Source organism: Augochlora pura, chromosome 10 (genome assembly GCF_028453695.1).
Source record: "Augochlora pura isolate Apur16 chromosome 10, APUR_v2.2.1, whole genome shotgun sequence".
NCBI classification, from domain to species: Eukaryota; Metazoa; Arthropoda; class Insecta; order Hymenoptera; family Halictidae; genus Augochlora; species Augochlora pura.
The window spans coordinates 26,632,245-26,704,333 of record NC_135781.1 but is presented as its reverse complement, the minus strand read 5'-3'; the positions used below and the strand labels follow the sequence as shown (position 1 = coordinate 26,704,333).

The 72,089-nt window shown below is 45.9% G+C and overlaps 1 protein-coding gene across 1 annotated transcript; it reads left to right on the top strand.

Annotated features, from left to right (window-relative positions):
* The first annotated feature begins 35,507 nt into the window (after positions 1–35,507).
* Positions 35,508–41,433, top strand: LOC144475767 (uncharacterized). Its single transcript, XM_078192014.1, has 2 exons — positions 35,508–36,650; positions 39,792–41,433. The coding sequence occupies exons 1-2, from the start codon at positions 35,957–35,959 to the stop codon at positions 40,145–40,147; spliced, it is 1,050 nt and encodes a 349-aa protein (XP_078048140.1). The 5' UTR covers positions 35,508–35,956; the 3' UTR covers positions 40,148–41,433.
* The last annotated feature ends 30,656 nt before the right edge of the window (positions 41,434–72,089 follow it).

Genomic DNA, 72,089 nt, shown 5'->3' with positions numbered 1-72,089 from the left:
TATGGAGGATTAAAAATTCAATTGAGGACGCAGTACTTCCTCATTGCTTCTTGGTTTTCCTTGAGCTATTTTTACTATTTTCTAACAACGCCGAGCTTCTCTGAGTCTTTTAAACACATATGAATTTCTTCATAAAGGAATTCCATGAGTTTCTGAAAATTCTGCGAGTCCCGGGAAATGTTAGACGTCTAAAATCTAACTTCGCAGTTCTGTCTAGCTCTTTTTCTATTTCTCTTTCTCTACTTTTCTCTAGGAGCGTCGAGGACCCCGCGATCAGCGGCATTTCCCGGCAAGTGTCAGAGTCGACGGCGGCGCAATTAATTCGCGTGGCAGGTCCCCCGTCATAAAGGGGGATGAAAAATCCTCAATTCATTACTCGGCGGAACCCTCGAGTGCTTTTCCACCCCTCGGGAAGAAATCAATTCAGCGAACGGAATAAAAGATAAGGCGCGAGAGAACGGAACACTGGCGGGAGGGTGCCGGGAGAGGGAGGGAGAGGGAGGGAGAGGGGCCATGCACCCGGCTAATGTATCAATCATTCTGTTTGCGTAACCTCTGACACGCGTTTCTCGAACGGCGCATAAACATACGCACACAATCGGAGAGATGGCCGAGCGGACGCGCGAGCGAGACAGCCACGGGCGGAACGAGAAACGGGGAAGAGGACGGAGCGCGAGGGGTGAGAAACGCCGGAGTGGGAGAGGGAGAGAGAGAGAGGGAGAGGGAGAGAGAGAGAGAGAGGCGCACGAACCCTCCCGAATCAATAAGCCTATGCCCTCCCGACCTCCTTGTCCCGCCACCTGGCTCCCTTCTCTCTCTCGGTTTGACCCTCTCTTAGCCCCTCTTTAGTCTTCCTCACCCCGGCGCTCTGCCCCTCGCAGCGCTCCGTCTTCCAGCACCACTCCACGCCTTTTCAAACCGCTCCGGCTGTGTTTCCTCTTTCTCTCGAATGCTTACCTTTCTTCGACGGCGTCGAAGCAGCCGCTCCCGCTTTCCCCCTTTCACGGCAACAAGGTGGAGAAGTTCGACACCTCCATGGCCGACTACGCCGACGTTTTTTCGGGGTAACACGGCAGCCGAACTCTCGCCTCCACCGTGCATCCTTTGGAACTACGGCGGAACGTTCGAATCCTTTTCGAAGTACATGGACGTTCGGATAATGGATCGGTTAATTAGGTGAGGGGCTAGGTCGAATGCCTGCTGGTTTATTTATGGGATAAATTTTGTTGGGTTGGAATCGCCTTCGGAGAGAGAAATTGTTGCTCCGCGTGATTATAACGGGGAGATTGAAAATACAACCTTGAAAATAGAAAAAGAAATTGTGGGAAGTTATGGTGCGTTGCTTTTTAGATTTTTTAGAGTTGTATGAAGAGAGTTAGTTTATTTATTTTCGGCGAGCTGGTTAAGATTCACAAGTTTTCGTTTTATTTTGTCAGATGTCTTGTATAAGGATAAGAAATGTGATTATTTTATCGGCACTGGCGTACTGCTGTTAGAATAACACTTTATTTATTGCTAATTTGCAAATTTTAGTGAATGTAGTAACATGAATTAAAATGTTATAATATTAGACTTGAATAATTGTTGCACAATTTTCTGCACTGTGTATTACGAAAAGGGATCATGAACGATTTTAAAAAGTGTGGCAAGGTTTTCATAGCTATAGCAATTATATTCATTTAATAAACATACAATAATTATTTTGAAAAATATGATTGAGTCTCTTCTTTACGTGGCACAGAGATTAAAAATCCTATCGCAAGTTTCATGTAGACAATGTTAATATCAAATTTCAATCTCTCTATTGAATATAGAAACAAATCTGCCACACAGGTGTATTTTCGTACAATTTATATGTAAAAATTGTATTCAAGGACGATAACTTATTTGTGTGCCCTCATTAGCATGTAATAAATGACGCAGGGCATCTAGGCGTGGGTAATAAAAGATTGGAAATACTTTTATGTAAAGTGACTCCCAAAAGTATCCCAACACTAGTCATTATATTTTATTTCACCCTATAAGACATAAATGATTTACTATAGATTGTAATTGATATATTGACGTTGTGGTCAATAAAATCCTGTTCTTCCTTCATAATGTTTAGTCCACTGTCAGCTCGATAGCATTGCGGCTTAGGAATGGTATTTGGTGAATAACTATAGCGATTCCTAAATGCAAGGGTTTATGTCTAGAAGTTTAAGTTGAGGAGTATAAAGTTGTAAAGTTGATCTTACTATTGTCAAAGAATTACAAGCTAATTGATTTTGGTTATGAAGATCTGTGTAACTTTTTTTTACCGTTCCTTACTAATAACGGCTTCGGTCGTCAATGGTGTGATTTGCGTCTATATTACAGTTATTACCTTCGGTGAGTCTACCGCACGTATTGTCCGTCTTTGGGAGTTTCCCAGTCGTAAAGTAATTAAACAGCGTGTGCTGTCTACTCCGACCTACAAATTGTTCAACCGAGTTGAATACAGTTAGCTATTACAAACGTCTCATAAAGAGAGATTAAACCCGTGTAATTATTATACTCGTACCTAAGAACAATACCAATAATTAAAAAGAACGCATCAATTGCATCTTGAGAAGCAGATGCTCGGCAGCCCGACGCATTCGGAATAACGTGGCTCGTTTACCTCGCCGGACAAAAAGGATTCTTGAGAGCGCCGCGGCGGTGCCGCTCGAAATCGTTCGATTTCCAAGAAATCTCGCAGAGGGGATGGCGGATAATGAGACAGAAAATAGGAGCAACGTGAAAAATCGTTCAATCTGCACGAGGGGATCGGCGCGGGCCGAAATCCGCGAACAAAAATCGGGGAACGACCGCCACGACCCCCGATGGGGTGGCGCGATACGGCCAGAACGAATATGCTTCGGTTCGGACCGAAAGGTGAGGCGCGTTCGCCATTCATTAAAGCCTTCCACGGCCTTATCGGATCTCTCTTACCGCAATGAAGGCTTTTGCTCGGCTACGCCGAGGTGTTACAGTTCACGTTTAATTAGGGCCAACGCGCCGGAATGAATAAGTTAATTAAACGGCCGCCGCGCCGGCGAGCGGTCGCGATTGCGAAACGCGAAAAAATAATGAACGTTCGCGCCTATTCGCACGATGACGGGGCCTGTGTCAACGTTTAACCAGCTGCCGGCTCGACCGTCCAAAATAATTTGTTTAATTATGCCCCACGAAGTACGTACGATTGTGTTTAGAAGGGAATTTGGTAGCGTTATGGAAAGATAGTGTCATCGAATATATTTTAAAGTACATTTTATTTCTAGTTAATTCACAGTTTCATAACTGTGTTACCATTTTCTTTCTATAATTTATTTATTCCTTTAGTTAATAAAATGTCTAAAGCCTTCAGCATTTTGTCAAATTAGATAAAGAAAGGCGTTTATTCAATTTAGATAAATGTGTTGTGTAAAAGTCAATTCAATCTGACACAGATATACTTTTCCACAATCGAGTAATTCTCTTTCCACTCAAACAAATGTGTTTCTTTCCTTGCCCCCATAAAACGCTTAAACTTAACAGCACTTTATCAAATTACACCGAAAAGCCGTTTATTTAATTAAAGCGAACTGGTTCTGTAAAAATCAATTTATCTGATACAGATGCACGTTTCCGGGACTGAGTAATTGTCTTCCAATTTAAACAGGCGTGTTTCCAATGAATCCTAAGATACCGCATCTGCTTCGTTACAGAAAGCGTAGAATGAATTGTTTCTGGATCGTGTCAAAGCTAACAAGTCAGAACGAGGATCGACAGAATAGTCCGGGTTAAAAATTGCTACCACACCGCGGAGTTCCTCCCGGGCGAGCCCAGACATCGTCCTAATCGATTCAAAGCCCAGCGAGACGGAAGACCCAGTTCTATCGAAGGTACATCAAGCGCTCGGGCCGATGCTCGGCCTCTCGCATTTAATTTCGTCGGACCGGAATAGCTCGGATATCCCGAATGCCTGGTGGTTCTTCCTTATATCGGGTTTCCATAAGCGATCCACGGCGTTTCGGGATCCGTCGAAAAATGCCGGGACGCATTGTTCGTTCGGTGGTTCTAATGGCTAGTCCCGGGGGTCTAGCCGGCCATTAATCCGCTACTGTCGGTGGCCGGGAACTCGTGCCGTCCGTGAGGCCCTTTTACGATTTCCTCCCACGGATTCGAGTGCGCGGCCTCTACGTTTTCTGCAACGCTTTTCTGCACGCCTCACGTGTGATCGTTCGCGTGACTCCCCCGGCTATCGCCGTGGCCCGGGCTCCTTCTCGCGCTTAGGCGAAACGACGCTGCCGCCGTCCTCGTCGGTTACCAGGCCGGTGTGTGTTTCCAGCCACTCTCTAACCCCGGGCTCGAAAGCACGTTCCTTATTCGCCCGCGCACGGAGCGAAATAACGAGCAAACGACCAGCTCTCGCGGTCGTAACCTCGTGGTCAAGAGTGCAGTAACGTGTCTGCTCCTTCGCCTTGCCGCCTCTATGGAAATAGCGCCGCGAAAATGCGCGACTTCGCGCGATGTTACTCCGGCCGGGCTGCCGCCGAGCCTGGCCCGAAATCCTCGTCGCGCTCAGGGAATTCTATTTGTGGACTATTGCCGGGTCTTTTCGAACATTTTACAGAATTTTTCAGAACTTTTCAGTATAGCTACCAGACAACTTTCTTCCGTAGAAGGGGCAGAATATATCGAAAATGAACGATGATGTAAGAAGAAGAACATTTGCAAAATGTTTAATGAAGAAGCAGCAGATGGGTCATTAGAAAAAGAAACGAGTTTCTTAATAAATCATATGAACAATGGAAATACGTAAAAATGATTGATCTATAAAACCCCTTGAGCACTAAATATCATTTCGTTATCATAATCTAGAAAGAAAAGTAGACAAAATCAGACGAGAAATAAAAATTGTCTCGTTTTGTCACGAGAATGATTGACAAAATGCTAATCAAAGAAATCGTACAGCAAGGGGTTAATCCTGCCGTAAGGCGAGACGAAAGTCCAAGAAAAAGACGACGCGGATGAAGGCGCGAGGAGTAATTAATTAGCCAAATTGAGTCGATGTACTATAAATAACGATCGAGCATCGGTATCGAATGGTCGAGGCGAGTCGATGGATTTTTCTCGGGTCGCATGGTCCTCCGGCACTCGTAAAATGCGAAACGAAAGAATCTGCTTGGTGAGGCGATGCGGGCCGTGTCGGGCCGGATCGGCCCGCGCGGAATGGGTGTTCCAGGAGTTGCTCTTCTGCCGGTGACGGCCTGACAAATCAAGCTGAAAATTGAATTCTGGGGGCGCTGGTGGCCTTGTGCTCGCCCTTTAGCACGGTGTGGGTGTCGCCGCGTGCACGTGCACGGCACAACCGTAGCCGCCGAGCCGAGGCGTACGAGTGGGCGCCCCTTTTACGATTGTTTCTCACCACCGGCGGTAGTCTTGCTCTCCTTTCGTTTCGCCGCTCCCTCCTTTCGACCATTAAATAATAAAATTCCCGTTGCTCGTCCTTCTTCCGTCCCGCTTCCTCCCTCGTTGCCCGGCTCCTTCGATCCTCGGACTTGTCTCGATCCTGACGGGATCGAACGTATCGAGATCTCTCGAACGACGGGATAGATCTTATTTGCGACGAGCCTGCACCGAGACGTGGGAGTGGCGAATCTTTCTGCTGGTTCGGGCTTCGTGGAAAAACAAACGCGGAGACGGAATTTTTCCAAATTGAAAAAGATTCGTGGTTTATTGAGTGAACAATGAAGTTTTAAAGCTCCTTATTCTACAACTTCGAAGTCAAAATCGTGCTACGCGACGTGGCGTCACTTACCGAGATCAGAGTCGTGCTCATTGTAATAATTAAAACATTTTAATTCATTTAATTAATTCAAACCTTCCAGTTAATTCAATCGCCGATTATTTTAAACGCGAGTGTGATTGAAGTACAATGTAATTTAAATAAAACCCAATCGAACTACTTTGTAATTAAATTACAATATAATTGAACTAGTCTGTAATTACATTAAAACGCGATTTAATTAAATGACGATCTGAATTACGAATTACTTTGTAATTATAATTCCTCGAGTAATTCGATCGCAATTCTGCGCAACCGAGGCTCGAACGGGGGGTTGAAGGAAAAACAGAAAAGACTCTTTATTACACTCGCGACCATGTTCACGCTCGCACGCGCTTCGAACCCCACCAAAAATAAAGCAAAAGCTCTCCATATAAATGAAGTTTATTTTAACGGAATCGAATATAATTTTCTTCGGCGATGAATTCTGCGAACGAAAGAATAAAGCGGCTAGAAAAATTGCGGAGATCGTTCCAGCCTTGTGCAATAAAACAGGTAAATTAGTTCTCAGACCGCAGCTGCAGGTATTCGACCGTTTCGAGGAGTGTTTCATCGAGGGGACGATCAATAAGAATCGTCGCGAGGAGCAGCTTTGATTTTTAAAGGCGACGCGAGTGCAAGTAAAGCGCGCCTCGCAATAAACGTTTTACGAGAGGAACATAATCGGCCGGGACACGTGATCGACATCCGATTCGGGATGCATCGGTCGATCAATGCTGCGAACACCTGTAACCAGCTCGTAAGATGGAGGAAATGATCGCGAGGCGATTAAGCGAACGACGATGGGCGTTAAAGTGATTTTTATCGCCAAGAATGTCGGTTCATCGTGCGGAATTCACCGTCTACGTAATGCCGCGGACGCGTGACGAATTATTGTCGTTGCCGGAATGCAAAATGAATACGATTTTTCTCTTCCTTCACGCTGGAACCACGATATCTAGGCTTTGCGCGACGTATTTCGTAACAAATGTTCACGCTAGATTTATCTTCTTGGCTCAGGAATGTTTAAATTGATACATAATATTATCTAAGTTTTGTTAAATACGTACATTAAATTATTCATCTTTAAAAAATTATTCTCTTTTTAAAAAAGAACAGCATTCTACTCTGCTCGATAGATTTATGTATCTCAACAAGATTTCTATTAAATAAATGTTGAAACTGTATCAGTTTTACTAGTTTCAATTATTACTTTAAATTTGGCATTAGACATTATATCATCTATGAAGTATAACTAATTTTGTGGACCAAAAGGTTTACACTCTTTAATAAAGTCATAATATATTTTATAATACATTTTTCAAAATAATTCTAATAAATGTAGCTGAGTAAAACACCATGTATATTAATTTACAATTAATGCTTGCTTGTTCTATAAAATCCCATTGTTCATAATTCGGTCTCGTAGTTTCCGACAAATTTGCGTTATTATAAAAAGATTGCACGTTCGTCAATCCAACGCAGCGATTCGTTAAATATTCAATTTTCAAAGTTAAACCCGACTCGATTATAATACAGTGGCAGCCCATCGTCGACCAGTTTACAGGGGTCGGGGGTCGTTCGCAGCGAAATATTTTGTAGACCGTGCACTCTCGTGGCCGGAACCAGGGGTGCGATCGCGGCAACGAGAGAAGAGGGTCGTTGTGTGAAAACCATAATCTGGCCCGACGACACGGCTTATCTCGGTAAGCCGTGTCCTCTCTCCCGTCACACAACCCATAACGAATTTTCATCCCCCTCGACTGCCAAAATACGGAGCAACGTACGGGAAAGTAAGACGATTTCATTCCGGCAACCTAATTACACCGACGAAAGAACTTTTCTGAAATTGCCCTGGAAGGGAATGCTCGAACGCAATAATGTTAATCAGAACTTTTGACACTCTTTTAGCGAACGATGATCTGCATAAAAATTTGTAGGTTACCTATTTATTTCTATACATTTTTACAATTATCTTAAAATTGACTAGGTTAGAATTCTAGTGACGTAAGTCACCCTTTCTTCATTGTGACAAACAAGGATCGTTATTGTTCACTACATGAGTATTGTTAACTGACCAAATTGATTGTTAAGATAATTCAGAGTTATTTTACTTTAATACTAAACCTAGCGCGGTCAAAATGGTCGGCTTCTTATTTTACAATTCTGCAAATTTTGGAAACATTTCATAGAAAATGCTCGAATAAATAACGCTATTCATTTTATTATCAAAGCACTTTTATTATTACTATTATTATATAAGTTTATTGACTGTATTATTCATTTATTATTTACTTATTTGTTCCTATTCTTACCTTTATGCAGCAACGCATATGAGTCAATGCATGTACATTACTGCTTCGTAAGTTTATCTTATAACTTTGATAATTAATTTACAATTTCTATTACTTGCTATTTATATTTTACGTGATTCTGATCCACTCGATTATAAACTACAGGGTCGTTTCTGGAGGGAGCAACTTACTTCCAATTCATGAAAAATCCTGCAACCATGTCGTTACAAGACGAGACTGCCAAAGGAGAATCATGTTGCATGCGCACACAATCCTGATTCTATTCAAACGCGTCCCCTGCGAGGAGGAGCCTTGTTGCCTTACGCAACAACGTGCAGGTGTAATCGCCGAGCGAGCGCGTGCAGCTGTGTTAACTATCCGCGTAACTGCGGTTAGAATTTAATCTTTACCGTTGCAGCCCCGATGAAACGGTCCATTAACATGCCTGGCCGTTCCCGCATCGCCATCTTCCCCGGCTAACTACCGAAAGGTACGCCATCGTTACGAGCACAAAGTTGCATCGGACTTCATCGCGATCTAGATCGCCGTACTTTTTCGAGCTTTTCCTAGTGCTCTCCAGGGATGGTCGATTCTTTTCCATGGGAACCAGGAAAGTCTGTTTTTCTGTTCGATCTCCGAGAAGAGAGGAGAGAGGAACAGATAGCGGTAAAGAGGGAGCGAGACAGAAGAAGGAAAGGGAGGGAGAGGGCCAGCGTCCGCAGTTCCATCGATCGCTGTTTCCCTTCGGTGCTCGTTCGCTCCGCAGCATGATTCACGATAATTATGCGGACGAACGAGTTCGCATATCTTGTCCTAAGCGGCCGGCCGGCCGGCCGCTACCGGAGTTTCGAGCCGCGCAAGAAAATGCGAGCCGGCCCCTGCCTATTCTAATGGCGGCTCATTAGGTTCTTTTAATCACTGGCATTACGGCAATCCGGATAATTCCCGGTGCCGCGGGCCCCGAAGCGCCTTGCCGTGCGTTTATTACGAATATAATGAGCCGAGCATCGACTCCGGGGGCTCTCGACTCTTTTCGTAGCCGGCCGGACCGCCTGACGTTTCGAAAAAGCCCCCGTCTGACAGCCGACATTTTTCCCCGCAGCGGGCCCGCTTGCCCGCTCGCCCGCTCGCCGTCGGCCCCGGTCTCGGTATCCTACACGGACCCCGAATTTTTCATTTCCGAGCCGGCCGGACACGGCCCGGGCCCGGTGCGCCGCGATACCCGGCTGACAAGTGATGGAGAGAGCCACGCTGCCGCTCAGAAACTCGACAGGTACCCGTCCGAGACCCCCTGATACCGATCCGAACTCCTCTCGGATCGTTTCAGTGGCGAAACTAGCTTCTTGCCGTTTCCAAAACGGTCCAGTTTATCCTCGGGATTGGGATCTTGACTTGTTATTCGATTTCACCGTGATTCGCTGAGCAGGGTACTATTTTTTTTTAATTTTTCATAGAATTAAGTCACATTTCGTTGGCTTCGATCTAGGACACCCGGTACGTAAAGCTATGCACAGAAATGCATAGAGTACAATTTTTGACCTCTGGATTTTATAGACAAGTATATTAACCCTTTGCAATCTGTACCATTTTAACTCTAAAATACTTTCTCTCATCTACAGTATTTTCCATCTTATATAACCTAGTGCATTTTGCACATATAAAATTGAATTTTGTGATATGTCCAGTAGATATACTTTCATCGTTTTGGTAAGTATATAAACAATGATATTAACAATTATTTCAAAACGTGATAAAATGAGCTTTAAAGTCACCAATCGACTGTAAAAAGTTTGCAGTTACAGATCAGTGGTATTATTGTTCCCAGGAAGAATGAGATAACACAAACTATTATTCTCGAACAGACTCAACTTTAAAATTATTTTGTTCGGACTAAATCGAAGGATTAGCATAGAAGGTGTCGTTGCCGGTGCGTGTTAGAAGATGGCAAACAGACTAAACAAAGTGTACGGATAATGACGCGTAATGATAGACGAACGATGAAATTGCAAGGGTGGAATAATTCGGCAGGTTTTCGGGGGAGCAGAGAATCACCGGCGCGAGTCTGTTACGTAGGACACGTAATTATGATCCTAAAGTGACACGGGCATTCGACTGCAGTCAGACACGAATTCAATTTGGCCCCGGGGTGATCCGACGACAAATATTTTCGTCGGCTACGCCTCGACGAGAGACCCACTTAGGCATTTTACATAAGGGTGCGACGTAGGAAGGGTCCGGTATGCCAGACACGCGCCGTGATTTGTTTTCCCCACCCCATGGACCGGCCCATCCCCCATCCAGCATCCCCGGAAAATATTAACTCGATTCGCAGCTTGTTGAGGAAACTGCCGCGAAGGAGAACATTCTCCGCTCTCGCCCGACGTCCGCCTACACTCATCCCTCGGAGTATTTTCTGTTTTTCCTAATGTTTATTTCAATTTTGCGACCATCCACATATTTTTTAACACGTTAAAAATCACGTCAGATTAATTTTACTAGTGTTTACTGGATTTACAAGGGTGTTAAGTTAGGAAGTTCCGTTCACTATGCTAAATCATGACTTTTTATTTTTATTTTAATTAATTAAATTACTTAGAATTTGTTTAAGTTTTTCGAGAGTTGTTTTTTTGTTCTAGATGTGTTAAAACTCAAATAATGTATCACTCTGATAATGTAAAAGAAAATTGAGTTCGAGTCGCCAATCGATTCGAATTGGAGGATGAATGCTAATAATTAGACCGCGGGTTTTATATGTATTTATTAGAGTGTTGGTTAGTTACAATTAAATAATAAGGAAGGATTGAAGGAATTTTAAAATGTCAATGTCTTATTTTTATTAATATTAAAGTGATCGAAGAAGGAATGAACTGAATGACCATATAAAATCTCTTTCGCTTTATTACTACTACCACGAAAAAATTATTATTATTACTAATTTCTACATAGTCTATATTTCTATATAGTCCGTATTTTTTGCAATTAATGCGGAGATATTTGAATTTGCATAAAAGTCCGCAGTCTGACGGTAAGACTGACATGCGGTCGAATCGAAATATATGCAGAAACTCGCCGGTCAATTGGCAGCGTCATAGAAGAAGAGTACCATCGGTTCCGAAGAAGATAGATCTGTCTGGATCCATGGGACGTCAATCACGCGCGACGGGACGCAAAAATCCGCGACGGTTGCGTGTCTCTTTCGCGTCCTCTGTTCCCGATTTCATCGGGCGGCGAAATTCTTTCCGAAATTGCCACGACTGCGATCGGATTCCAGGAAACCGCGTGAAACGTGCCGGGTATGCCGGCCACTTTCGATGAAATTTGGCCCGTCGCGTTCCGTGACACTTAAAATGTCCTTCTGGCTCGGAAGCCGAAGAAAATCTCGGTACCGCGGGCACAAGTTATTAAGTAAACGTCGGTTCGATGCTTTGGCGAAACTCCTTGACGTTGTTGCATACTAATGACCCGTTTCGTTTCGTGCGAACCCGAAGGGAGCCTCGACACAGTTCGAACAAAACGCAGTAACAACTGTTGATTTCTCCCGAGCACCGAACAAATTAGTACGCGAATGATCGAAGGCCGATTCAAGCTGCTTTCTGGCTCTGCTGGATCAGGATGGGAATTGTTCGACGGTTGGTAATCATAATTTTTATACGGATCTTAACACTTTGCCGACTGATAGACTATAAATCGGCTTTTTTGTATATAGACCTGTTGTGATGGCAATTAATAATTTGCTATCTCTTATTAGATACATTCTGCAATGGAAGATAAATATTGTGTAATGCTAATGTTATGAAAATATAAAAATGTTTAAGGCCGAATGACTGGTCAGCAAAGTGTTAACAGAAACGGCTAAACTTTGGCAAATAGAATCATAGACACTTTGTGACTGTACCTGAACAACTCTATATCTGTCGAAAAATCTGTGGTCCGCCAATTATCTTCGTCAGATTGTTTCTAGCATCGGCTTACTAAAATATAAATAATTCATACATTACATCTTCATTAAGGACGTCTCTGTATCTTCTCGCATCTTTTTCTGTAATTTTCCGCTCCGCGAAAGAAACATCGGGCTCCCGGCTTGATTAATCGCGGTGGCACCGCAACACAGAGCGAACGCATCGCCGGAATCGTTCGAGGAAACAATATCGCCGGCGTGTTTCGCGTTTTATCTAGCCCCGGCCGACAAAACCCGTCATTACGCACGCCGATCTGATTTCATCCGGCAGGCGATCGAGATTCGCGAAATTGCCGTGGCAGATTCTGGACAATCTTCGTGGGGCCGTGGCGAGGCGGAGACCGCTCGTTGAGATCTCAGCTTCGGCTGTCACGACATCGAAATATTGCTCTCCGGCCGCGACCAGCACGGGAATCGTGCCATGCCGCGGCCCCGTCTGCACGCATAAATTGCGATCCGATGAATCGACCGGGGGCCCCCGTGCTATTCGATCTCGCGAATTCCCGATCCGCTTCCACGATCCAACGTTTCATCTATAAATTAGCCCCCTGTCTCGTTCTTATTGCCGTTTTCCTCTCCGGCAATTTACAACAGGATTTCGCGGTTCGCGAGATCCAGCGATACTTACGGAATGGGAGATTTCCTTTCATAAAGATACAGAGGAGCTGCGTTTATATGAACTTCATTTACCTTGACTTCGATTGCATGAACTTTATTTGTCCGAGGTTCGTTTATCAAGAACTTCAATTATCTGAACTTCATTTATACGAAGTTCAATTATCTGAACTCCATTTATGTAATTTTATTTATCTGAACTCGATTAATATGAAGTTTATTTATCTAAACTCGACATATATAAACATTTTCCTGAACTCCATTTATCAGAGCTCTATTTATCCAAACGAAATTTTCATAACTGTTTGGGAATCCTAGCTGAGCTCTTATTATCTCAACAAGTCCCGAGTACAAGTCGCTTTAATTAAACGAAGGACAATTAGTCATATTAGGACGCCACAACTGCTGCTGATTAAATCGCCTTACTATTCTAATATGTCGAACCAAGCGGATGTTCCAAACTTGACACCCAATTTTATCATAATTGGCTCGATAAGTACAGCTAAAATTTTATACACGTTTGTTGTACATATAGTAAAGTATCGCTCTGCCAAATTTCATCGAAATTGCAAGTCTCGACCGATACTTCCCTTGTTAGAGGATTCGAGATGGTTGGCGGCAGGGGCTCGCGGGGGTTCGATGCCGATGTACCGAAGAGCAGGTATCCTCTCGCTGAGAACCACTCGTCGACGTGTGTGGTCCGCTCTGGCGGCGAGGTGCCGACACTCGAAGCTTCCCCCTCTCGCTGCTCGTCGTCTTCTTCTTCTTCTTTCTTCCTCCTCGCGTTTTTTCTTGTTTTCTCTCCTCTGCCCTTCATTGTTAGCCTCACTCCTGCCAGCGTCTCTCCCTGCCAGCTTGTCTCGTTTGCTCGCGGGAGTTGGTCCTCCGGATCGGGAGGAACACGGACAGAAAGAGAGAGAGAGAGAGAGAGAGAGAGAGAGAATGGAGAGGAGAGGAGAGCCTCGTCCAGCTCGGTTTCCCGTCCGTTCTCCGTCTCCATCTCCTCCCCCTCGGACCTCGCTGGTCTTCCTCGTTCCTCCAGCTCGTCTGGCTCGCGAGCGCGTCATTATACGCTCACTCGCCTCGCTCTCGCTGGCCACGAATCTACTTTAGGAGGCCTCCGAGCCGAGTGCGTCCTCCTCCGACCTGTCCCGCAGGACATGCTACCCTCTCTGACCCACTCGTTTCGCTCGGCTTATTACCGGACTCTCCTAATCCCCCGTCCTCGTCGCACTCGTTAGGACCGTGGTCCACCGCTGCGGCGCGCCGCGTCGCCCAGCGCCGGGCTCGTTGGTACGCTCAGGTGCGCGCTCCTTCTCCGTTTCGCGTCCTCCTATCTCGTCGTCTTCGGACGGCCAGCTTCTGGATCGCTAATCCAACGCCGGCAAACCAACGGTTCCGACGAAAATCAGTCGCGACCGTGCTGGAAATAATCGTTGACCGTAATGACGAGCCTCGCCAACGCCGACCAATTCGTAGCGATCCTCCTGCAAGATCGCGATCCTGCGACTCTGCGTGCTTGTCGGACAACGGAGCAAGCTTCCCTCGATCGTCTTGCAGCTGCTTTTAACTATCTAATCGTTCATTTGAGTGAAATCCTTAGTTATTCGTCAAAATTTTAACAGTATTACGATAAATACAATTTAATATAATATAACATAATAATGGAAGAATATATACATTTTAAACCAGTACTATATGCTATACGCAAAGCTATCTTTCTTCTGCTTGTATTCCTTTACTAAGTAATTAGCGGAGTACTCTGACAGCGTCGCTCGTCATATATACTAATAAGTTCATTTCTAGTTTGCATTTTCAAATTTTTAATTCAACTTAATTGATTCATGTATCTTGGCGAACACCCATTTTTACAATGATATCGTATTTAATCTGACAAAGAATCTCCGAAGTTGATAAGAAGATCCTGATAAAGATTTTGACAAAGATTTCAATAAAGATTCTACCCATTTCTGCTTCCTATTATTTATCGAACTGAATTAAAGCAACTATTGGATAGAGGAAAACAACGCAGACGCGATCATGATGCGCGTAATGTTGACTCCTTTTCAGATCAGGTAACTCTGACCGATCACCCGTTTACGGTTTGACTTTCTACGACAGGGTAAAATTATGAAAGGGTGAAAGGTTGCTCGGTTTGAAGCATTCCCCGTGGGAAGGGGCGAGGGCACGGCTAATGAGGTCGACAATACGAATTCCCTGTAGGGGTCTTTCGAGGCGCGCATGCCGGGCTCGCGTACGCGGAGCGAGCGAGCGATTTGAGGCGAGCCCCGTACCGCGAATCTATGCAAATGAGCGGCCAATTATGTTGCGAGCCCGTAAAAACTGCGCCTTGTTAGAGGGACGTCGTGGTGGCGTGACGTAACGACGGCCGGACAAGCTCACAAAGACCCGCGACAAAAGGGGAGAGACCAGCCGAAGAAGATATGGATCCCGGGGACCCGTGTCTCTCGCTTTTTCCGAACCTCCGCGATCCTCCTCGATCCTCTCTCGATCCTCTCTCGAGCTAGCCTTGCGCGAATCTGATTCCTAGATCCTACTACAAGCTCGATCGACACGAGCGAATTGAAAATCGTGATTGTTTTACACTGCGAGATCGATCGAGATACTGATCTCTTTTTCGGTTTCATAAACTTCGTTGAAGGAGCTTATTATATGAGGAAGAATAGTATAGTTTAGTATACTCTATACGATATCGAAGTAATTTAATCATTGACAGATTAGAAAAATTGTAATATTAAGAAATTAATTGAGTACATGGAAACTATCGAGAAATCTTAATAACTACTTCAACTTTATTATCATAATTATGGCAATGGTACTCTAGTTAGGCTAGGTATCTTTATGCAAAATAAAAATGATTTCAGTCAATTATAAGAAACAGAATGCGAGTAAAAATCTACTTTTGATAATTTCAATCAACTTAGAAGAATGTAGAAAAATCCACGAATGTTCCACAAAATGGATTTTTAAATTTTTATTATAAACTCAGATAAAAAGTTGAAACGCATCATTTTTTAATCCTTTTATCACGCAAACCGATTTCCAAACTATTTCTTATCGATTGTCTAGTAAACTAATCCTTTTAGCCTCTTAAAGAAATTTCAATCGTTTAGCCTTACATCATAGTTATTCCGTTTTGAAAGGTGCGCGAATACTTTGCGCGCCGACTGTACGTCTCACCTCGTCTCGTACGAAAGGGCTTTTCCCGCGAATAAATGAACGAATCGAGACGAAATTGAACTTTCCAGCAGATTCGAACGACTCGAGGCGATCGATCGTCGACGGAGCAGCAGAGTTTCCCAGGTAATCTTTCCGCGTTATTTGCGACGGTGGTTGATAGGGTTCGACGGTCGTGCGAGAAGAGAATTTATTAGCCGACACCCGGCTGGAATTATTTGATACACGTCGAGTAACGTGTTCGCCGGCTGTATCTCAAACGGCGAGAGAGCCCTCGAATAGAATTAAAGGTTAGCCGGCCGGACGCGTATAGGCGTGTATCTCGCGTTTCTGCGCGCTGGGCTTGTAGCGCGAATTGCGTGTGCACGAAGCGGACACGGTCCCCGGCTGCGAATCGCGACGGCAATACGTCGGCCTGGTCGGAGCAATTAAACGGCCGGTTTCTTTATTGATAATACGGAATAGCGTCGTGCGCCGGCCGATAGTTTGTCCGCGACGGCGATTCCACGGTTTTCACGCTACCGGCGCGTCGGCGAGTTCTATGGGAAAATCCGATAGCGTTTCTGCCGAGGAATCCGAGATTCCCTCTTGCGTCGGTCAGCCGGTTTTAAACAAATACTCGTTACTGCGGCGGAGGATCGCTTAATCGTTTCTACCTTGTTCGGCGGTGATTGAAAAGTGTTCGAGGCTCGCTCGACGCGCGGCATTTGCTTCACGATGTTGTACGAGCAAACGGTCGGCGTGCACTCGATGCATTTAATTAAGCGGTATTTGAAATACTTTGAGAGATATTGGAGAACTTTCGCTGGCGACGCTCCACGGGACTAATAGCAAAACTTTGATGTTTTTGAAGCTCTACGACAATCGAGTAATTTTATTTCATTTTGTATTTATTACATTTTTTTGTACGCTTAACCGGAGATGTATCGGATAGGTCAAAGATGGTTGATTAAAATGGTTGAATATACAGTAGAGACTTCCTTATACGAACATTTATATTTATATTATTCTTACATTCAAACTTAATATTATTTAGTCAGTATCGTTTAGAGACATTATCACTTAGTAGAGAATTTAAGCGAAATATGTAGGTTAAATTAAAAATATTATTATATATATTAATCACAGACATTATAAAAGTAAAACTTTAATTAAGGGTGTCTGTACTGTACTTATTTATTTATACAGTTTGAATGATTACAAACTCCTTATTTCTAAAAGCCAATCATAATATATAGAATTTGGTAGTTTCAGTGTTAAGACATGTAACATATTTTTATGAGACAAGAAGAACACGAATTTCAGAAAATTCACTTATTCGTAACAATTAACATTCTTTATAATCCGCCTTCTATTAAAATGACACACGCATATCCTAGTCTAACAGGAAATGTTTCAACAAATTACATTTCCTGCAGAATTTTATAAAACGAAACATCGAATGTAACGAATGTTCCGTGTAATATTGTCTGAAGACCACCGTTCCTCCAGGTGCGAAATATTTAATTAAAGCGGGAATTCACCGTTCAGTCAATCGGTTCTACAAGCATTGTCGAAATGCTCGCATGTACAGGGAATTAATTGAATTATGCAACAAGGAGATTCATTTAGCAAACATTGCGAAATTGATGGCAGGACACCGTGGAGCCCCAGTACTTTCCCATAGCCGAAACCTAATGTATTCCGTAGCCGGTGTCGGGTCCGCCGAAGACGGAGCGGCGAGTACGAATCACACGGTGACATTAGCGTGTCGTCACCTGCGCCATAGGCTCCCGGGAGCCATCATTACCCGCGCGATCCCTCTTCGACTCGTTACGTTATTTCCCATGGACCGCGAGACACCGTCCTCCTCGCGGCAGTCGTCCGTTTGTTCTTTCTTGTATCCCGTCGTTAACGAACTTTGAGAGAGAACGATGCGGCCCCCGGTAATTGCAACGATAGGGGAATTAGTTAAACAACGATCCATCGGCCTACGGATTGCGGGCTATCGATTAGAATTTGCGGGACGTCGAGAGCCCTCGGCAGATTGATAGTGCTACTCTACCGCTTCGATTGGAAATTTCATTAGTGCCTCGACGGGCTTATAAAACGTTTTGCTTCGCTTGCTTCCCCCCCGTAGCGTCGCGCTCTATTTAAACCACGCTCGAACGTATTCAAATGCTCGCAACGGGATCAAAAAATGTACCGCTGTATTCGGGAAAGTGTGCTGAATCGTTCTGGCTGTAAAACGTTCGTCTAGCTTTCACGGTTCAGGTAGAAATTAATTGTTAAATGTTTCACATGTTTTAGGTAAACGTTTTGCAAGCCTTAGGAATATCCTTGAATCTCGATCAAACTTTATGCACATTTCTTCGTCGTTGTGCCCGTGAATGTTAGGGATATTTCTGTTGTAGTATAGTTAATTATATTTCAGCATATTTCATTTAACGCGTTTGGTAATTTCTGTAATATTCGTCGACTTGGAGGCACGAGTTAGCGATGAAAATTGAGAAAATTTATATGATCTCAATATTCGAGTAAAATTTGATAGTTTAACACATTGTGCAAAGTATTTTTTATGAAGATCGGGAAACATCGCCGGCGCCATTTTCCGCGTTGAATCGAGCGTGAAGGATTAACAGCGCCGGCGAGCGGCCGGTTTACAGCAGAATCTCCATCTTCGATTCCCGAAACGTAGAATCCGCCGCGATTCCCTCCACCCTTCGCGTCTCGTTTTTATTTTCGAGCCGTGGCCTCGAGACGAGGGTCCGCGATTCCTTCTTGTCTCGCATCTCGCTGCGCAATACGTCTTCCTTCCTCCTCTCTTTTCTTTTTCGTTCGTTCGCTCCGGCGGCCGTTCGGGGGACCTGGCGTGCACCGTTTTACGCCGGCCACGCCGGGATTGCGATTTCTTCGTGGCCGCGCGGCCCCCCGTAAGAGCGCGCTATTTCAATTAGGCCCTCGCGTTTATTCGTAAAGCGGCGTTATGGCAGCGTCGTGATCGACGACGAACGTCCCTCGTCACGCGAGTACGACCGCCGCCTCGATCCACCCCGTCGCCCGTTCCTCCGGGGCTTTTGTTATCCGGCGAGCTTTTTTTCGAGCCACCTCACTGCGACTCCTTTCTTCGCGTCGCGATAATGGAGTCACGTACCACGCCAGCGTGTTTTCCTTGGCAAATGAGCTGTATTTTTTAGCGGCTGTTAGCATTCGCCCGATTCGCAGCTCGCTCCTTGTACACGGTGGTTAGTCGGCTTCGAACATCTTTCTTCTTTTTTTAATAGATTTTCCACGATTTGATCGCAGCAATCTAGATATCAATAGCGAGAAGATAAAATAAAAACTGCGTCGTTTTTGGATAACAGAAATCATCTTCTTGCTTAAATAATTTCAATAGATTTTATGCGAAGTAATATTGGAAATTGCAAAGTTTGACGAAGTGCATGGAATTTGTAAAATTTATTTTGGATACGCCGTATGCAGCTAAATAAAGTTTGATCCTTTCTCTTTAATTTGAAACAAAGAAAACTTGGCTGCAATTTTTATTCGCAAAGTTATAGCAGTTGAAAGTAATCCTTTAATTGTCACACATGGCGAACATGACCTCGCATTTAAGAAATTACGGTGGCGAGGGTGCATTAAACTTAAAATTCAGAAATGTCAGGTTAAAGTAGAGGGTTTCGAGTTTTAATTTAAAGAAGATTGATCGTCACTGGAAGTTGGAAACTTTCTATTTAAAATTTGTCCACGCTACGATTTTGTTGCTCGGTATACCTGGAACCTCCGTGTACAGATTTTAATGAGACGTCCGCGATAATTAGCTCGTAAAGCAAGCTCTCTAAACAGGGGCATTTTCCAAAGAAGGGAAGAATCCCCGATGAAAAGTTCGCGACTTGTCTACACAGGATCGGGGGAAGCTGGAACAGCCAAACGAGGATTGTTGCAGCCGCGAAAGAAACGTGTGATCCTCTTAATCGACGCCCGAGATCAAGGAACACCTACGTCCTATAGGCGTGCGGATGTTTCCCGTCCGTGGAAACAAGACCGGCCGTCGTAAACGGGCTTTGTAAAACATCGTGCACGGGGGCGGACGGAAACCACCGTGAACGATCCTTTTCACGGGTTTAGGGGGACATTTTGCGAGTCCACAGATCTTGTCTGCGGGATTCGTTCCGGGGCCCCGAAAGTTTCCTGGAGGCTAGAGAAGTCAAAAAGTCGGCCCTGACCTACTGCGCCGCGAAAGGATCACCGGAGCGCTGCCGCGCCGTACACCTTGAAAGTTAATCGGCAAATCCTGTTTGCCCGGGGGCCCTCGCTTTCGGCACGCTCGTCCTTTCGCCCCCTTCGGGCGCGCGACCCCTGTTTTCCCTTGACACGCATCGTCACCCTTCGGGATCCTCGTGTCAAAACAGATCAGCCGGATCCGATCACCGAAACAACGCCCGGCACTTTCTCCTGGTGGAGGATGCTTCTACGTTTTGGACCTTGGGAATACTCCAAAAACTACCACCTCCCTTAAAACGTCTTCATTTTTTAGGACCTTTAACCTTGAACACCTTAATAAAAAAATAATTACAAGTGTACAGTTTGTTTATTCCGTTTTAATAAAAACTAGACCAGGTTGATGTTATTTATATTGTAAGAATTGTATCGTAAGAGAAATATATTAAATATTAGTCAAGTTAAAATTTTACGCATATTTTTTGTTCTTCAGCACATTGTACACTCTATGGCTATCACTATACTAACAATTTTATGTGTTTGTAACAAAAGTAAGTATCTAAAATAGACGTTGACACTATTAGAAGAATTCAACAATTTTATTATATTATTATATAATTTATATTATACTATTAATATATTATATCTATGTTATATTATTTATCCATTAAAATGATTCAAGAGAGCGATAAATATGAATACAGATTCTTTGTATTACAAATCCTATTATTAACCTTTTATCCTTTATTTATTTTATTTTATCCCTTATAAACGAATCCTATTATATTTTCATTTTATTTCATTGTATTTACATGAATGTCGTCTCTGCTTCTTACACATTTCTCATTATTATTTTCATTTCTTTTATATTCTTCTAACTCTTTTATAATGATACTCCTACAATTGTTATCACGTCACATGCATTACAACGGTCTTCCCGTAGATGCGTAAAAGTAAATAATAATTATTATTATAAATTGAAAACGTGCAAAATTGAAAGAAAAATGCAAGCGTAGCTACAGATCGCTGTCCAGAAGTCAGAGAAAGGTCCCAGAGCTTTTCATTTCTGTTTTCGTGTTTATGAACGGCTACAATGGATGATCGAGGATTAAAGATCCGCCTGCAGCGGCTGTTATTGTCGCAGGAAAATCGGGTGTTGTTTCTAAAAGCAGACGGTCAACCGGAACACGAACGTCCGAGTCGCTGGTGGCCGGGAAAGTCGTGCAACGTTTCCAAAAGGGAACAGCGTCTTTTCTGGCGAACGTAAACAGAACTTTCTGACTTCTTAAGCCGGATCATCCGTTTCTGGATAAATATTCCAACGGAAACGGGGATTATTGATGATTGCAGGTAACGCCTTCTGCCTCCGCTTCCGACCGACTGCGAAATCTTTTCGAATCGTTCTAAATATTTCTGCTTTTGTTAAAATGGCAGTATCTTGGTTAAAATATTTCATTTGAAAACGGTATTTTAAATGTTAAATAATAAATAAACGTTTTATTTTAAAGCATGCGTATATTTCTCAGAGTAAAATACTTGTTCGAAAGAACGTGTTTTGAAAAATAAATTATATTATAATACAATATTTCAAATAATATTTTATTCGAGAAACTTTATCCGAATCTATCATTTAAAATAGTATTTTAAATATTGTTTCTATAAATATTACCAAGCTCTGTTTTATGTAAAAAAATATTGCTAACACCGTCTTCATAATACCTTTTCTTATATAAACTATATTAAAGTAAATAAAAGACGTTCCAACACCCGAAGCGCAACAAGAAGCAGCGCGTTGCATGACGCAGCAATTGTAGTGGCGTTCTTGAACGTGAAATGTTTTGATCTATCGGTTCGAAAATATTTCTAAGTTCCCCAGCAGCGAGGCGAATCACGTTTCCCCGAAGATTCAGCTATAACTCGCTGTCTCTTGGACCAAGCCATCAAGGACGACACAGTTTTGACATCTCAGTCACGGGAAATCAGATTATCTCGGCAGGATAACGGACCCCCGTGTCCTGTGTCCGAGACGACCGCAGCTCGCCTACCTGTAACGGCTACCTGAAACTATTTTCTGGTCTAAGTGCGCGCGATGCCCTTCGCACGGCCGAGGGACCTCGAATGGCCCTCTCGATTCATCCGTACACCGGGAACGAATCGCTGGCAAAACATGTTTTGCCTTCCCCCCTCGATTCCAGCGACTCGAAAGATTCGAATCGCGAGCGTGGAAAAAGATGGCCAACCCCCTTGGCCAACCTGGAATCCCACTTTTGTGATCAATCTCTTGCGATCATGCTCTAAACTCCTTCTTATAGATGCAGTCTTTAGAAATGTCGAAATGAAAAATCTATTTATTGAAGATGCGCTCTTGGGACTTTTTTCATTCCATTTAGGACATGCTTTGTTGCTTGATCTTGGAATGTTTGAATGATTATAATGGCTGATTAAGGTTTTTAAGGAATTTCGTCCATAAAGGACACATACATAGTTGTCACTGCATTGATATATCTTAATCAATGTCAGATTTTGATACCTGACGATTTTTCTGCTCTATTCGATTGAATTTATGATTAACGATTTATACTATTTGTTCGTTACGGAAATAATTTAAATTTTCCAAGTAAATAGCTTAGAAGAGAACCGAAATTATTTTTGCAACAACCCAGTAGATCTTTTGCGTTTACGGCGCTTTGGGATTTTTACTTGCACAAATACAAGAAAAATGTGCAATTTGTAAATTTTTCTCTCACCCTGTTTCTTATAAAATAATGTACAAAATTATTTCCATCAAAATATAAATACCTAAAAGTCATGCGAAATCATTACCGTGCCTTCTAAAAAGCCAAGATAAAACGTAACCATCTGAAGTTCCAATCAACATCGTGCGTTACTTACAAATCACTCGCGACGGACAATTAATGGAGCAGAATTTTCGTCTAAATAGCGTACGAGGTTCGACCGGTACGAAATGATCGGACGAATTCTCGTGGGCGTCAGGAATTCGTGCCATTTTCATTGCGAACCGAGCGCTCCCCGATTTCGAGAGAAGAATGCGAGAAGGTTTGCGCCGCGGGGAAAACCGTGCCTTGCCGGAAAAATTGCTCGACTCACGGGGGTCACCGTGACGAAATCGATGGGCCTTTCAACCTCCTGGCCGGTCCTTTCCGGTGATAACCATCCGGATGGAACGAATCGTGTTTTCGAAACATTGGTCGCCTTTCCACGATTGTGTTGCGAGTCGCGCCGCGCCGCGCCGCGCCGTCGAGAATGACGACACCTGCGCCTCGTTTTCGAGCGAGACTAATCCGAGGACTTGCGTCCGACGCCTTTAAGCAGAGACTCCCTTGCCCTCGTCTTGGCTACAGTGCTTCCTTTCTGACACGCGTGAAACTATTTTATAGAAAAATTTCTCCTTAACGATCCTTGAATTATGCGGGACGAACATGGAGTTTTCAGGATCTCGTGAACAATTTCAGCGACGGATGAAATTGGCTCGCGATGCGCACGAATTTCCTTCGTTGGAAATTGTATAGTTTGGTGTAAATAGTGTTCACTCGTTCATCAACTTTGTCGATTGACTTCTACTACATTTAAAACAGAATTTAAGATGCGTCATTGAAAATAATTTCAAAACAGTATTATTAGAGAGTGGATTTTTGTGTAAGATAAAAATTGTCGGTAATTACTGCAAGCTGTAAGAGCTGCATACGCATTTATTTTCCTAATAATTTAAACTAGTTAAAATTAGTAGGTTAATATTTTTAAATTCTCTAAATATATTTAAATTTCTCCTTTAGTCTAGACATTTGTTCTATAGATGTATAAAATCTGCTATCGAATTATTATAGCCTTCACATAATAATTTAATATAGTTAGTTTTAACATAGTAATTTAAATTTACTATTTTTTACTTAACTTTATATCTATCCAGTCCGACAACCTTTATTCTCCATATCATAACTAGCGGATAACTTGCTATAAAAATTTAATAAACCATTAAAGAAAGAAAGAAATTGCGCACAGGTGTCGAGAAAGGTGCAACATTCACCCCATGTTCCGCCTTACTTCGACCAACGAAGGTCGAAGAAACGCTTCCAACAATTCCGTGAGATACTTCTCCGAAGGTGTGCAGCTTCTTCCAAATTGCTACAGTCTATCAAGCGCGTGTAAGAACACAGTTCAATGGTTTCTGTCGATTTTTTGATGGTCGTAGCCGGCAAGCAGGGGGTAGCTTTCGTTCCAGTTTGGTGCCCGGCTCCAAGGATGACCGACACGCGTACAAAGGGGATCCGTGTCTCATTGTGCGTTGCGGTGAGAGATCCCTGGGCCCACCAGCCGGAGGAAGGGGCCTGGTAGTCGAAGAAGGGTTTGTTTATACTCGCGCTTTACGGGGGGCCTCATTGTTCGCTGTGACCAATTGCGCGCCAGGGGGTACATCGCTCAGGGAGCGCTCTTCTTTTTCACCCCCCGGGCCCGAAAATGTTTTCAGCTGGGCCCGGAAAGATCGACGGAGCGGTTCTGCCCTTGGAACTCGTTTCCGATCGGGTTCTTTAGCCACAGTTTTTCCCTTCGTCGTGGCAGAATCGAAATCTCCTTGGTTCAATTAGCATTCTTGCGTGGCCGATCCTGTCGATTTGGACAGGAAAAAAAATGGCGCGTGCAAGAAAGCAGAATGAATTTTGTTAGAATAAACTTTAAGGTTTTTGTTCTTTTGTCCTTATTTCGATGGAATCAGGAGGACGGTCTGATACGAAAAAAAGACGAAGTATGAGTCAAGATGAAATAATTTTAAATTGAGAATGTAAGAAAATATGATAAAAAGCAGTTAAGAAAAATTTTAGTATTGCTACATGTTAACTTATCAAGTTAGAAGATTAGGATAATTTTAAGTTTTCATGGGCAATAAAGAAAAGTAGAAAACGATAATGTAAAAATGTCACCCTTAGGTTTAAATCTAGACTTACAATAAGATTTTATCATATTTACAATAAGATTAATTTATATATCATATATTCTTGTATGTAGGTATTATTATAAGAGAAAGAGAAGGTTCTGCTAAAAATAATGTACAAAACATTGCACTAAGGAACAACATATTGTCATCATTTTATCCAGCACCTTTATTTTCCAGCTCAACCCCTGCCCTACAATATCATGTCAGACATTATGGAAGTTCAGAACACGGTCTACTAAATACGAATGTTATTCAACTGTTATAAATCCAAATAAAATTCCAGTCTTCTATTACGAATATTTAAACATTAAAATAAATATTGACAAACATCAAATATAAATTATCTGCCTCGCTTAGTAATATATTGGTCACAAACAAGCGATAACGTAGCTGTGAAAGAAATCGTAGTGCAAGGGGTTAAATATACAATCCGTGTTTACAGCATCATAGTTCGATAGCAACCGACTACGGTTAAATCACAATTGCACATAATGGGTATCAGTTGTATACACACGTACACCTACCGTTATACAATATTGCTTACTTCCAAACGATGGCGTCGCCGCATTTACGCGGCCGTTTTCCAAGAAATTTGAAATCCGGCGACGCGTTGAAACACGGGCGCGTTCGTTCGAAAATTCATGAGACGCGCGCGAATAAATTTATCGTCCCGATTTCTCGGCTCGGCGATAATCCGGGTGAACGTTCTCCGGCACGGTTCACCCGTTCCAAGCGGCCACGGGATCACCGGTGGAGGAGGATGTGTTCGCGGGGGAGAGCAGCAACACGGCAAGTGCAAAGTCTACACGCATTTCGCATCGAAATTCCTAATGCACAGATTAGAGTCCTTTGCCACTCGGCAACCGGTAGAATCCGCGGAATTCCCCGCGCACGAGAAAACCGCGCGCACCTCCGTGGACAACAGCGCTGACATCGAGTGGTGCCGCGTTCACCATTGTGGCAAAAATCCGATTGGAAACGCGGCCGGGTAAAAACGCCTGAAAAATCATTCATCACGCGAAGTGGCTCGCGGAACGAGGTCCGGGGCGATACGAACATCAAATACCACCGGGGGAAACCTGATTAATAACGAACAAGAAGCGGCTCGCTCAATCTCCCTGATTCATCGCGTAATAATCGACTCCGGGATCCTCCATCACGGTGAAGCGGTTAACACGGACACGCAGCGTGGCGGTCGCGGTCGCAGGACTTCTGCCGGGGCTCCTGCTCTATAGCCTCTTTCCGCGGCTTAATGCTCCCACTATTACACGAGAACCTGTTTCACCTGCACCGTCCCGGGTCCAACTGGCTAATTTTCTTCACCGACGCGCCTTTTTTTTACGCGCGATTTCGCGGCCTGCGACGCACGGTCGCGCAGGAGGTGGTTGCGCCAGCCAACGCAGGACCTACTAGAACCTCCTTCTGCGGCCTAATGCTCGCGCTATTACCTGCCAGACCTGCTTCGCTGCGTGCAAGCCACCAACGCGTGTGCCGAACCGACCAGTTTGCTACGAATTTCAGGACTAGGCAATCTGCAAGATGCGAGGTGCAGAAAAATATTATCTATTATATAAAAATAAGTCGGGTTTTCCTTCCTGACGCTATAACTCCAGAACGCACGAACCGATTTCCACGGTTTTGCATTCGTTGGAAAGGTCTCGGGCTCCGTGAGGTTTATAGCAACCAAAATTCTGGAAAAATTTCAACAGAAAAGCAGGAAAACAGGGAAAATCATTTTTTACATACAGTGCCATCTCTGATACATAGCATGTACTACAAACCAATATGGTTTATAAAACAAAAAAAATAACTTTTCTTCATCTTTTAATCCCCAAACGAAATGTTACAAAAAACGAAGCCATCTGGTGGCGAAACGGAGTTCGCCAGGTTTGCTAGTATATTATATATATTATAATATAAATTATATTTCACTTATTGTCAACTTCGTTGGACTTACTTTTAACCTCTAAATAAGGAACTACATTTCTATATCGATGATTTACAGACCCTGTCTGAAATTCTATTTAAATGCATTTTCCAACCGGGTGAACGAAATATGCTGCAAGACATTATGAATCGATCTGAAGAATCTCTATGGACTCTCCTATGATTTCAGAAATCCTTCTCTAGCTTCTTACAGCTAATAATGTAGACAAAGTTTATCAATTTTCAATTCTTCGTCCGTTTTTTAACAAAAATCGTGGAACATCTTTAGAGAGGACATGTCGTCGCGCAGGAGGCGTTCGTAGGATCTCGACCAGCCTGCCACCGCTCGCCAAGGCCCATTGCTCCCACTATCGCCTAGAGAACCTGTTTCGGTCAGGGCGGAGAGGGCCCAGCCGGCTGAATCTCTTTTCCGACGCGTCGTTTTCGGGAAGTTCGCGACGCTCTCGGGCCTCGGGAAAAATCGGCGGTCGGGATGCGGCCACCTGCGACTCCGCGAGGCGCACTCACGATCCTCTGCTCATCTACTTAAGTTGTGGCGAGCGTTCGTTGGTCGTCGGTCAGCTCGTTACCAGCCGGCCGCGTCTCGGCGCGGAGCGGAGCCGAGCGGAGAGAGCCACGACCATTAGAATAGAAGGCAGCACGGTTCGCTTATGCGATCGGGCCATGGCGACCGCCATATTCGGGCCGGCCGAGGTGCTGGATTACGCAGAACACGTACCAATTTTACATCGGCTTCCTCGAGCCGGACACCCCCTCCGCCGCCCCCTTTCTGCCGCCACCGTACTCTTATTCGTGCGTTTTTCGCTCGCCCCGGGTTCTTGCATGTATACACCGGCCGTTCGCTCGCTCGTAAATGGATTAATGTGATTAACGGGCATCGAGAAAAAGTCCAGCCCGGTAATTGGTTCTCCTGTACGGTTTAGAGACCGACGGCGGGACGGCGGGAGGGGGGAGGGGGGGAGAGGGGACGGGGATCCCGAGGCAGCCAGGAGAACACGGTCGCATTGTTCCCTTTTTGCGTGCGCGCGCGCGAGCGCGCGGACAAGACGGCAGAATGCAGTTTAGGGGCGGCTGTAAAAAATCTGAGTGACGAGGCGAATCTCTTACCCGGGTTTCCTCTTTCTTTGGCCGCGCTAGACGGCTGTTTAGATCCGGCGAAAAAATACGCCGGAGTGGAATACGAACGATCTGATTAATCGGGCCGGATCCGCTTGTACGCTTGATAACGAAGCGAATACCGAGATAATGGCTCCCCTGTCGGCCGCCTTCTATAAGGGTGAAGTGTCTTTCCTCGATTCGACGAAACGAAATTGAATATTCCTCGCGGGACGGCCTACGGAGTCGCGACGAGTCTAAAAGGACGGGGGGGAAACGCCGTCGATGGGTTTTCTCGTGTCGCCGATGGTAAGGTAATTGTTTCGTCGAACCCTTAACAGTTCTGTTATTATTTTAGATTGTGGAAGCCCGCTCTGCGTTGTAGAATTGAATTTATTCGTTCTGTAAATGGATCGGCCATTTGTTAGAAAAAGTGTAACGATAGCGACTACACGAGCACGAGTGGTATAATAACGATGGCAATAACTGGGCTGCGAATTTTATACATTTATGACAAAAATGAACAGGTGAAAGAACAAAACTGAAGAGAGAGAATAATTCAAGGATATTATTACATCATTTTTAACTTATTAGGATGGTTAGAAGAGAAAAGATATTTTCATCTAATTTACATTTTCTTTACAATTAAACTCAGACAATTCTCATAAAGATCCGCAGTCTAATAATAACAGGAGGTAACAGCAATGACAGTAAGAGAAGAATTGAGAATGATCGCATACAATAGTGACGGCAATAAAGTAATTAAATATTGTTTCTAACTAGACTAAGAAAAGCGGCAACATCACGATCCGGTATATCTAAAATGATCGAAGCTATCGATCGCGGCGTCTCCGGCGAAGCAGGCTCGTCGACGCAATCAAACCCGTCGATTCGACGAAGCGGAGCGCCGTCCCAATTTTACGGGGCACTTTCACCGGAAGAACCCTCCCGTTACGGGGGTGGAGCGGCGTTCGTCTCGTCGACGGGCTCCACCTCGTCCATCACCTCCCCGCCGATAAATCAGCACACTTTGCGGTTCCCCATCGTGTTAGAACGGTTCATAAGCAGCATACCGCTTCCCCAGGGTGCGGTTATCTTCGCATGTACCGGGTGTATATTATCTCAGCCTGGGCGGCGTATAAATATAGCCGGGCCGATCGCGGGACACGTAACAGCCCGTGAAAACGAGCGGCGAAACGCTGCGTCGGGTCGGGTCGCGCCGCGCCGCGCCGAGGGGTTGCGAGGCGCATCGCATCGCATCATCCCTCCGCAGCAGGGGAGGTGGGAGTGGTCGAGTGTTTATAAACGGGATTAGGGGAATGATCGGCGGTGTCTCGTGTTGCGCAGGGGTGTGTCTGGCCTCGGCCACCGCCGGCATAGGTAAAGAGCGAACGAGACGGAGAGTGCACTCCGGTGGATGTGGCATGCACGACAGGCCTCGCCGTCGGATACTTTCAATCAGCCCGATTAATCGCGTAGTTATCTGGATTCACGCGTCCCGTCCGCTGCATTTATTATCGACGCCTGCCCCCCTCTGCCCCCCTTCTCCGATGCTCTAATAGCCTCCCGCCGGGATGATAATAATATTGATAACGCTGGACGATCGCCGTTGCAAATGATAGATCCGAGGAACGGGCAACATGAGTAGAAATGGAAGTAGAGGAAAGTGAATCGATGGCTGGTGCAATTTCGCAGACCTTCCTTTTAAACGCATTTCTACGTGTAGATCGTCTTTGCGACATATTAATGTTAAATTTGGAGACCGCTGAAAGCAGCTGTTGCGTTTTAGTTTGTAAAAGTAACAACGAAACATTTATTCCGATGTTTAACGAGTGTAGCACACGCATGGGATAAAAAACTTGTAAATCAATCTTTACAATTTGAATAGTTGTAAATTAAGCAATTAACGATCCGTCATTTAGACAGGTTCCGTAAGGTTTACATTAAAGAAAAGAAGGTATTTCTACTTAGTTCTCATCTTCTGTAATTGACACAGACAGTTTTCGTGTTGCATAAAATTCAGCAGGCTGTTCATCATTCCATTTTTAAGAGCGCTGCCCATATATCAATATTGTAACAGGTCAAAAACTTACCTAGTCGCTGAACTGCTGAACGACTTACAACTCGTTAGCACATTCAATAGATTGGCCATCGGCGGTCCGGAACAGACAGTGGACATACCTAAAGTCTTCAAAACCGTGTTAACAATGGAATCAAAGAGTAGTAACAACTTCGATTTTGTAAAGCAGCTCTGTAGCAACGGTTCTTCGGTGAAATCAGCCGTCTCAACGAAAGTACGGTCGCGAAGCAAATATCCGGGTTGCTCGAAGGACCCGAACCCATTCCCGAGGATTCCGGGAACGAGGTGATTCCCCAGGATTCTCCAAATTTCGCCGAAAAATCGCGGTAGGGTTCGTGGTGTCGCTTCGGGCGCGCATGGCTACGCGCAGGCTTCTGCTCTAGAAAATACAGCCGTAGTCTCGAAAAACCGAGCGCGGAGTGGGGACGCAGCGCTCGGAGTGGGGACGCAGCGATCGCACGCGAGGTTGCATGTGGATCGGGTCGAATGGGCGCGGCAAGCTCGGCCACGCCCCCCGTTTCCCCTCTGGCAGTCGCGCGGCAGGGAGAGCGCGACCGCGATTGGCTGGCGACCGGTTCGCGAGGTCGTACCTGCATTAATTATTCTAAATAAGTCGTCGCCCCTGCGGCGGCTGATTATAGAGTTTGCAGTGCCATAAATAGAACCCGTTTACAAATCGCGTTCGGGGAATAATGATCGCCGCGCGGCGAGATCCCTCCTACCCCTCTTCTCTCTCTCTCTCTCTCTCTTTCTATCTCTCTTTCTCTCTCCCACTGTCTCTCGTGGCGTTCTTCCTTTTGCAAGCCCAACGAAAAACCCAATCAATCCATGACGTACGAGACTCGCGATTGGTCTCGCCCTAGGCGTCTTCTCTTTTGGACTCCGGCGTCCTTTCGGGATCCTGGGAGGCTCGTTCTAACGAACGAATTAACTGCGTTTGCCACCACGATCCTTCTTGCTTGAGTACGTTCGAACGATCAGCTGGAAAGATGGATTGCACCGTCGAACCTTGAAATACCTCGCAGCTTTTTCCCCGTAGAGCTTGCGGGCTCGGCTAGAACCGACAGCTGACTTTCGTGCTGCGGGTTTTTCATCCATGCATCATGCTGTACAAGTTAGAGACAAGAAATCTGTTCTCAATATAAATCAGCCGGGGACTTTGTTGTTTCAAGTCTGCGCAATTGTTAGTTCTAACATTCATTAATTTAGAACACCTACATGTTCGGTTGTTTTCTAGAACAATTGATCGAATGGCAAAGTATTAATTCTTTGGAGTGGAAGGCACTATATCTTCGGAAGAATTTGCTTGAAACACTCGTGCGTGTTTTTACGTAAGTTCAACGAGTGTTTCAGGTAACAGACGTAAAAATTGTTGCAGCATCGACTTGACCATTTCCGTCCGAACGATACGACTCGTTTTACCTTATTTTCCACTGTCCTAGAAATTTGCTCGATTTTACGCAGCCTTTCTCCGACATACCCGTAAATCATATCGCATTTTCAAGACCTTGGAGATCTCAGGGGCAGCGTACGAATCCCAGTTTCCACGTCGAGAGGCCGCGGAGCCCGAGTTTAATGGCTAGATAAATCCATCGGAGCCGATTATTGCCGGTAAATTACAGCGTATCGTTCCGAAGGCGAAGGAAGACCGTGCTGAAAACTGGTCCACGGGTATCGTCCTCCCCTCTTCCGGTCGCGGAGCGACGTAGAACGCTGCCCGGCTCATAGACTCCGAGGCCCCGATTGATGGATAGACACGTTACGGTTATTTATAGCGGCTGTCTCTATTATTGTTCTAACACGAATCGAGTTGGCGGCGGCTAACGATCGGTTTTTGGTTCACGTGGCAGCTGGTATCCCAAGGTGTGGTCATTAATAAAACCGTAGACCGTAACAACGATCTTACACGTTCATTCTCGAGCGCCGCGTTGGCGGAACAAAGGAATCGCCTTCTGTTCACCGTCAGCCAAGTCTCGGCCGCGATGAAATTTTAAAAGCAGTCCGCTCGAACGCCTTCGAATCGCGAAAACAGGTGTACTCGTCGCATTGGAAAATTCGCGAACAAGTTGTTTTATCTCTACACGTCGCTCGCACGACGGTTTCCCGTTGCCGATTGCCACGCCGAACTGGTCGCATTTCCATCGTTATCGCTCCTCTTCCGTTCGCTATAATTACCGACCCCTGTTTCACGCTGCTGCCAAACGAAATTGCTCGGCTCTCTGTTGGAAACTTTACAAAAACGCCGCGAATATTTACATAATTGTTGCATCGGTGAGAGAGGAATGCTTGTTTTACACGCATACTATTGTTCAGAATCCAAAAATTCTGTTCGAATGTTACATTTGATACAGACACGAGTTTGTTCCAATTAACGCGATGTAATTTATTCAGCTGTTCTAGTTAAAATTTTATCATACTCATGCACGTGAATAAAATTATAATTTTTATCGAATTCAAATATTTTCCTACAGTTTTCGATTCGTCCAGTTGAATGCAGGTTGATTTTCAACGCAAACTAACTAACTTTCACGCGAAGTAAATACTTTTATATGCTGCTTAATTTTCTACCATAATTCCGTTTAACCACAAGTTCTTTGAGTCATGTAATGCGGGTTTATGATCAGTGGACGATGCTCGAAAACGTTTAAACGAATTCCGCGATCCATCGCGCGCTGCAACTTCGCCGGTTTCTTCGAATGGCGGTACGAAATTTCAGAAGAATTTCTCCGAGATGTTGCGCTTCGAGAGGATAAGCTAGAAAAACAGCAGTCGCGGAACCAGCGATTAACGCCAACTAATGCAGTCTCGCGTGCTAGCCACCTGCGAGATGAACTCGGCGGACCGGGATTTAATTCGCCGCGTTTTTAACAACCCACCGTTATAAATCTCGCGTGTTTTTAATGAACAAGCCGGCCCCGGTCTCGTGTCGCCATCGAATAACGCTTCCGCGGGACAAGAGAGCACTAGCGCCGCGCGATTAGACGCTCGCGGAGCTAATGGCTGTAATTTTCTCCTCACCGGTTAATGGCGGAGTGTGTCGTCACCGCGGCTAACGACGCTCGTTACTGAATCGTCGACGTGCATACGCGATAAAAATCAGCGAGAACAATGGAGGAATCCACCCCCCACCCCCCCTCGGGGCGCATATTATTTTGCAGTTACGCTCCAAATTGCCCGGCTCGATAATTAGCTTAACCCCGCGTTTAAAACGTCACTGAGAATCTTCGTGGTCATTTTTAAAAGTTTTATAAATTAACCCGCGAGCCAAGATAGTAATTATCAACGTGCGATCCGTGAGACTGTTTCATTTCTTAAGCAATTAGCTGTTTTCAACGAGTTCACGCGTAAAAATTTTGCTGTATAAATTGCAATTTCAATTATGTTTTGTATCTTTCGAGGCCGCAACAAAGTGGAACGAACAAATAAAAGGATGGCAATAATTACTACGAATAAACGTATCATCGCTCACTTGTCAAACGGTTAGCAGCAGCTAAGTGGCCAAGTGGCGTCGCTGCGAGAAAGACGAGTGCCTCGGATCACTTGTTAAAAAAAGTCCCGGAAAGTTTCACTGATTTTTTTGCGCACGTTAGGGGTTGATTAAAGAGAAATGGTTCATGTTTAAAGTCGCTGGCAAAGCGGATTGCCTCGTTAATCTGGCAGACCGCTGCAACATGGTTTGGCGTGTTAATTACGGTCTACCGACTTGGGAATTTATGAATCTTATCAGCGATGGTAGATAGCCTAACAAAGTGTAAAAGCGTTCGATGTTTCTGCCAAGCGGCCGCTTCATTTCCATTCATTTGTATGTGCGGATACGAAAACCGCTCTTGCGCGATAAATACGTGTCGTCTCGGATCGCATTTCGTATGACGTTGCTGGACACCGATAATTACAAAGGCATTTGTTGCGATCGAACTTTGACTAACGCGCCGTTGTTGCATCGTGCAGTGCTAAGAAAATCATCGACGAATTTATCGACACAACCCAGCCAAAGTTATATCGAGTCAAGTTAAAAGAAGCAGGTAAAATTAAAAGAATGGTCGGTTATACTCAATGCAATTAAAATCTAACGACCGTTACCCGTTACAGTCAAAGTGAAAACATTAAAAATCACAGAAAAATTATTGAGTTAAAGGAGACGGGTTTCGACCGCCAGCGTTTTCAGTTCCCAACATTAAACGTCGATGGACGATCGCGGAGTGGGTCGCGCGGACACGCAGCCCCGAAGCGGGCAGTTAACGAGCGGAGAACGGACGCGGAGCGGAGCAGCATCTGCCGCAGGATAATACATTTGTTGGAGCAAAGTCGAGGCTGCACGCCTCGAGAATAAAAAGGGAAGATGAAAGAGCTAGATCTGCTCCGGCGAATTTTTGTATAAAGCAATTTCGACGCCGGTATGATAAAATCCACGTCAGCGAGGGAATGCTTGTCGACTCGAAGAAATGAATTAGCTGCCTGCCGGCCGGGTCGCCGGAGTGGGGACGAACAAAAGTATGGAGTAGTGGGCATCGAATGGGAGGGGAGGCGATGTGGGCGTGGCCGGTCGGGGAGGGGCGAGAATGTGGGCGAGATCTCGACGCGGCGCCGTGGTGGGAGCTGGAAACGGGGCGGGGAGAAGCCAGCCGGGCTGCCACCGCCGACGTTCCCAGTGGCGCGGATACGGTTTCTTCGTGCGAAATTGCCGAGGAAACGTAATCCGCGAGCTTCCTTACTTTACACGATATCGAATTTGTCCAGTTTCGTCCGTTGGCAGAGCTTCGAAACAGTCGCCCGTCGAAGTTATGAAATTGCGTGGGAGCGATTCGAACGACAATCAGATCTCGAGAGTCCCGAGGGATTGGGCGACGGTGTTGCCGAGTTATCCTGTTCCAAGAAGCAATATTGCACCCGGGACGATGAGGCTTCTTGCCGGGGGCGATAGAGGGGACAGGACAAAAATCTTGTCACTGCCGGAACGAGACTGGGAGGTTGCAGCGGCATCGATCGCGGTAGAACTCGAGCCGGCCCCCTACTATCCGTGCCACTGTTGGTGGGGATAAGAGGCCGAGGTGGGGGCAGGGTAGAGCCTCACGGCGGGAGGCGGAGCCAGCGGCTGAAGAGTTAATAGAGATACAATCGAGGGTGTCTAGTGCACTGCACTCCAGGCCGGGGCGTAGGAGGAGTGAAGGGGCGCGGAGCGCGGGGTACGGGGGGAGCGGTGCGGCGGGGCAGGCGGTAAGTAGGGACCACAGGTCCCCTAGTTTAGACATCACTGAGCGACGGATGGACAGCCAGTCAGACCCGTCACAGCACTCGCTCGAGTCCTCGGAAACCTCGAGAAAAGCCAATACCAAGGAGACCTCTTCTCCGGGCTCGGCGGAGACGCAGCGTCCAACCGTTAATCTCGCTCCGGGCTACAGGGACATCGGACGCGGGCGACGCGTTTTGCAGTTAGACGAGCCTGCCACGTGTGCACTTGGGTAGCAGACATGTTACGTAACCAGCGCGGCAACACTCAGGAAAACTCGGTGACGATCTGTGTCGGCTAACAGTGATCGGAGAGCGAGACAGCGAGCGAGCGAGAGAGAGAGAGAGAGAAGGAGAGAGAAGGAAAGAGAGAGGGAAGACTTTGTGACACGTGCGCGCCAGAAACTTTGTAGAGTAGCTAGTGAGTTAGTGTTCCAGTGGCTGATATCCTGACTGACAGGCGTATCGTGTGAATCCTGTGCTCCTTCGTAATCATGGCGGAAGAGGGCTAGGGGCGTTCTTCGAACGATACAATCGAAAGTAGATCAACGAGTGGACAGAGAGACACTTCTCGATACAAAAAATGAGCGTAGCTCTCGTGACCATGGATTCCGCGTACGGTCTGCGACTGGGCCTCGGTAGCCACCACCATCATCACCATCATCATCCTCATCGGGTGCGGTCCCCCGAGAACCACGTGGTGCAACATCAAGAGCAGCCACAGGACCGCAAGGAGGACATGGAAACACCGCTCAGGTTCAGCGTGGTGAACATCCTGCGGCCTGACTTTGGCCGCGAGGCTATTCTCAGCACGAAGACGAGCAAACAGTCAACGCTGACGACCGGACATCCGACCACCATCCCGGTCCCGATCCCACGACACAGTCCCCTTCCTCTACCGCGAGACCTCAGCCTGTCCTCGAGCAGGCTCTCACCGTCGAGATCCCAAGCGAGCAGTTTTTCAATACACCGTGACAGGGATTTGTTTTCTTCGCACTGCGGACTCGCTTCGCCAGTCCAGAGAAACACCGGTCTCAGCAGGAGCGGCAGTCTAGAGAGCCTCGCAAGTAGCAGGAGTTCCGTCACCGGAAGCTCTGTCACCGGGGCACCGTCACTAGGATCCACGTCCTCCACTATCAGCGGAGACTCTATCAACGGAGACAGCACCTCTGCCAGCACCGCTAACAGTTCCAGCAGTCAGCCAGCCTCGCTCAACGGTCAGAGTCCGTGGCCGGCGTGGGTCTACTGCACCAGATACTCGGACAGGCCGTCTTCCGGTGAGTTTATATTTCCCATTCTTGGTTATAAATTAATTAACAAGATACCGCCGATTCTTGCGACTAGTGTGGGCACCGTGGATTTGTTTATCTCCTCGGCTAGTACAAATTACGTTTCCCTAGACAGATACGATAGAAGCAGCAGAGATAATTCTGATAATGTAATCGCAGAAACCGGAAACAATAATCATACGTAGTGGATTATCGAAGGGTCGCGTTTCCGCCGATAGACAGATACGTCTCAGTTAATCCCGCTATCAAGGAAGTGACCCGGGGGAGGGGGGAGGGGTCGACCATAGTTGCGGTTCCCGTTCGAGCGTTTCTCCGTATCCGTTTAATCAATTAACTTTGGCGACCGTTACATCTGGAAACCAGTTTCTATGGAAATCAGCCGCGGTTTCCCGGTAGCGCGGACTTCTAGCGGCGAACAGCGGGAGACGGTATCGAAAAATCGGCCGCGCGCGGCATAAAGCTCGCCTAATTACACCTGGCCGCGCGCCACCTCCGCGCGATTAGATTCCATAAAGAAATACCAGTTTCCCGTGCCGTCGTTCCAGTTCCGATTTAGTGTCACCCGGCGCTGCACCGCGTGCCCCGTGATCTTAACTGTTACGGGCTGCATAGCTTATGTATAATTGCCGGCCTGAGAACGCCGGGCTTTCCCTGCCCCGTCCGCGGGGCGGGGTGAACGTACGACTCGATACCACCTGCACCCGTTCGCAGAACCTAATTGCTCACAACCTATATCCGCCGATCTACCCTCCGCTATCGGTCTGTCCTAGATACTGCTCCGCGTGTCTTCGCTCCTGCGCCCGGGGTGGTCCTAGAGCCGACGAACGCCGTGCTAATTACCGCCGATCGCGATCTGTGTCTTCCTTAATTAAGGGCCCGATGCGCCGTGATCGATCGCCGGGGCTCGATCGGCCCTCCGAAAGAAATTTCGTGGCTCTCGCCAACTTTGATTGATCGCGCGTCCCGATCTATACCTACCTTCTCCATCTCTTATGTTTATTAGCTTCCGTACGCTGCCCATATTTCTTCTGGTTATTTCTGTATTTTGTTTCTTTATCGAGTTCTCCGGATACTGTCGATTTCTATTGTTTACTAAAAGGATAAAATTTATTTTTAAACTGAAATTGTTCCGCGGTGTTTGGACTCATATTATTTGGAACGAATGTTGCATATTCCTGTTACAATTTCGTTGAACTTGAATCTTGAATCTCACTTGAAAACACGCAATTTAGCGTTCACTTTTAATTTCGTTTGGAACTGTTATTTGAGTTCGCGTTTACCATCCATCTCGCAAAACCAGTTTCCCTTCGATATTTTATTTATTTCTACTCCTTATTCTAACAAGGAAAGAAGGATCATTTCTAGATGTAACTGAGAATTAATTCAGTCTTCGCGTTTACACAGTATTTAATTTCAAAAAATCCCCTTATACAATACTAACGAATAGGAAAGTATAATAAATGCATTGCGTTTGTAGAAACTGTAGCCGCTCGAGAAAAAGAACAAATTGCAACAACAACGCACTTGCAAATTTCAGTCCGCGTTCTGAAAGTCCGAGCAGTTACTAAAACAGCGGAAAAGTGTTCGGCGACTTCCTGGCAGCGAGAAAGTGATTTCCCTCGGCAGAAAAATTGGTCGCTAATATTCTGTACGAGGTCGTGTTTTCTTTCCCTCGTCGATCGACCGCGGTTAGGAGCAGCTTCGAAAGGAAGTGCCATTAGAATTTTCAGTAGCGGTAGCGATTTGTCCCGCGGAACAAGCGGTTAAGAAAGTGAACGAGCCTCGGCCCGGCCGCTGATAGCGGCCGCGTGTTTCGATGTTATGCCACTTATAAATATTCATCGCGGCGAACATGGGCTGGCCGGGGCCAGCGGTCACGACTGCGGAGAGACCATTTTTCCGTCTCCCGGTGCTCGGGCACCCAATTTGGTAATACACCGTAATAATCTAGGCCTGGCCGATAGCCGCGACAGATAAAAGCGGCCGGACTCTCTCTTTAGTCTAGAGCGCGGAAAAATAAAATCGGCGGCCGCGCAGATAGCCTTACCGTGGATTCGATGGAACCTCTCGTTCGGTTAATTACCATTTACATACTCGTCCCGCGGAAGATTGGCACAGTTCGGACAATAAATACGGCGCTTCTGTCATTCAGTCTGAACACGGTTCAACACTTTCAGGTTCCTCGAAACGATCGCGTCAAAAGTCGACGAGCAATCCATCACGCGTTTTCGCTTTCTACTTTACGGCGAGAAAGTATGTCTCGCTTATCGGCTTTAATAGAAAGATATATATGCTTCTGTGAACAATATACGAGTATACTTTTTCTAGTGCCTCAAGCAGTTAGTTGTTTTTTTACGAGCGTAGTCGTCATGAAGAAATTGCACTGTTTTGTGCCGTGACGAGTGCGAATAAGTAGTTATGTTTTGCTGTTCTACGGTGTTTGATATATTTCGAATAAATAAAGAAAAATAAATAATTAATAATTATTATGAAAGAACTTTACAGAATGGGACAAAGTATCTTGTTAGTGATTGCTACGACATATTTTAGATGCAAACATTTCTAGTCGATTAAAAGAGAAAATGATTGTAACTAGATCGTTAGAGAGATACAGAAAAATGCTGTAAGTTGAATTATACATGAATTATAAATAAAAAGAAAAGGAAGCAATATTTTAGAGTGCGACGGGGTAGTTTAGAAAGCTACAATCAATGACTTCTCCCGAATTTGGCCACTGTAACACCATTCAATGAACATTCTAATGCTTTATATACTTGATTACGGATACCTCGACGATTAATCTACAATAATTCAATTACCAAAATATTGAGTATTACTACAATTGCCAGTTAATAATTCTTCCATTTGATCGAAGCTCATCTCATTTACGTCGATCGCGGCGTAACAATAGCTCGCGTGTAAGCGGTCGCGATTAAAAAGATCGTCGAGTTAGCAGCGCGAACGGTCGCGGAATTCGAGCAGCTCTCGCGCCGGCTCGGCCATTGTATGATAATAATTCGCGTTTGAACGTATCTGGCGCGCGGATCGCCTGTTAACTAGAGATTAGAAGCGTCAGCCGGTGATTTGCCGCGGGAGTATAATCGAGCGTCTCGATCTATCTGTTTCCAGGGCCCAGAACGAGGAGGGTGAAGCGGTCGCCGAACACCACCAAGCCCGGCTCACCGGAAGAGAAGAGACCGAGGACGGCGTTCAGCGCGGAGCAATTGGCGAGGCTGAAGCGCGAGTTCGCCGAGAATCGATACCTCACCGAGCGGAGGAGGCAGCAGCTGTCGAGGGACCTGGGCCTGAACGAGGCCCAAATCAAGATCTGGTTCCAGAACAAGAGGGCGAAAATCAAGAAGGCCAGCGGCCAGAAGAACCCGCTGGCGCTACAGCTGATGGCCCAAGGACTGTACAATCACTCCACCGTGCCAGTCGACGAGGACGGCGAGGAGATCGTGACCGGTGGCAATCATTCCCAGTAGCCGCGGGAAACCGGACCGTGCCGCGTGAAATTTCAATCGATCTTCCCACTTTTATGGAAGCACCGCCGAATGCAAATATGGCGTCGCCCGCGCCGACGTTAGCCCTTCGACGTTCTTGGGTTAGCAAAGAAATTTATTAACACGAGGAGCGCTTGATAACGACACCGCTTAATAAAGACGAACGATGTTGATCAAGAACACGAAATGATAGGTGTTCCGAAGAGATTCTGCATCGATCGATCGAGCACGACGACTATAATTAAACTCTGGATTCTCCTGCAATTTCCATATTTTATGGAACATGTTTTAGAAACGGAACGGAAGAAATTCTTCTTCGGTTAACAAAATAAATCCTTGCGTCGAACATGCAAGAAAAATTACGTTGATCGAAATTAAATTAAATTAAATAGAGAAGAATTGAAAATTTTGCAAAAGATCGACGACTTAGACAAATTCAGTTAGCATCGAATTGTATCAATTGTTTCTCGACGAGTGCGATGTGTCAAGACTGCTGAAAACGGAACGGCATTTTTCTATGAACGAAAGTGTATTATGGGGTCAAGCACGGTGGACTAGTAGATTTCCAAAGTGTGTCGATTTTATGGGACAGCTCGAATCGATCAGGTTTCCAGCCGGCATTTATCGTCGAACGATTTCGTGACGGTTTTATGGGACAGCTGGGTGGTACCTTGTAGAAGTTTATGGATAATCGCGACGTTGATTCGACGAACAGCGTGTACTCGTTTCCCGAGCGATTCTTGGCTGAGACTGAGACTTTGTATTTCACGAGTATACATTACATATCGGGGTAGATACGGTTCTAGTACACGGGCCTCGATTATACCGATCATTATCGATTAGCCGCTTAAATTATTTATTTCCACTGTACATAGCTGTAAATAGTACTGGTCGTGATATGTGTATATGTACGATACGAGATAATGTTAATTGCCGCGAGAAGACTCTATGTGTATATTATATTATATTATATATCATATTATATTATATTAAATCATATTATATTATTATTATTATTACTGTTATTATTATTCCGTATGTATCGGTGCGCATGGCCGCGTAAATACAAAAACGATCTCAACATTGTATATTCCTAATTATTATTGTACAACCGTATGGGCAGATCTATGTACGTGTATATATATTCATGCATAAATATACCATAAATATAGATGTACGTGTATACGTTACTCTATTTTTCTCTCTCTCTCACTCTCTTTTTCTCTTCTTCTCTCACACGCGTGTAGACTCGGAAGGTATGCGCATATATGTATATCCCAGTGTCTCACAATAAGTGGTCGATATAATCTATGTAACCCGCTTACATGTTGCCACCGATTAAATCGAATGAAAAATACAACGACCGATCGTTCCTTCTCTGTTATTTACCTGTCCTCCTCGAATTCCTCGCGGTGCCCTCTTCGAAGCGCGCGCCTATTTACATCGGGGGGGAACACCGGCACGCGAAATTGTCCGCCAGATTAAATCTCTAGATTGCTACAGAAATAGACGAAACCCGGTTGCCTGCTCCCATTCGAACAAAAGTAAAAACTACGCTCGGACAATCTCCGCGCGGCGTCGAACGAATACGCGATCCAGTTCGCAGTGATTTAATAGCTTTATCGGCGAAGGAAATTCCACGAGTGACGAGACACGTAATTCGCAAATAATTGGCTGGCTGGGCAAATAATTGGGTCGCTGAATTATTGGGGCCGGGTGGCTGCGTAAATAGAAACCCTGTTGCAACGTATCGGAAAAGAAAAACATCGGTCACGATTCGCAAATTATACAACCGGGTGAACTTGACTATAGCCTCCTTCGTCTTTAATACGAAGATCCGCCGACGACGAAGTAAAGCTGTAATATTGGAAAATAATTGGCTGCTGAGCGGCATCGGACATGCGATGATTTTTCCGAGAAAGCTATAAATGAAGTAGGCATAAAACCTGTGCAGATGCGATGCATAAATAATCTGGAGCACGATACGGGACGATTGGGGTCGAACAAAAATTCCCGGCGACGTTGAATTTTTATGGAACTGTAAACTTTCCCGTAACTCGCGCAAAGTTCGTAGTTAAGTAATTGGAATGAACTGCGAACCACTTCGAGGATCGCTGGATAAAATTCCGAGACACCCGGGTCAAAGTTTTTCGAATCCGTATTCGCTGTCTACTAAATACATTGAATTACGGCTCGGCCGGGGAGAGATCGTTTAAACGAACGAGGATCAAAATTCCTCGTTTCTCGAACGAGATCGCGATCGAACGTTCTCCCGATGTTTAAAAACGGAAAAGAAAACCGCGAAATACTGCTGACGCGTATTAAACACCGGTACGTATCCGATTGTTGAATGGCCCGGAAACATTCGCGGACCGTATCGAATCGTAAATTCGGCCGCGAAATAAATTCAAGCACCGTCGGCGCGGCGGTGCGTTTCGAATTTTTGCCGGCGGAATGAAAAAAAGAAGGGGCGGGAGGGGTTCGGGGACGTTTACGGCCGATAGGTTTCCGAGGCGAAAGCGGCGGCACCGAGCGTAATTAGTAGAATTTACGTGGCCGAAAAATATGCGAGGGCACGAGGGGTCGAGCGAGCGGCTGCCGGCCGGCCGCGCCGCGCCGCGCCGCGGCCCATTCGCCGGTGACACGCCGTGACGCGCTAATTGATCCCGAATTAACGAGCCACCCGGTATGTCGAGCGCGACCGACAAATGGAACGTGGCGAGGATGACAGTGCGCGACTAGATCAAACGCCGCGCGAATGGTTACCGGTTGCTGATCGTGAACGGATAAGCGATATGCGAGCACCTGTCGCGGACGCTGTGCCGCTCGCGAGAACAGATTTACGTGTCCTTTTCCCGAGTTTGCTTCCGGAACGGCTCCTCGCCATTCACTGAAATGGCCGAACGTTCGAATAACTCCGCGGGCTGCGTATCTTCTGACCGCGGCGAATAGGTTTATGCAGAGTAATGTTGGAATACTCAGTCTTCTGCTTCATCTCTCCATGTTCTATAGAAATAGCTGCATAAACGACACTGGGACAATAGTTCGTTCGGTTTTAATTTACACTTTGAAATCGATTACATTTTATGTCACATTTTCGGGATGCAGATTTTATAATAAAAGAAATTATTATTACTCTTTATTTATTTATTTATTTATTGAACAAGTAAAATACCCTTAATATATACAGCGATTCAATATGAAAATACATAAAGTCAATTATAAAGTCTATTCATGATTGACCAGAGGAGATTGTCCTAAAAGAGTTAGAAAATTGAAGGGGTTGTTTATAGGATCGTTGAGTGATAAATTCAATCTAGGAATAATTGTGTACATCTTGACACGATGAGTGAGATGCACATAAATTGAAATTCAAATTAATTATTATAAATTAGTTTCCGTAGATTTTTCATCGATCTTTCAATCTACGTAATCTATTATCCGAAAATAGAGTATTAATTGATAGAAGATCTAGAGAAGCTTGATTAATTGGAGGCTAATTGTCTACCGGTCAGCTCGTAGAACGGCGATTTAATATAAATGGGAGCAAAATGGGAATGTTAATTATCCGCCGGTCAGTTTGCGCAGAGTTTGTTTCGGCGCGTAGAACGAACAAACGAATTCATCCAATAAGAACGGGCCGGTCGGCCGGCCGAATCAACACGGAACCTCCATTTGCCGAAATTTACGCGTCCAATAGTCGATGCCGATTAAACAGGACGCCGGGAACGGTATTAATTGTCGTTGCGCCGAACGCGGAGGCCGCAACGAGGTTCAGCTAACCAGAGAGGACTGCGACGACACTCTCTTCCGGCGTTCGAAAACAACGGGCGAACGGTGGCCCGAACCGGGGATAAATTACAGAGTCGTTGTCCTTGGCCATTGTATTTAACCGTGACGATCCCTAATTGGTAATTCTATCGCCGGCCCGTAGCATTGTCCGACGTAATTGCGCGCAACGGTATTTTCGCAAAGCGACGCGACGCTCCGAATCGATTTTGCCGACTTCGGCTCTTCACGCGGACCGAGCGAAAAAAAAAAGGACAGCCTAGCTCGGTCTGCAAACGATTCTACGGGCACTTTTCTTTTTTTTTTTGTTTGTCAACGACGATTCCCCGCGTCGAAACCCGATCGTAATTTCCCAATCAACGGTAATTGCTCGCCGGCGGACTTTGCAATTTTAATTTCGACGCGATTTCCAACGCACGCGGGTGAGAAATCGAGCGCGCGGAAATTGCTCGCAGAATTTTATTTGGCTACGAACGAGAATTGAACACATTTTACTGCGGAGCTTTATGTAATTAAAAATCGCTCACGTTGATTGTAAGAAACAGATGTTTAGTGAAAGATAAATCGGCGCATTTCTTTTAGTATTTTTTAGCAAGGCGAAAATGATGGAATGACATTATAAAAACCATTTAATGTAAACAAATTTTTTAGCGTCAATATAATTATAAAAATTTTATAGCGTCGATGCTTACGTATACTTGTGTATTCACGAGGGTGAACTAGGTGTTCCATCCCCTGGATATTAAATATTCATGGAGTGCCAAGCGCGAGAACGTCAGCCGCCCAAAACCAGAGACAAACTGTCAAGCCATTACGGTTGACCGTTACGATCATTTAGCCTGTAGCCACCCTAATTGGTAATTCCGTCAACGTCGACTGTTAATCGACCGTGTCAAAGAAAAAAAAAACAACAACCCCGGCGTCGAATTTTCTCCGAGAAAAGCCGCTCCGAAACCGCCGTAAAACCGTTCTAATTTTAATATTCCCGGTAAATCTTTCCCGCCCCTGTTGGCCCCCCGCGTATTTCACCGCTGACGAACGGCGTCCATAGGACCTCGCCATTATTAATTATCATTAATTTAAACGCGGAGAACGCCGTCCGAGGGTTTTCGGGGGTGGTTGTTTGAAACGGGAGTGGTAGTGGGAGGGGGACGAGTGCGGAGGGTGGAAGGGTGGAGGAGGTGGGGGGAGTCGTCGGCGTTTCTCTTCCAGCCGTTGGAAACAAACGTGCGCGCGGATGGTGGCCCGAACCGGGGATAAATTACAGAGTCGTTGTCCTGGCCATTGTATTTAACTGCGGCGATGCGTAATTGCTGGAACGCCGTTGCATACACGGGCCAGGGAGGGCCAAGAGTGGCCCGGGCCCGGCCAGGGTGGAGAAAACGAGTTAGAACCGTCCTGGAGGCCACCGTGCTAAAGAGGTGGGGAGGGCCAGAGGGTTGCGAAAGGAGGAGGCGAGAGAGGGATGGTGGTAGGGAGAGCAGCCGCTGTGGTCGAGAACCATAGTCATCGGAATGGCCATTAGGGGTCTCGACGTTTCCGCCAGTGGCTCACTAAATTTCACCTTCTTGCCCTGTTCGGGACCACCTTGCGATCCTCCACAATTAATGGGACACTTCTGCCGGCTGTTTATTACAATATCAGCCACCGCGGAGTGGCTCGCCTCGCGACCACTTCCGGCTACGAGAAACTGCACCGAGTTCCCTGCAGTGCACCCTGGAATCCTTGCGACCGTCCTACCGACTGTTTTCGCCGGCTTAGCGGCGTTCCGGCTAGACTTTGCGTCATAGCAAACTGATTTACACCCTAAAGTGGCGCGGGCTATTTCTGGCTATTGTTGCTTTCTGAAATCTTTGTACCGTTTTCTTTCATTGTTACAGTACAAAGGAGAGACTTGTAGGGAATTTATTTTTGCGATTTATATTATAGCTGTGAGGTTATTCATTAATTTGTTTATTAGTCAAATGAGTTAATTTAAGTTGTATATTAGAAGCTCACTAGCTATTTAAACCATCAATGAAAGATACGTCCGAAATACAAACCTGTATTTTTATATATTGACATGAATTAGAAAATATAACCTTATTATCATGGAAATACATTAATAAAAAGTGACGAGGTATTTTTTCTTATTGTATGCCGTAATGCAATAAAATATTTTGGACACCAGGGTAAATAGATTTAAACAATGCTACTGATATTATAGGTTAAAGGGGATCCAGTGTCCAAATATTAACTAACGCTAAATATAGCTTTCTATAATCTACAAGATTCTATTTAAATGCCAGAATAATTGTTTTCTTTTTATCCCGAATTAAAATGAAGAACTTAACTTATATTAAAAATTAAAATCCAATTAACCCATTCGTGATATGTTCTACAATTTTGAAACAAGAGATATAAAGTCGAATTCAACGTCAACGAGGCGGAGTCGAAGAAGACCGCAAGGAAAAGAGCTGACGCTTCTCGTCCGAGACGAAATCGCAATCGGCGACGAATCTTGATCCTCCAGCCGCGATCGAGGAATGTTTCGGCGCAGCTCGAGACTGGAAAAAGCATGGTCGCGTTGCGGTATAACTCATAGAAGCGGCGCTTTCACGTCCATCGGCGCGGCCTCGCGATAAGAGACAGACGTTCACAAAGCTCGTCCGCGGGGGCCTCTTTCTCTCCACGCACCGCGTGATCTATTGGCGGGACATCTGCCGCCGTGTCGTCATAGAGACGACGCATTTACGGGCAGCTAAGTGGCCTTTACCCGCGGGTTCCCGAAAGCGGGGCGATAAATTTCGCTTCGCTCCGCGAGCGGCCCGCCTTTAATTTGACGGGACGGGGCTCGTTGCTCTCGTTAGCAAGGCGAGAGGAAACGCGGCGATCCCCGAGACCCGGGAACGTTTCCTTTCCGAAACCGGCGCGCGTTTGTTGCGTCTCGGAACGTCAGGTAAACGAGCGATGCCTGCGCGGAATCCTGTTCTTAGGTTAGATCGATTCGAGTGCTCGGTAAAAATTAATCGATCTCATTAAGCACCGAATCTGGCCATTTTTAACCTATCATTAATTAAAAATAAAAGAGAGTTATATTTTCCAAATTTCTAAAAATGTCCTCCACTTTGTGTCTGCAGTCGTTGAATTGTAATTGTTTTTTTCAAGGTGGAGAGAGAATGTATTGTTCTTTTATTATTAGACTGCAATATTTATACATTTACGAATGACGAAAATGAGTTAGCCGTATTTATAATTGTGAATGATATTAAGAATATTAATGGACTATTTTCTACTTATTAAACATTTCAAGGGGTAACATTTCTACGTGTTTCTGTTTCTTGAACTTGATGCAGACAATTTTTATTGTATATCTAGATTTTACGATTTCTTGTTCGAAGCATTTTTAGAAATACGTATTTGTAACCTCGACACGATGCCGTTTTTCTGGAGGGGTGTGTAGCACGAGTGCGGATTCAATTTCAAGAAATGATCCACAGGATACCGATGTAATTTTCTTCCCGACACGAGGCTTGCACGTCATTGTGCACTTTGGCGTAAGAAACGCATGACTCGCCGAAAGTGTCGAAGCGTTTCAGTGGCGGGTATAGGAATTTTAATTAAACGATTATATTAGTCCTGTACTGTCCCGCGTAGAGATTTTATTGTCTTTTAGTAAAGACATTTACTTTGACAATTTTCATTTAGTCTTAAATATGCGTGCAAAAGATATATATCCACCAAGGTTCGACGCAATCAATTTTGGCGGAATAATCTTTAGAAAATTATTCGGCGATTCGAAAGCGATCTGAATGGCGTAACCCAACGCCAGGACGATTTCTTAAAAAATCAAGGGAACGCTAAACGAAAAAGAGAACGGCCGCCTTCGTTTCCATACAACACGTCCACCGAAAGACGCGCTCCCCGGCCCGTGACGCGTAATTGGCCGGACTGTGAACGCGACATTAGATCCTCGTTATCCTAACGAGCTGAAATAGCGCTCGCGTCTCGAGAAGAGTGGCTCGATGAAAATTCACGTAGCCGACGCGTAGCAGAGAGCCGCAGCCGTGCATTCAGCCGACCGTCGTTTGCTCTATTTTTCCGCGGCAAAGAAAGATTTAGAGTGGCCAAAAAGGAGGATGCCCGCAATTACTCTGGCTGATCGTGCGCGATGAACGATCGCTCCCCTTTATCTGCTCCTTTTGGAAATCTCAATGGGACGTGACTCCGCTTTTCTAGCCCCCGGATCCATCCTACATGCAATCCCATTCGCAATTTTATACCTGCGAAACGTGCGCCCGTGTCGATTCATTTGGATCGGCTCTATTTATTCGTGGCATCGTCTGAAAGCGTTTTGTCAATCCTCAAAAATGCATTTTAATACCCAGTCATACAATTCGTAGGTATTCTTACGTAACGTTAGATTATAATTTATGACAGAATGATTCAATTGTAACTAAAAGCTTGGGTTTTTAAATTTAATTTTCTACGTAGCAAAACGTTCGAGAGACAAGATGAATGAATTACAAATTACTATAAATTAGCTTAACTCTGTAATTCATTTCATTTGTCACTAGTTACAATTATTATATTGTTACTATAAGTTAACTTAAATCTAAATTATGTTAACAATCAATCTGGTCAGTCATACGTGCCAGTAAAATAATTCAATCCTAGATAATTCTTTAATTTACAGTACCTGCATGTTATACGATTTACTGCATTTTATGCATACGATGTTGATCCATATCACTCGTACAGTAATTATACATTTAGAAATTTTATTATGCATTTAGAATTTAAAATGTCAATTGATAAATGTATTTGGAAAAGCACGAGTTTACCATTTAAAGCGATTTCGATTGTACGGATCGAGTTTAGCAGAGCCCACATGTCCCACGTAGCCGGACATTTGCAAAATGTTTGCAATTGCCCGGTTAGAAGTCTCAGCGATATTAACGGAATCCGGACGCGAAGGTGCAACGGTCGGGTGGACCGTAGACGGCATCGATAAATGTCACAGGCGGGATAAAGTGCGTAATGTATTGTCGAAGATCAGCTTGACGAAGCGATTGGTCTCGGTGTATGGATAACCGAAGGGGGCACGATGCTGAGGGATGCAGCATTAAACGCGGCGCAAGTGACATTTTACGGACAAAGAGTTTTCTTTGCGACTGGCACTGATGTTCACGCATGGCCGGCGATAAAATGGTTACAACACGGGCAAACGTTAACGTCAGTGCGGCATTTTTCCGGCAAACAAAAGCGGTCTTATGTCTAGTGGAATATGACGGGCCTATTCTCCCGGTCTTATCTCTTTCTCTGTCTCTCTCTCTCTCTATCTCTTCCTTTCTCTCTTTCAGAACCTGGCCGCAACCTCGAACGACGACGCTTCATGCTTGGTTAGTAAAGTTTTAATGATACGTTGCTGGGAAGACAATCGATGGATGGCATCTTTGTTCATGAAATTATGCCTCGAAATTCTACTCTGTGATTTGAGCGCTGTTATTACCGCGTTCGACAGCTTAGTCGAGGCGCTTTAGTTCGTGTTACGTGTACCTTGCAAATTGATTCGGAATATCCGAGCAGCGACGCACCAGGATGGCTCGATGAATTAATCATCGATGCGCGATCTTTGCTGAAGCTTCCAAATATCCATAAAATATTCTCTTTCTATTTAATTTTTTTACTTATTTAGTCATATATGCAGGTAAAAACCTATTTTTCATAATACAGAACAAAAAGTTAATTTTAATACAGAATCAGCGGTTTTAAGTGCACAGTATATGTAAACATATTTTAAATTTTATAATATTGTCTGTAAATATGTCTCTTTCATTGCTAATGTTATTAACAACATTTTATTAATCGTATAATATGCATATAATTGTGTAAAAATATCGTCACTCCAATAAAGTCAACGCCACAGCGAACGTGTTAATATGCCGCTCATTTTATGCATTTGCGGATCGGTGCATAGTGCAGAATATTAAAAAATAAATGTCGAGACGAATTGCCTGATTCGTTCCACGGGAAAAATAATGGTCCGTTTAATTCTCCCATCAAATTCGTCCTCAACATTTTACACAAAAAATGCGCGCGCGTAACCCGATATAAATTTCATCGAACACACGCGAGTCGTCGAAGTAGTTGTTGAAACCCGCTGCATCAAAAGTTGCGCCAACTTGCGCCCGTGGACCGTATAAAATCTGCAACGATCTCGAACCCCACGGTTCGGAACGAACTAACGAACGAACGGTCTGATCGATTTCCGCGACGATTGGCCGCCGACAGCCGAGAATTCGACGACGAGACAGCCGTACGAAGGGGGCGTTCGATCGAGGGGGTGGTCCACCCTTCGGGGACACGCATCTGGTTACCTCGGCCTCCCACGCGCTCGCGCTTCGTCGCGTCCTAGCGAGCGCCGGTGCGTGGAGCGAGAGCGCGCCTTCGCGTTTAAGGTATAAGGGCATAAAGGTTTTGCTTTCGGTTTGTCTGTCGTGAAGGTCCCGAACATGGTAGAACGTGCGCACACGTCTCTCGGCTATATGGGACCACGGAGTCGGTAAGAGTAGAGAGACCACCCAACGCGATCGCGCGAGACTTCTGAAGCGGGAGGGAGAATCGGGACGGCTCGAGAAAAAGAGAAGGAGAGGGAGGGAGAGAGACGGACGAGGAAGAGGATCGAGGACGAGAGACGGTCCGCGAGAAGACAGCGGCGGAGAGCGAAAGAAAGAGAGAGAGAGGAGCAGAGAAAGAGAGCGGGAGAGAGAGAGAGAGAGGATCGGAGAGGATAGAAGAGGAAGCGAGGAGATGGAAGGAGAAGGGATGAAGATTCCTAAGGGACGAAACGAGGGGGGATCGGGCATCTGGGCAAGGAATGCTTGTCGGGTCATTAATGCTCCTCGCTATGCACGCTCCTTATGGATCTGACCAAATCAGTGACCGATTGCCCTCACCTTCTCCCCTCCGCCGCGGTGCACCGGTCCGCTCCGGACTCCCCAGACCCTGCCAAGCTGATGGCGCATGTATACAGTAGTGGACAATAAAACTGCATCGCTCCTCGAAAATGCAGTCTCTTAAATAGATAGCTACTCGCCAGCTGCGCTAAACTGTTCTACCTTTTCATGGTTCTGCGGTGCTCGGCGCAGGTTTTAGTAGATCGTAGATCTTTGCGCAATACTGGACTGAAATACTGCGTCGATCCTCCGAGATACAGTTTCCACATCCAGCTTCTTAACGAACACGGTGCATGCGCTAAACTGTTACACCGTGAATTTACCACGTTTTAGTGAACCGTAGATTTTTATGCTGAAGATGCAACGTTTTAACACCAGATTTACGAGATCAGCTAGAATTCTTTCATTTAAGATTATTCAGATTGTAAAGATGCATTTATGAGTTACTTATTGAATACGTGTGTAGTGGAGAATATTAGCGGAACATATTATAGTAATATTCAGAAATTAAAAATCGAAATGGAGGTCTTATTATTACGTCTATATAGTAATATAAAATAACTATTTTTAACTTTCCATCAATCTAATGTTAAACTCATGCCTTAGTCATAACAAGTCCCATGTTTTAAACTCATATGTCGTAACAATGTCTTAAACTCGGACACAATTCAAAGTATATTTATTGGTACTAGTATATACTGTAAACTACGTATTTCCACATCTTGCTTGCTTGCTAAAGAAAGAGCCGAACGAGGAACGCGTTAAAAAGACGAACATAGTTACTACTACACCACGTGACAATCATTCATTGACTAGGTACTCCAAGATATTTCTACATAACAGCAGCTTGCTTTTACAGCTTCGTATCGCTACTGTGTCAACTATGAAGCTTCTGACAATAGCTGAAAAATTCTGACAATGGAGACAACGTGCTTAAAGAGTCCGCTGAACGAAGAAGCCTTCGAAAATGGGACATCGAACCACCTACGATCCGAAAGTCATCCGGATCTCGCAGCATTCGACTCAGCCACAGCAGATGACGGATACTCGCAAACACACTGTCGCTCGCGCAGTCTCTCGCTGCCATTCCCGGCCTGTCCGCCCGGTTTGACTCGTTCGCGAGCGCGTTTCCGCGCTTCCTGACAACTTTCTTGAGTTTCGCGTCGATGGAAGCGAGCGAGCGAGCGAACACGAGCGAGGGGAGCGAGCAAGAAAGCAAGACCGAGCACACGGCGAAAAAAGCCTGTATCCTGCGCGGATTCAATTGAAATCCGTAAGCGGATTCGGTAGGAGATCCGCGATAATTTACCTTTTAGCGGAACAATTAACTTTTTACCTCGTTCCCCAGGGCTGCGAGGTGAGCCAGCGGGACCAAGGGAATGAGAACAGGAACGAGAAAGAAAGGGGGAGGGAGGGAGTTAGAGAGAGAGAGAGAGAGAGAAATACAGAGAGAGAAAGAGAGAAGGAGACTAAGAGACGGCCACTGAGAAACCGCGGTTGGTTCACACGGCACGGAGGGGCGTCGCAGGTTAGCTTCTTACGCGGAACAGGTGCTGGCCGCGGTCGCAACGGCACGCATTGTTACTTGTTACACTGTAACCTGCGACTAGCACGAGATACGCTCGCGCGAATTAGCGACAGGTGAGACGACACGCGTGATATCGCGGACTCGTTCGAAAGTCGCGTCACCCCTCGGACAGCCGAAGGACGAGAAAAACTGCGTAACAATGTAACGACGACGCTAGGCCGGTCCTAAATAAAGCTTTACGTTCGTTTCATGCGTAATTGCAGCGCCGCGAGCGGGGAAGGTGTCGCGGAGGGGCGCGCGGATACCTGCCATACGCGCCGGTAATTAAATTCTTTGAGAGAACGATCGTGGAATGTACAGGCCGGAGCATGCAATTAAAAGGGAAACGTTTCGTTTCGTTGCCCCAAAGGACTCCGGTAATTAAAAGAATACGGCTGGCAATCGAGCCGAATCCTTCGCCAGTTTTTCCCTCTCCCTCTCCCTCTCTCTCTCTCTCTCTCTCTCTCTCTTGCTCTCTCCGCCTTTCTCACCCCTCCTTGCACCAGCTCCGGGCGTCTCTTCGCCACTCTCCCCTTCTACGGGCTTAATTTCTTCCTTTCTCGCAAACGCCGCCCTCCGCCACTCTTTCCTCCCCGCTGTTCCTCGCGGAAACTCGACGCGCGAGCGTGGAAACTCGCTGGCGGCATGCTAATATTCTTTTTCAGCCACCCCGCCACGAAACTCTCCCCCCTTCCAACCCCCTTTTTCTTGAGAGCCGTGACATTTTTAGGCGGCGTCCGGACCCCAACCTCGATTGAAATAGTTCGCAGCAATTATCGCGCAAACGCCACCCCGGCGACGACTGTTTTGCACCCTTATCAGGCCGGCGCCCTTCGCCCCACGTCTGACCAATGGCGCGAGAGAAAAAATCATTATCTCCGCCCGCCGAGGACTATTGCTGGCCCGCTCCGAATTGGCCATTTGCGATAAAATGTTTTATCGTCGCCTCCGAGTTATGCGACACGGGGCTCCGCATTCGGACGGCGGTAGATCGAGCTGGATCTTACACTGAATTTAGATCGGGTGACACAGACCACGACGAGCATGGATCATTTGTCAAATTATTTTGTCTGATAAATTATGGCCGAGGAATTGTCGTTATTTGATCACTTGGAGTTTCGCGGAAAAATATTAATTATTATTGTGTCTGTAGCTATTTTAAAGAGTGAAAGTCTTTACTTTCAAAATATGCGTTTCAGTTCCTCTATCAAACGTAGCTGTTCAAGAATAAATAAATCCAATCATCAAGACATGTTATACTAAAACTTGTTTAATCATCTTTATTTATTATATTATATTATTTTCTTTAGATCAAATAAAAGCTGTAGTTAAGGGTTGAAGAGGAATCGAAAATTTTCGCACTTTCTCAAGACATTTTAGAGGTTCATTAAAATGCATCGAGAGAGATCCGGTAAAAATTGTTTTCTCTTAATAATTACAATAAGTCGAACGAGGTCCGAATTCCTTAAAACCTGGACATCGAACGGAAACCTTCCGATGCCACGGATTTTATAAAATCCAGATACGAAAGCCTTTCATGCTTTTGGAATAACGAATCCTTCGAGACTCCGGATTAACCACGTCGCCGAGAAGAATGCGTCCAACTGTATTTCGCAGCGTGCAATTTAAATATTTCCAGTGGCCTCGAAAGAAAGCTGGCAAAAGAGGCGCCGAGAGGTGGAGGGCGAGCGTGTTTAACGGAGGGTGTCATAAAGGTCGATGCTGGTGGAAGGAGAAGGAGAGAGGATTCTTTCGAGTTTTATTGCCGCGGCGTGACTGATTCGCCACGCTTTCAGGTGCCGCTCAAAAATCCGACTTGATTAAATTTTTGATCAAATTGCTTCGAGTTAAATAAACAGTAGCGCGACGCCCGACCCTCCGCGCCGAAACGCCAACGGAAACGCAGGCAGGGGGTTAGACGACACCCCTTGGTCTTCGAATTCCGTGCGTTCGTTCACGCGACGCGTCTCCGACGATTTAAAGCACAGTGACGAATCTCTCTCTCCCCGGGCGAACCGTGTCGTGATCCTTGAAATTTTTTGAGCAACAACGAACACTCAATTCTTCAGCCCCGAGTGGCTCGCACGCCCTGCTAAACAACCCCCATCTGACGCACGCCTAAAGCGGCGCGGAAACATCAATTAAGGAACCATTTTCGCGAACGTGAGATCATAAAGTTAAATCGAAGTCGTTTCCTCCTGTCGCTTGGTACAATTGTTATTGCATTTAATCATCGTGGAATAGAATTAGAAAAAGTTCGAGGTTATGTTAATTAAAGGTACATCATAATTATGGTGTTACGTGTTAATAGAATAATCTGAGATATTAATATTTTTGTCAGATGAAGGGACTAATTAGCATTAGGTAAAATATAAATGTGATACACCTTTGAAGTATACCTTTGAACTGAAGAACAGAAATGAAGACCAAGTTCTCCACTAAGCGAAACAGCAAGCAAATTAGTCTGAATAAAAACTGTCACAATAAATGCGCACATAGTAGGTGTTTCCTATGTCATACTGATATCTGACAAGCTGTGTTAATGTCAAAGGTGCTGCAACCATTTCTTTCTCCGTAAAATTCCGATGACCACGTGCATTGACCGGAAATACCCCTTGTAACTTTCCTGGCTCGTAACTTCTTGCTTGCCCTACTCTGGCGCAAAATGTCAAGGGAAAAAGTACTACGGTACAGTTCCTGCCGGTGGAAGAAGATCGAATAAAACGTGCACGGCGGCGCAAAAAGCGCGGCGGTCAGAGACGAAACGCAATTACGGTTCGCGCGTGCAAAAAGGCGAAAACGCGACTCCGCCGGATCACGGGAAGATAATAGAAGTCGAAGAAGCCGGGCAGGACTGAGACGTACGTCGGTACAAGAAAATTGATTTACCGGATCCGTTAATTAATCATGAAACTAATGGCCCTGCGAGAATAAAGCCCCTGTCGGGCCGTTGGTATCGCGGAGAGAAAGAAAAAGGGGGAAGCGGCGGAACACCGGCGAGCGCGAGAGGAAGGAAGGAAGGAAGGGGGTAGACGAATAGAAGAAGAGGCGGCCTGGAAGAAGAATAAGAAGATGAAGAAGGGGTGGAAAGAGTGGAAGCGGAGCCTTATTCGCGCTCCTGGCCGAGGGTGGAGCGTTAACGCCTGGTAATATAACGGGTGGCGTCGTTTTCCACCCCGGGGTGGAAGGTTGCCCCGGCAGCCGGAGGGGTCGGTAATGAGACTAATAGACACGTACCGCTCGTAAAAACTGCTTCCGGGAGAGTTGCTGAAGTTTAAACGCGAGCTCTGGAGAACACCGAGCCTGGAGAGGGCAATTTTATTTTGTGGTGCTTCCTCGCGCCGACCCGACCCCGACCCGACCCCGGCCCGACTCCTCCGTCCCGACTCCCGGCCCCGCATGCTTTTCCATGAATGCAAATTAACACGGCTCCGTTGCCTCGAACGAATCGTTGCCGCGTAATTAACGACGATCCACCGCGGTTCACGCTTTCACCGAGACGGTCGTTTTCGTTTTTCGCCACCGGTAAACAGAATATTCCGTTTAATTAATACCTGCTCGGCCCGAGATATGGGTCGGTACGGTACCCACCGACGTTTTATCACGGTTTATCACGCTCGTAATGCCTCGTCGATTTCTGATCGCGACTTAAACATCCGACGAGTCTCTCTCTCTCTCTCTCTCTCTCTCTCTCTCTCCCTCTCTCTCTTGGAAATTGTTTCGAGCGTTTCTTGGTGGGGAAACGCGGCTGGAAATTAGCAACCCTCTTTATGTCGACGACGCGCCAAGTCGTGGGGTTGCCAGACAGTTAATTAAAAAGCGACGAAGTCGAATCATCTTTCCTGGGGGCTGAAGATCGTTTCTTCGGTTCGAGACCCTCCGAGGCAATCGACGAAGTGATGCGGGATTTTTCAAGTTGCTAATTTCATCTCCGCGATCGTGCTTCGTCAATTTGCTGATGCGGACATTTACGACTTGCACTTCCAAGTTCTAATTATACGGACATGCTGCATAGATGCGACGACATTTTTTAGAAATGGACGAAAGTGTACATGTAATAATCGTTGTTTATACAGAATAATCTCTACATAGTTAGTCGCTTCTGAGCCAGAGTATACTAAACACGCATACGTTTAAACCATAAGATGGAGGTTTCTTCACAAATTATTTTAATATAATTTTGTTGCTCTGTATTCTTTTATCTTTTCATTTTTTTATTATGTTACAATCTTCTATAATATAATATAATAATATACATTATTATAATTATATATTATAATATATATTCACATATATTTTTCTTTCACTTCATTGCTTAGTCTGTTCATGTTTGTTAAACAATCGCGAAAATCCCATTCTACTAACTCCATTAGCTTGATCGTTTCCACTCAAAGATACCGTGCGCGCGATATCGCTCTCACCTTATTGCCGAAAACAAAATTACCGAGTCGTAAGAGAGTCACGTTGATTCCCAGTATTTTTAATTTCCGGCGTGAAACGTCGACGAACCATCGGGGGAACGGGCCGAGCGCTAATGCCATTAAACGATACCGTTTAATCGAATCAGTATTCCGAGGAACGGACAAGTAAATCCACTTTGCGGTCCGCGGATCATCTCCGCGATGCGGCCGGCAGGAAGAAGCGGTGTAGAACACACCCCCGGCAGTGAGCAGCAGCATATTGTCGAGCGTAGGCCATCGGAAAGCGAACCCCAAGCCGAACAAATCCCGACAAATGGCCGGAAAAATAAGTGTTGTATCGTGATCCACCGTTATCGGCCGGTTTTACTGGCAACAGTCGGCTGCCGCGGGGGTGGAAGGTCGGATTCTGCGGCCGGAATGGGCTCCATCCCTTCCGATTGCACGAAAGGGTCGCACCCTCCGTTGTTAACGCCCGCGCCGCTGAAATGTTTGATTAAATAACCGCGCCGATGAATTGAAACGAGCGATCAAGTGCATGACTTGTGCTTTCGAGAGGGTGCATCGGCAATGAGAGCCGCGGCGGGGTGAAATCAACTCTGCTACAGTACTTCTGTCAGCAGTCTTGTCATTGGAGGTCGTGAAACGCTGTCCTGAGTCGACAATGAACCACTAGGGGGGTGAAATAACCGTAACGTTTCAGTTTCTCTGTCAGTCGGACGTCGACGAATTTTTATGTTTTTAGTTCTTGTTATAATCTGCTGTTTCAGAGGCAATAACTTAAATAAAATAAAAATGAGGTGAAACATCTCATCGTCCTAATTGTGACCGTTTTTGGAACAGTGGCATGAATAATACAATAAAAAATAGATAGAGCATATGGAAGTGGTTGTAAAAATTCTACCCATATTTTGTACATTGATCTTTATATATTCGATCACATAAATACTGTTATGTAAGAATCAGATGTAACAAAAATATTTATTCGAACACAAGTGTTTCCAAGCCAAAACATACTGTTCCATACTGTGTCTTTTAATTTTTCATTGCCTCGATTTATTAAGTATACAATTATATTAAAATATAAATGTAAAGACAATTATGTTATTTAGATAGTTCAGTCTATGGAGTAGTAGTTATAAATATTCAAGAATAACACTTTTTAATTGTAATCTTACAACCCCAGAAAAGCGCTTGTACAACATCTATTTTTATTTAACTGCAAAAACTTTACCCTTTGCTGAATTCATGTAAATTCGTAAACTGTTAGACCGACCAATCACGACCATATGATATCCAACGGTGTCCCGGTGAAAACAAAAGATCCTCGCTTCATCTCGTCAAGAGTTTGTTTTTCTCCTCGGTGGATGGACACCGTTGGACGGTAGGTGTGAAAGAAAGGCGTAAAGATTGCTGTGCAGAGAGTCGTAAAACTGTCAGGCGGCGCGATAGTCTATTAAATATGTCCGGGCGTGAAAGAGAATTTGAAATTCAGCCGGGGTCGACCAGTCATCGTCCAGAAACGATCGCCATTCCACGAACCTGGAACAGCGGGTCCGAAAGTTCCGAGTAGTTTATTAGAAATCGTGTCGCAACGGCGCGACGCACGGTGACGCATTTGCATCGTTCGGACGGGGACGATTTCCTGGACCGTCCACGAGGCCCGAAGTCGCGTCGGAGTCGCATAAAAGGCTTTCCGTCGATGTTTTTCGGCCGGCGGGTCCAGAAGGAGGATTCCCGACGCGAACAGGAAGTCGTAGCCCGTCGAATCGTTCATTAGCCGTCGTTAAGCCCGCTCATAAATATTAATTAATAACAAGAGAGTCGCGTCCACGGTGCAATAATCGCTCATGGCAACGCGGAGGACCGCGACACGATGAGCCAATTAAATCGCCCGTAATTTATGATAATCCGGCTGGAATTACAAATTTCCATCGGCCGAACAGCAACGGATATTTATCGCGGCCGCTTCCACCTAGCTGCTTCTGCCAATTTGTCGCGAAACTTTGATCTCGGCGTCGGAAATCGTATATCTGAGCGGCGAGCATGTTTAAAAGATCGATGATCTCAGATCCTTACGACAGCAGCATTTATATAGAAAACTAGTTCCTTCTCCTAATCATAATAATACATTAAAAATACAACGACAGTGTTGCGAAGCTTTTTAAATATTCCACCTGTTTATTCACAGATTGTTTCAGCGTCGCAATTGAAATTAGAGAGCACCGAGCACCCACGAATCCCGAAAAAGACAAATCGGTCCTTGGAGAAATTCGGAAACCAGTTCGCCGAGTCACGGCGCAGACGTTCGCTCGAAGACAATAAATTCTGCTCGGAGGAGAGCGCATCATCGCGTCGAGGGGTCGTCGCGCGACAATCAGCCAGCTCAAAGGGAACGTGGCGTTGCTGCGAAAACCATTAGAGCCCGATGCATTCTGGGCGAAAATGGGCGCGTCGGTCTTAGGCATCGGCCGAGCCGTGCAAAACCAGCACGCGATTTCCGTCGATAATTTATGGCGATTATTATTTTCGCGCTCCGGAAAGGCATGGCGGGAGAAAGAGACACAGGGGACGACGGGTGGGGAGTAAAAAGGAGTCCGGCGAATCAGATTTATCGCCGGTTTCTGAGTTATAAGGCGGTATAGGAACCGAGTCTACGGCTCGTAAGTCATTCCCGGTGGTACGCGTGTACAAGACTCGCGGTCTTCGGACACGTCTCTCCTCGCTGCGAGCGAGCGGGCGAGCGAGCGGGTCCGCGAGAGGGCAAGAAGCTCTTTGTTCCTGATTGCACTGTCGTGCTTATAATTAGTAACGGATCGCAAGAATCCAGCATGCCAAAGGTACACAGCCGCGCGTGCACGTGGCCCCGCTCGCGAAACCGCCGCGCCGCGCCAGCTCGTGTACGACGTCGAATCGGCTCGCCATCGCGATCCCGACCCTAAACGCGGTATTCCAAAGCCCGGCCGCGACACGATCATTTTTAGATCGTGTATCTTTGGAATCGCGACCGTGATCCGATCGATTGTTCCGTGACCTTTGCTCGGATCGGTGTCCGCCGTCGTGGAACTGTTGACCGCGAATCGTGATCCCCGATCGCCAGATATTTTGCATTTTCCGCTTAACCTGACTACGTTGTTCCAACGTAATTGCATGTGTGCTTGGGATCTCTACGCGTTTCTGGCATACGCAGAGATAAAATAAAATATGCGAGACATTTTGTGTCGATTTAATTGTTGGCAACTAAGCTGTTGTTCAAATATAAGTAGACTGCAGATCTTTATTGCTTCATAGAATTTATAGATTTTTAAAATGCAAGAACTATAAATTAATACGATTTAATAGCGTTCTTATTTCCGTTTTACAATAAGTAATCTTTTAATTAATGGTAGGGATTTTAATGCAGTTCTGAATTTGATAAAATGAGGTATGATATTATTGTAGGTTAACGCTTTGCCGAGTTATTTTCTTTACAATTACAATGACCAGGATTTTTTCGATCGCAATAATTTCTTAGAAGAAAAATAAATTTTACATTTATTCTTTTTTTATATCTACTTGAATGTTTAAATATTAGTGACAAGAACAACATTCATACCTAACAGCTTATTGATATAATTCTCCACCACGAGTCTCGCTCATAAAATACGAACAAAGGATTAAAATAAGAAATGCATTTGCCACTTCTTCTATACAATCGAACCACAAAGTTTCTGTTTTGCACGAAGATCTGCAGTCGGATAACAATTTTAGAATTTTCGTCATGTCTTCAAGGCGAACAATGTCCTGATCAATTCCCCTCCGCGTTATCCAAGGGTCATCGAAACGATTCGCCTCCCCCGGGACTTGTCATTATTTAAGCGTCCCGCGAAAGCGAGTCTTTATAAATCTTCCTACAATTTCATGATTAACGCGCACTGGTCAAAGAGATGAGCTTTAGCAGGATTTTCGGCGTTTCGAGGACAGCGCGTAGCGCGTCGAGAGGAATTCGCCGCGGCGGCGCGTCATCGTTTCGTGGAAGCGTGGTCCACGCGTGTACCCGCGGCGCGGCGCTCGGGGTCACGATCATCCATCACCCCCCTCGATGATAGATACCCGGCCGGCGAGTACTTCGAATTTTCATCGAGGAATCAAACGCGCGCGGGTATTCTTCTCGCGGCGGCGCGATAAATCGCGGGAAAAAAGCCGGCCGGCCAGCCGAGGCTCGCGAGCGCGAATGCGTGCGCGCGCGCGCACGGGCACGCGGGGAGCAGAGGAAATCAATTTCTTTGATAGATAAATCATAACCGGCGGAGAATGCCTTACGGTGCTTGCCGAACAAATGATCATAGAAGCTGTAATACATAGTGATCCATCGAGATACAGAAAGTCAGTCACTTATCACCGGCGCCCGACCCGGCCCGACCCGGACCGACCCGTCCCGCGACCATCAACAATTTTCTGTTCATCCTCGACGAGGAACAGAGAGTATAAAATCGGCGCGGAGGCAGCGCGATCCTTGAGAAATCGCGGGGGCGGCGAATGGGGTGAGAGAACCGAGCGCGCACAGGGAGAAGAGAGACTGAGAGAGAGAGAGAGAGAGAGAGAGAGAAGGAGAGAGAGAGAGGGTGGGCCGTCTCTCCGCGCTTTACAGGTCGGTGAAGTGTAAGTTATTGTTTATGGGACCGACGGGATGATCTATCGCGATGGTTGCTGGGTCACGATAGCGCCCAACGCGAAACGTAGCCAACGTGACCACCGTATCTAACCCCATTACAGAGTCACCGATGCCGGGACACGATCTCAAATACATAGTCCCGGGGGTGCTTCTTATCAGGGGAGGAACAGTCGTATACACCGCGAACCTTGTCATTAATCAGCGGGCATATTGTACTTTCCGGCCAGCCGAGATCCGGCGACGACTTCGAAACTAACCGGTCTTTAATTTTAGGAGGGTGTCAGCCGCGACAAGGGGTGGGAATGGGTATTTGCCGAGGGACCGGTTCATTTTACTCGGGGATGTGGACTCGTATTCTGGACCTGTTTAAAACGCACCCTTTTTCGTCATTGATACCGGCACGAAAAGTTCCACCAAAATTTATTAACCCCTTTAGCCGGTAATTAGATTTACGAGGATTGAACTATTTTTATTAGAATACATTTCGTGAAACAAAAAGATTTTACAGGTTGTACGTTATATGTAATTGTATCGTATTATTGTATTTGCATAATATAACGATTTTATATATACATGGTAACCAATGTGGCGTCATTGATGTAAACGTGTACGTTGAACACACTAGAAGGGTTGAAGTCTCAGAACTCACAAATTTTTCCGTATAGACCTTGACTCTTTTCCAGTGATTTTACAGGCGTATACTAGTAATGATGTCTGTGAAACAATGCAAAGTATTAATTTAAATACCCTCGTAAACAGTCAGCTGTGAGAAACAACCTCTTTCTAAGACTCGACGCTTTCAAGACCAAGAAAACTTACGAAGAACGAAGTAGAATGTCAGGAAATGTGTCGAATCGACGCAAGCTTCGTGTTATCATCTACAACCACCCTGCCTTGAAAGAAACACGCTATGGAACACCCCATTAAACGAAAGATTATCGATTCCAGCACGAACCGAGCACCGGTTCCTCTTCCCGGCCGTTTCGCGGGTCTTTCTAATTTCGCTGACGGTTCCCGAAAACCGACGGAATTTCGGAATCCGGGAAGAAGCTGGATTCCAGCGGGAGTCGTTGACGTAGGAACGCGAAAATCCGAAAAACTGTCGGCGTACGTACGGGCGACATACAAATGGCAGAGGATCGCGGGGACTGCCCGGTGAAATACGAAAACACGTGCGCGTCGTTCGAGCATGAAGATGGCTTCGCGGAAGGCGAATCGGGGCCACCGTGAAGCGAACACGCTCGTTTCTTCCTGACCCAACGGCACCGCCGAAAAAACCCGGAGCGCGGCGTAACGCGCGGTGCGTGTACGCGACGACGACGACGGCGACGACGACGACGAAGCGGACAATCAGAGCGGAGCGGAGCAGAGGCGAAAGCGCACCGAATTTTCTTGCGGTCGTTCCGCGCGGGAACAGCCGTACGTTCTCCGGATGACACTCGAACGCTTTTATTACCCGTAATCAACTGTACTTAAGGCCGCCCCGTCCACGAAGCGACGCTTCATAGACGCGTACGCGAAGCGTATTGAGGCGGTCGGGCACGGTCGCTTTGTCTTCTGTTCACGGAGCATGGAACAAGCTTCGAAGGCGACGTGACAATGCTTTGTAATTATGTTCGGCCTTCTGGTTGCATTCTCGCATTCGCAATGATGTTAATTATAGAACAGCTTTGGTTGCACCCTTGCATTCACGATGATTTTAATCGTAGGTCACCTCTGGCTGCATCCCTAAATTCGCAAAGATATTTATTGCAGAATACTTCTGCAGCACCTTTGCGTCCACAGTCATTTTAAATATAGAATACTTGTGGCTGCAAGATGATGCTAATCCAACCAGAAACATCCCTAACCACTGAAGACCATGTCATAAACCCCTTAACGCATTGAGTATCGCGAACATTTTGAAGAAATCTGTTTTAAGGACCAATACTTCCATTTTTTAAATGAAGTAATAATAATCTTAAAATTATAAATTATCTAAAAGAAATGCTACTGTACCAAAAAGTATACGAAAAACTTAATGCACAATTCTACAGAATCTGTGAGCCGGTGAGCAGAAATTAATATGCTCGCAGTTAATGCGGCATTGAAGAAACAAAAAGACGACCTCGAGTTTCGAGGATTCCGCAAAACGGCCATCGGCGTTGCCTAAATTCGGGAGGCAGCCTCGCCTTAGCGGGCGTCCACCCCTCGTTTCCATTGGCACAGAAATAAGCGGTATCGATAATTAAAAGAGCGTCACTTTGTTTGCGCAAGGTCGAAGATCAAAGAACAGCACCAATTACTGCAGCGGCACGAGACACAAACACCGCGCCCGGTTCCGCGCCGAGACGATCCAAAATGATCGACGACGAGGTGGGGTCGGGGAAGGGGCGGTGGGGCGGCGAGAGGGTTGGGGAGACAGAGAAGGAGGAGCGACGGGTCAGAAGGCGAACGAGATCGAGGGAGCCGAAAATTCTCACGCAGATCTAACGAGTGGCACGAAAGAGCACGGCCGCGCGCATTCCAGCTTTCAAATCTCACCGCGAGGTTCTGCGGCGGTTTGCCGGCGTGGGGGAGGGGGGAGGGGGTTGGGGGGGATCGAGGGGAGAAGCGGAGAACGGCGGCGCGGTGGGGGAAAGAACGTAATGGAATGAGATTTCGCGTGTAGCAATATTTAATAAGGTCCTTAGTAAGGGAGCCACCAAGGGGTATAATAGCGAGAGATGGGTGTTGTGAACGCGTCAGCGGAATGGGACCACCCAACCGGGCCCCGTGCCAGGGCCCGCATACACGGGGCCGGCCGAGTGTGTACGTGGCGCGCGGAGCCCCTCGGCCGTAACCCGTGGAGCCCATGGGGTCCCATGGATCACCGGGATCTGCCTCTCTTTTCTTCCTTCCTAGCCGGACGGGAATGTCACCGGAGTCACCTAAGTCGGTAGCCGAATTGTTTCCATGCAAACGAACGGGCCACGATTAAGAAAGTGTCCGGCCGCGGTCCCTGGAATGCCGGCCGGCCCGGCTCTCCCAAAGAAACTTATCGGGATGTTCATCTTCGTCGTCCTTTTGCGTCTTCTTTCGTCGTCCCGTCCCGGCCCGACGAGAAAATTCCGCGATCGACTCCTTTATGGAGCAGCCTCGAAAGTTAGCCACGGCTTTCTATACCACGGTCACGTCAGAATTCGGACCGGGCGTGAACGATAACCTATCCTTGGACCTGGGTGCTTCCTGGGTTGTCCCTCGGGCCTTAGCTTCCGCGCAAACGACGAGAAAGAATGAAGACACTTGCGACGCCGTTGTCGCTTTTTCTTCCTTTCAGTGACTTAGAGCATGTACAATAAATTCCCTGATGGAATTGAGAGAGATGAAATGTAACGAAAAAACCGATTTGTATCTTGAAATGTCAAATAATATATGTACAAAATGGTAATAAATTTTATCAAGAGCATATGTTATAAAAAAATTGCCAAGAATCATCTTTCGTTTCAACCTGAATCTCTTTCCTCAATATGGTGTTTCAATACTTGCAAAACGTCGGGAAAATAATACTACCAGACACGTTTACTACTCGAAAGTCTTGGCAGTTGTAACTACAGTATAACACGATTCGTCTCGATTCTCTCAGTAAAATGAAAGTATCCCCAAGTCGTTGCTCGAAACCCGCAGCAGCAACGGCGCAACGTAATAGTTTTGCAGTAAATTCGAAGGGCACGTTCGCCGTCGTAATCGTGACGACTCAATCTGCGATTTTCCCGTGTTCTTTTTCGATATCCCGAGATCGCGATTGTGACGCACGATCGACGGTCCGCGTAGCCGCAGTTTGTCAAAGAGTCAACTAGATTGCGTTCCCAGGCTGACGTTCGCGCGGCGTTAATAGCGATCATAAACGGCGATTGTCGTAAATAGGATGGAAAATGCGCTCGGACCCGTTTATTTGAATTGCAAATGCGCCTATTCAGGCCCGATGCGCGGCGATTAGGCGCGAGAAATGTAATCGGCGTGCGCCACGGCTCGACGAATTCATAAACAACTCGCCGGCAATTGTTCGCGACGTAATGGCCGAGCGGAGCCGCCGCCGCTTGCCGATTCCAATTTGCTTGGAAATCCAATTGGGTTGGTCGGCCGAACGATCCGGGAAAATACGCGCCGGCTTCGCCGGGGTTGTTGTAACATAGTTCTTCCGCGAATGATTTACAGGGGACTTTGAGGTTTTCACCTACGCGGATCGTCGATCGTGGACACGCGAGTAAGACGTTACCGTGTCGAACACGGATGCTGTCCGCGCGGTTCGGCAACGATAAGTTTAACGATGCCGAGGACTCCGGCCGGTGGAACGTGTCGGCCTCCCAGGAACGCCTTGGCAACGCATGCCGGCCGCGGGTAATTAAACAGAAAATGGACGTTAATAAATTCTCATGAATGTCCACCGGGCCGATCGACCGTCGTAAAATGCACCGTGGGAAGAAGACGCGATATATATGGAGGATAAAATGCCGCGGTGCGAGCCGGGGACGAGGTTAGGCGACCCGCGAGACACTCTTGCCAAACGATTCAATAGCCGGCGACTGTGCTGCAACTTTGCGAAATCCGGTAGTCCTCTCAGGAATGCGTCTCAATTCGGGCGAAGGTTGCGCGAGTTCGACCACCGCGATGTTCGAAAACCAACCAACGGCGAAGGACGAATGATATGGTCTTAAGGCGGATGAATCATCCATGGACATTCAATTCATCGAAAGATAAGCTCGGTTCAATTTCAGTCACTATTAGAAGGAATACGAGGGAATGTATCATCTGGAAGCAAAGGGTTGTAATAACATTAATATATGCTATGGGTAGCAACTCTAGCCGTTTTACACGTCGTAGACGAAACAGGAAAATTTCCCTGCTTCCTGTTTTATAGCTTATGGCTAATCGTGGCATTGTATTTCTTTCTCTTGAGTTTTCATATTTAAGTTTTCTTTTTAACTCCAAATTACTGTAATTTATCCATCTTTATTTGACTGCTATATTATTATTACTCACTCTCTTTCTCTCTTTCACTGTAACAAAGGTTTTATTCAATAATCAATAAAGTTATTATTATCATTATTATCGAGGCTTAATTGTGACTAACATATATTGTAACACAATGATAAGAATATTTGATTTACTTAAATTTTGTAGAATTTCTATTACAACGTACGCTTGAATAAAGAAATGTATCTACAAATTTCTCATAGAAACCTCTTTATATCATTAACAATAGTAGAAGAAAAAAATCAGAGACCAGTAATTTTGCCTAATTCGACAGCTCTAGTGTTAATAAACCGATCAGCCCGCAACGTGTTAATTATTCTAGTTGCTCCGGGGTAATTCATCCGTCCCGTGCACCGCGGCAACCCTGAAAAATTCTACAGCATTTTCCGTCGCATTTCTGCATACCGTGTTTCGCGGAGGCTTCTGCACGCCATAAACGTCCCACGATCCACCGCCTGCTAATAACCAACGTCCGCGAGGTAGCATTAACGCGAATCTCTAATTCCCGGCCGCATAACCAGTATCCAAACAGTTGCCCGGTTACATACACTGTCTCTAATCATCGGGCTAACAAGCACGTGCAAGTGGAATATAATGAATCGACTGTTCGCGGAACGGTCCCGGTCTCTCTTATCCACACAGCACCGCACGGGATTACCATCGTCGTAAATACATACTTATGGGGTAGCTTTAGGAATGTGTGCGCAGGCATCGCGGGTTCAAATCCTTGCACCGAGGCTCTATTATACGGATTGCGATGCATTCTCGTCCTCGGCGCTTTACAGTTTCGTCGGACGTTGACATCCGGTAAATTGGTTTAACGCTAGGATTACCAAACCAGTTGAAAATCGCTGGTCTCTGGTTTCTTATTTTACAGGCGTTGGTGTTATAAAATTGTTTCCAGGAAACACTTTCAGGTACGTTTCTTTACTCAAGCAAATGACATAAGAGAAATTACAGGAAGCTTAACGTAATATAATATTTTAATAATGTAATATATATAAAAATTATAATGATATAAATATCGTAGCACAGAGATTTTATCCTATTGTGATATTGTGTAATGATACTGTAATAATAATAATGATAATTGCTTTATTTATCGACGGATAAGCCTTTAATTACAACACGAGAAAGTAATAATAATATCACAGAAGGTAAAATAAAATAAAACTTAAAAACTAAAGGAAGAATCATTATAATTTGATTACGTTGGTGAAGAGGAGCAGTGAATAGCATTTATGGCAGTGAGCTTGAAGGAAGAATAAGAGTTGCACAAAAAATCTAATTGGTCACAGTATCGATTCGAGGTACTATGTATTGATTCTGGTAAAAACGGTAAAAAATCTGATAAAAAACATTCTGAGAACGTTTGCAACGAAAGGAAAACAGCGGCAAGCAATTTTCAAAAATGACGACGATCAATGGAAGTCCTGCAGCCAAAAAGACGATCACGGTACATCATTGCTGCATCCCGTGTTTGTTTCTTTGCGCGTACATCGTCCGGCGTCATTAGTCTTAAACATTTAACGGGCTTGTTTCGCAATACGATGGGATGGTCGGGTAATAACGAGAGTGGCCCTTCTCAACGCGAATGCGATATGATTGCTCCGGCCTGTATTTATAGTTATTCGCTATTGGTTAGGCCATTATCATCCAGATAGAATGGATCACGGCGATTCGCGGTTCGCCGGAACCACCCTCGACAACCAGTCGATCCTCTTTCTCTCGGTACGTGTGTGCGAGCCAAGGGTCGTCCAGCTGCCCGATCGCAATCTATCGATCCCGGTAATCGATCCCACGGGTAACCGTGCTAGTGGCCGGGGTCCTATCGTCCGCTCCTCCGTTCATCGCTTAATTATTACGGGCGTGCACATAGTGCGGGGTCCGCGATACCGCATAACCAGCGATTTGCGCCGACGGAATTTATCACCTCCGTAATTGGCAATCGTTTATCCGGCGCAGAACCAGTACCACCGGCATCGCTATCCGCGGATTATCATCCCGACGCCGCGTCGTGAGTCGCGGCTGGCGCGCGCGCGCGCGCTCTCGCTCGCGAGCACCGGCCGCGTACATGCCGCCCTCTCCGGATACCTTTAATTCAGATCGTTAATTCGCCGGCCATTTACATTTTCAATTACCCGGTCTCGGGCAGCGGCCGCCGCGGTTCCCGGCGACCCTCGCGTGCGAGAACCGCGCTCCGTCGAAAACGATTACCGACCCCCATCGACACTGCCATCCCCGACGCCGCGAAACCCCCGGAAAAACGAGGAAAACGACCGGCTCTCTCGATCGCCTCGCGATCTGTCGATATGCAAAGTGGATTTATGCCGCGGACCACCGTCCGCTCTCCTTTTTCTTTTCCTTTTTGGTCGTGGCCCGATGTCGGACAGACCGCAGAATCGACGGGTGATAATTCCTTGGCAAACTCTCTTCGCGATCGCGGGAGCCGGTGTACCTTGGATAATTAAGCGAATGTGGGGTAATTGGGTGTAACCAAGAAAATCTATGGAATTGTGTCAAAGTTATACAAAATAATAGTTACATAGAAATGCAGTTCTTTTTTTAACAAATTTCATTAGGTGGAAATAATTGTCAAGGTTGCATACGTTTCAAAGAGTTTGCGACAGGTAACCTAACGCTGATGAAGTAGCTAAAGTGCTTTTTCTCAGTCAAAGTACATAGGGTTGCTGGAATAACCAGAAATTAGATGGCGTAATTAGATATTATTATCAGTATTATTTACAAAAAGTAGAATTCCCTTGGAAAATTTCTCTCAAGATTACAGACACCCGTATTAGTCAAGCACACGATTCACTTGACGCTCAGAACACGCATGATCGCTGTATAATGCGACACGATTCCCTCGTCCTAAAGTAGTTACGGTATTAAAATACGAAATAGCTATGCTGTCTAGAAGACGTTTAGCACATTTACGGGATAGCCACGCTGTCCAGAAGATGTTTTTCACATTTAGCAAAATAGCTGAGCTGTCCGGAGAAGATCCAGCGTATAGCAGCGAAGATAGTTAAACCAGCCAAGGTGCTCAGGGTAGCCGTTTCAGAAAACGATGGGCGCTCCACATTTCGCCAGGTTTTACGATTCAATCCGCACGTGCACGGTCTCGCTAAGAAGAAGGTCAAACGATAATTGGATCGGACACGTAGCAGCGTCTAATTTCGCATCGAGTTGAGCAACACGAGCGGGATTGAGAAGTACGACGCCGCGAGGATCGAGGCTGCACCGAGAGAGAGAGAGAGAGAGAGAGAGCCAGGTGTCGCCGGGGAGCTCAATTAAAGGAGCGGCCGAAAGCGTCGAATTACCGCCACACGGATCCGTCCGTTTCTGGAAACGGCACGGCGAGGGAACGCGACGGCGTACGAAGAACGTGGGCCCGATAAAAATCGTCGTCGCGAGCCGCGCGAAATCGAAGCGTGAAATTGCGATTCCCGATCGAAATGATCGTTTCGCGTTGGGGACAAGCTATATATAGTGTATCGGGAAAATCTGGGTTAATGAGCGTTCCCTGTGGCGCGCGGTTCGTTGTGTGTGTGTATGTGTGTGTTCGAGCGCACGTTTGCGCGCCGGTTGTCTCTGTTGCGCGCGAGCAGCGAGTCCCCGGGCCGCGCTAATTAACCCCGATGCTACCGTTCGATCTCGACACCAACGGAAACGATACCGCGAGTGTAACGATCACCGCGAGGGGCAAAAAGCGCGACGATGCCTTTTTCGACGGAGGTCCGCGAGGCCGGCTAATGCAACCGTGCCCGCAACGATCGAAACACCTGCCCGCGATTAGCGTGCATCCTTAATTCGTTTGCCGGCCGACAAACGCGATTTTCTCGTAAACGGAGCGACGCGGCGACGTCCGCGCCCGAAACCTCGTGCGCAACACGGCCTTGAGACGATGCTCTCTCGCCGTGGGTAATTATGCGACTTCTAGGACGACGGTTTCCCGGCCGCAATTAACAGCCGCGGCCGATTGCCGATTCCTCTGTGCCGAGCTCTTGGCGACGCGATGGTTTAATAGCCTTGCCAACGCTGCCACTTCGACTGCCTTTCAAATAAATGTCTCCCATTATCTCGTTTCGCCTGACATCGTTTTTATCCGCGCTGTTTCGACGTCAGTTTCGAGTATTCTAGATGAACAGTTCTGCTTACTTTTTCTTTTAATACTAAACACAACGCTGTAGAATTACTGCTTGACAATTAACTGTTTCAATCGGTTCGAAAAGTGTACAAGTTTTTGGTAATTAATGATATATGATGATTATTATTATGATATATATAATTTTAAATGAAGTATTAAATAAATTTTAATTTTTAATATAATTTTTATCATATATATCAATTAAGTGTATCAATTGTGCCAAACAGAAGCTTACAATTTTAAATAGCAACTATATAATCATTCGTGGTCTAGTAATTATACTGTGTATAATTTTCTTCACATTTCGTTCAAGTGCAGCACTTTGATAATACAATAAAAAATGTCTACGCCTTTGGTAACCAGTTCACCGTTTTTGACGAGTGTATTCGTCATGAAGAAATGACAATACACGAAGACATCACAAGAATTTAACAACGTCGATTCTCAACTTAATAAAACTATTAAGAAATTAAATATATTTTTATATAACTCTTGTTTCATATAATTTCTGCGAAGAATTTCTTGCATAAAGATTGACAGTCTGCTTACGACAATACTCGTCGAAAACAGCTAACCACGTAAGTGTCTGAAAAATCTCGATCATGTAAGCACGAAGAACGTGACGAAGCAATACCGATCTGAAATCGTTGGTCTGAAAATTCTCTTTATAATAACAGTAATTTCGTTCGCGGTAACTCTTCGATGCATGCAGAAGGCAATTATCAAGGAACACTAGGAATACGTTTACCGAACACGGAGAAGAACGTAATGGGGACTCCGCAACAAGAGAAGAAGGAGAAGGAGAACAAAACGCAGCGAGCAACGAGGAAAATAAAATTCGGGGAACGAGAACGAAAGGGTTCGAGCGAATTTTCTAAAGATCGATATCGTCGTGAGAATCGTCGTCGTTCGAAATTTGTCAATTATGACAACAATGGTCGCGACGGCACGTTAAACGCTCGGAGAAAAATCGTCGGCCGGATATTAGAGGGGACGGCGGGGGAGAAGGGGGGGTCCCGATTCGCGGCGAATTCAACGGATAGGTCGAGTAACTCGGGTCCGGGGCTAGTCCCGGGTCCGGCGAGACTCGCGAGGTAATGGCCGATTTTTTGCTCGATCCGGAGACACAGGCCGAACCGGGGGCTTTTATTGGGGCTTAAGCTGCCGAGAAAAGAAGGTGGCTCCATGATAGATGCGAGCGAACAACGGCTACATGGGTGGCCCTCCCGTCACACGAGGCCTACTAGCCACCCCGAAGACATCCGCCGTCTCGCTGATATCTGAACCAGACGCAACAGATACGGCCGTCGATCCTCACGACGAATCTGCGTCCTCGGGGATCCGTCGAGGCGCCGGCGCTAAATCACCGCGCACAGAAGCTACTAATTAATAGTTCCATCGGTTCCGCTTGGT

Bases quoted from the DNA above. Each gene is read 5' to 3' on its own strand.
- LOC144475767 (XM_078192014.1), top strand. From the start codon at position 35,957: ATGAGCGTAGCTCTCGTGACCATGGATTCCGCGTACGGTCTGCGACTG. The intron at 36,651-39,791 runs GTGAGTTTATAT...ATCTGTTTCCAG, and splicing joins CTCGGACAGGCCGTCTTCCG to GGCCCAGAACGAGGAGGGTG.